Source organism: Squalius cephalus (genome assembly GCF_949319135.1).
Source record: "Squalius cephalus genome assembly, chromosome: 2".
Classification (NCBI taxonomy): domain Eukaryota; kingdom Metazoa; phylum Chordata; class Actinopteri; order Cypriniformes; family Leuciscidae; genus Squalius; species Squalius cephalus.
The window spans coordinates 17,992,039-18,064,127 of record NC_137123.1 but is presented as its reverse complement, the minus strand read 5'-3'; the positions used below and the strand labels follow the sequence as shown (position 1 = coordinate 18,064,127).

The following is a 72,089-nucleotide window of genomic DNA, read 5'->3' as shown; positions in this document are numbered from 1 at the left end:
TTTATCTCCTGAGAGCAGATCTCCTAGTGATCGCACACGTCTCCTCTAGACTTTCTGTGTCACTATTGACAACGATTTTAATATGAACTCAAGACCAAATGATCTGAGCTTTTCTTCAAAGGAATGCTGCATCTGAAACAAACTGAGCTCTCTATTAAGCTGTGAAAGAGCAACATCGGAGCAGTAAAATATTGTAATTTAAGAAACACTCAGCGGGCGCTGAAACATCAGGTTTTGACTCTGCATGTGTGGCATCGCAGGAAAACCACAGGTCAAAGGAGAAGCCGAGAGGGAGGGAGAGAGAGAGGGAGGGAGGGAGAGAGAGAGGGAGGGAGGGAGGGAGGGAGAGAGAGAGAGAGAGAGAGAGAGAGAGAGAGAGGGAGGGAGGGAGGGAGGGAGAGAGAGAGGGAGGGAGGGAGGGAGAGAGAGAGAGAGGGAGGGAGGGAGGGAGGGGGGGAGAGGGAGAGAGAGAGAGAGAGAGAGAGGGAGGGAGAGAGAGAGAGAGGGAGGGAGGGAGAAAGAGAGGGAGGGAGGGGGGGGAGGGAGGGGGGGGGAGGGGGAGAGAGAGAGAGAGAGAGAGAGAGAGAGAGAGAGAGAGAGAGAGAGAGAGAGAGAGAGAGAGAGGAAGGTCCTGCATTAACAGGAAACAGACTAGTGGCAAATCAGAATGTTCTGTGTGTGTGTGTGGGTGGGTGTATGTGATGTGTGTATGAGTGTGTGTGTGTGTGTATGAGAGAGAGTGTGGGAAAATCAGTGGTGCTGCTGAGTGTGTGTGTTTGCGTGGGTTTATCTGTGAAGCAGTAGCAGGACGAACACACCCAAAGATGAAGACACTGTCAACTCTCTCCTCTTAAATTCCTTCTAAAATACCTATCGATTCTACCTTATCAGCTAGTGGCATCTAATGAGCAGCCAGACCCAAAAGCAAAAACCCTCATACATTTTTTTTTTGTGAACTACTTTAAGTAATGACTCATATAATGATATAATATAAAGAGCTTTTCTCAAAAGGGCTCCCAACTCTGATGCTGCCAACTGAAATTAAAGCAGTACATGCCATGAAGCCTTATACAAGGGTGGATAAGTGTAGTAAATGGGATGCTATTTACAATGTTGTCCAGTAGAGGGCGGCATGGGTTTGCATATGTTACCTTTTCTCTTGATGTACTGTAGAGTAGAGCCCTGCACGGGCCTCAAATCTAGGCCCGAGCCCGGCCCTGGCCCGAGACGCTCAGGCCCTAGCCCGACCCGTGTCCGACAGCTCATCAGAATTATCAGCCCGAGTCCGACCCGAGCCCGTTTTTTTTTTTTTTTTTTTTTTTTCTTCACAGCGGCAGACTGCCATTAAAATATGTCCGTTTTGTTAGTTATGTTTCTTTTCTTTTAATTTCTTTATTAAGCTAATTTAGACAAATGTTGGGAGTATTTAAAAAAAAAAATGACGACCAAGCAGCCGAGCCAACAGCGAGTAAAACATCCCAGCCAGCAATGACATGTGGGGCCCAGATGGGTTAAGTATGGGTTCCATGGGTACTGTGTGGGCATGGGCTTTGGCTGGGTGAAATCAGCGGGTCCCATGTAGGTTTTGTAGTATGAGTCCCACATAGGAAGCCCATATGAGCTGATTACATGGGCCCCATAAGGGAAAGGCATGGGCCAATTGGGCATGGGTTTGAACTGAGAACACATATATGGGTCCTGCGTAGCATATTTATGGGCCAAGTGGGCATGGGTTTGATCTGGGAACACATATATGGGTCTTGAATGGCATATTTATGGTCCAAGTGGGCATGGGTTTGAACTGGGAACACATATATGGGTCTTGAATGGCACATTTATGGGCCGAGTGGGCATGGGTTTGAACTGGGAATGCATATATGGGTCCTGCATAGAATTTTTATGAGCCAAGTGGGCATGGGTTTGAACTGGGAACACATATATGGGTCCTGCATAGCATATTTATGGCCAAGTGGGCATGTGTTTGATCTGGGAACACATATATGGGTCCTGCATAGCATATTTATGGGCCAAGTGGGCATGGGTTTGATCTGGGAACACATATATGGGTCTTGAATGGCATATTTATGGTCCAAGTGGGCATGGGTTTGAACTGGGAACACATATATGGGTCTTGAATGGCACATTTATGGGCTGAGTGGGCATGGGTTTGAACTGGGAATGCATATATGGGTCCTGCATAGAATTTTTATGAGCCAAGTGGGCATGTGTTTGATCTGGGAACACATATATGGGTCTTGCATGACATATTTATGGGCCGAGTGGGCATGGGTTTGATCTGGGAACACATATATGGGTCTTGCATAGAATTTTTATGGGCCAAGTGGCCATGGGTTTGAACTGGGAACACATATATGGGTCCTGCATAGAATTTTTATGGGTCAAGTGGGCATGGGTTTGATCTGGGAACACATATATGGGTCTTGAATGGCATATTTATGGGCCAAGTGGGCATGGGTTTGAACTGGGAACACATATATGGGTCTTGAATAGCACATTTATGGGCCGAGTGGGCATGGGTTTGAACTGGGAATGCATATATGGGTCCTGCATAGAATTTTTATGGGCCAAGTGGGCATGGGTTTGAACTGGGAACACATATATGGGTCCTGCATGGTACATTTATAGGCAAAGTGGGCATGGGTTTGAACTGGGATAATATATTGTGAGCTTAGAATTATAAGGTTCTATCTCCACTTTTGGTCAAAATTGAGTTTTTGACATAATCTGATCCATTAGGTGTTTATTAATGCCTGTGTGGTGTTATTTTTGTAAAAAAATATTTTGTTAGTAGTTATAAATAAAATAAAAAGGTTCCATCTCTCCATTGCCAGCTGGGATGTAAAAACTTTTGATGCTCAATATCTCGGAACTACCCTAAACGGAGATAGAACCTTATAATTCTAAGCTCACGATATATAAAAATATATTTTTGATTTATTTACCGGTATGTTGTGACGTTTAAATTGATTTTTAAAGATTATGTTTGTTGTTCGATGTAACAATTTTGTATTAATGTATTTTTTGGAGAGATGTTTTTTTTTTCAGAGATTTTTTTAAAATTAAAATATATTTTTGATTTGTTTACCGGTATGTTGTTGTGACGACCACAAAAGTGTTGTATTTGTGTTTTAAGATTATTCACAATTATTGTCTTTTATTTGAAACAAGTGATTGTATTTTTCTTTTTAAAAAACAAGTATCCCAATTGTTTTATTTTTAATGTGAATTTTCCTGACTTAAAGTGAATTGTGTAGTGTTTGCTCCAGGCCAGTAGGGGCAGTGTAGAGTGACGAGTTACTGTAGCTGCGTGAGTTGCGGGTTTCTCATTAGTGATGGGAAGTCCGGTTCTTTTCCGCGAACCGGTTCTTTCGGACAGTTCGTTTCAATGAACCGGTTCAAAAAACCGGTTCACCAGTTCTTTTACGTCATCACGTAATGACGTCAATTCTATCATCCCGGCGTATAAATATACATTCAAATAAAGGCATTTGTAATCATAACTTCAGTTAAATAATTTACTCATCGTCATAATCATCTTGGATAGGTTTCTTAAATTTACGTTTTGAAAATGAACCCTGACGCGGATGTTTTACATGTCTTAAAGTGAATAAACTGGTCTTCATCATTTTTATTTTATTTGCAATTAAATAAACTTACATTTCGCCGAATTCGGCCCCTCATTCAAGTCCTTGGTTCACCCGTGCTCATGTATCAGCACAGCAGCACATAGACAGTATAAACACAGCATCAGTTGAGCTTGGCCAAAAGAAAGTTCGGTTCAGAGACGGTGCGATCACGCATGCGCAGTCTCTCCAGCTCATCGGTTCTCTGTATCGAACGTGTCCGAAAGAAACAGTGCTGGTGATCCGAGAACTGCTGCAACAACCAGTTCTTGACTCGAGAACCGTAGCATGCCAGTGTGTGAGCTGAAAACTAGTACTGAAACCTTACTAGGCTAAATCAGTCGACAAAACTAAAAACTCGATGCATGTCTCCAGTATGTTTAATACCTTATGTTTTGATTAACACATTATAAACATGTGCACCCTTTAAAACATTGGAAAGAGTTTAGGCTACGTCAAAAACGTATATCACCTTACTTAGAAATTAAATGATCTGTTCCTGAAAATAATGTTTTAGTATAATAATAAATGTTTAGTTTTATAATCCATTCATAGTTTCCAATTTTAAAATAATATAGTGAAAAGGCAGTAGCCTATGTGATAAACATGTTTCTAACATGTTTTATTTTGTTACACTTATTGATGTTCAATAAAATACTTAAGAAACATGCATTTCGTCCCTCTGAAAAAATTGCACGCATGCTCAGCTCATCAGCTCATCGGTTCTCCGTATCGAACGCGTCCGAAAGAAACAGTTCACAGTTCTGTACTGGTGATCCGAGAACCGCTGTACCTGTACGTTCGGCAGTGCGCGCATGCTCAGTATCAACTGCTCGTGCTCATCACTTCTCTCAGCACAACATGTCTCAGTTCAGTGAACTGTTGGATTTACTGGAGTAACATGCCTACTCAGGGATATTGGTTTATTTTGAGTCGAAGGGACTGTCAGGACTCAGGCATGTCCGAAAGTGAGTAACTTAACTTGTGGATCAGCGCTGACGCAAGACGCGAACTGTTTCGAACGATTCAGTCCGATTTAGTGTACTGGTTCGACCAGTTCACTAAAAAGAACCGGTTCAAAAGAACGATTCGTTCACGAACCGGCCATCACTATTTCTCATTACTGCAGAGAGCTCGAAACTGATAACACTGTCTCCTCGTTTCTCTCCTGTTTTACAGGTGGGTAAATGTATAAAAACACCTCAGAAGTAGCATTTATATGCTGAAATGTATGTGAGATATGAGTGAACTGTTTTTAGTGAAATGAGTTTCGTTAGGGTCTGTTTTTGATTTAGTTTGAAATGAGTTGAAACGAGAGGGCAAAGTCCTACAGAGTAATGGTCGAGAGACATTACTAGAGAGCAAGTCAGCTCAACACACACTTTCCCCGTGTATATATATGTACATGAAGATTAGGGGTGTAACGATACGCGTATTCGTATCGAACCGTTCGGTACGAGGCTTTCTGTTCGGTTTTCGGTACGCATTACGTACCGAACGGTTCGTGGACAATTTTTTCTGCCGACCAAAATTACGTTATTTCAAATGAAGGCGCGTCGCGGGTGGCAAGCGCGCTCATAGAGGCTGCCGCGACCACAACATCAACTGGCAAATGCAATGTAAGGAACGAAACTGAGCTACTCTTATTGTGTTTGTGTGGATCGTTTATCAGTTTTGACCTGTGAAGCGGGACTCGCGAGCCCTATGCGCGAGCCTGATCAAGCAACACCACACAGCGCTAAGAGATCCAGACCAGTAAAGGAAGCATTTGCATTTCAAATGCTTTTTGAATTCGCCACTGAAGTAATAACATCGCTGCGAGATCTAGTGAGAAACATGCACATTTCTCTGTTATTAACGGATCAAACTGCGCTGACTTGGAAACCAGGAAACATCGTGCCATGAATGAACTGGCCGGTGTCCACAGATCAGCAACATTCACCGCGGAATGGATTTGCTGTAGTAACACTAACTGCAAGGTATGGAAGTTTGTCAAGAATAGTGGGCTATAATGCTTTCAAGTAACATTAAGTCGGTTTTATTTTGACATTATGAATACAATTGCTGCCCTCAAATGTTAATCTGAACTAAAATAAACCTTTGTTTATAACTAGTCTACTAGCCTACTACAATATTACATTTCATTTTGCCCAAGGAGCTGTTTTGTTTTATATGCTCATAAGAAGAGTCAAGTATAGCTCCATTATTGCTCAGTAAAAAAAACACCAAAAAAATAAAAAATCATACTTTATGATGTTAGTTTCATTAAATAAATTAATAATAATAAAAAAATAATTCAAGGAAATTTCTCTGGCAATGCTGTATGGAAAACGTACCGAACCGAACCGTACCGAACCGTGACACAAGTGTATCGTATCGAACCGAACCGTGAATTTTGTGAACCGTTACACCCCTGATGAAGATATTTTTTTGAGCTTGTAATGTTAACAGATATGTTTAGCTCACTGTATGTCAGTTTCCCACCATCTGTTGGAAATGTTTTTTTGCTCAATGACGAGGTTATACAAAAATGTTTACAGTTTAAAATGAGGTTAAAAGTTACACTTTAAGCACTTTATGAGTTCTGAGCATGATTTTGCAGTACTGTATTAACATGATACTGATAAAATACTGTGAATGGAAGATTCTAAGTATCTAAAAAAAAGCTGGTGAATATTACCATTGTCTTTACATTTCATTTTGATAAATAGTATAAAATACAAGCATGAAGAGTAGTGAACATGCATTTGGTGGAAAGAGGTTTATTTTAATATGGATTTTGCATTGACATGGACACTGAAAATTAATTGTAATGTTAAAAAGACACTGAACATGTAATATGTGAAACATACAATGATACTCAACAATAGAGATGTGATTGCTGAAGAAAATTCAGAAAATAAATTACTGCAGAGAGCTCCAAACTGATAACACTGTCTCCTCATTTCTCTCCTGTTTTACAGGAATTAATCTGTTATCCACGGTGTCGTTGCTATGGTACCCGTTACATTGTGACATTTAAATGTTTTTTTAAAGATCATTTTTGTTGTTCAATTTAACAATATATTTCTTGCAGTTCAAAGCGTCAAGTGTCTTGTTCTTGGACTTATATTCATTCTTCGTTTTTAGTTTTTCTTAGATTGTTTCCTTAAACCATTTGGCATGGTTGAGCTTAGATAGGCCTTGCATGAATTGCCCAGTTAGGACCCACATAAGATCCTTACAGGGCCCACTTTAAGCCCATAGGGGCATTCACGGTTGAATACTGGTGCAAGCCCACTTTAAACCCCTTTAGACAGGTGGGGCCCAAATGGGTCTGACATGAATTACCCAGTTAAGACCCACATAAGACCCTTACAGGTCCCACTTAAAACCCATCTGGGCATCCACGGCTGGCCCCCGTGTGGATCCCGGGTGCAAGCCCATTTTAAACGCCCTTTAAGCAGGTGGGGCCCAAATGGGTCTGTCATGAATTGCTCGGTTAAGATCCCACATAACACCCTTATAGATCCCTTTTAAAGCCCATCTGGGCATCCACGGCTGGATCCTGGGTGCAAACCCACTTTAAACCCCTTTGGGCAGGTGGGGCCCCAATGGGTCTGGCATGAATTGCCCAGTTAGGACCCACATAAGACTCTTACAGAGCCCATTTAAAGCCCATCTGGGTAGCCATGGTTGGATCCCGGGTGCAAGCCCACTTTAGACCCATTTGGACAGGTGGGGCCCAAATGGGTCTGACATGAATTGCCCAATTAAGACCCATGCAGTACCCTTACAGGTCCCACTTTTAGTACGTCTGGGCTTCCACGGCTTGCCCCAATGTGGATCCCGGGTGCAAGCCCATAATGGGGCCCACATTTGCCGCCCATGAAGCCCTCATCTGGGCCCCACATGTCATTGCTGGCTGGGATGTTGGATCAATTTAGCCTCTCAAATCAACGCTAATACTTTACTTAGCTACAATAAAATCCATAGATGTAAAACACTTCAAGCATATCACACAGACAGTTAGTTTAATGTTTATTTATTAAACCACCGTGAGTAATATTTTTTTTAAAAATACTGAGGCAGGCTCAGGCTGCTCGCAACAGCGCTCGCAAACGAAATGAGCAATAGTCAATCTAAACAAATTAAATAAAATAAATAAAAAACAAACTTGCAGGTTATCTTACCTCAAAAATGCACCACAGAACATGACCATTCTTTTTTCCAGTAGTTTCCAACAGTTAAACGAAAATAAAGTCCAATCGAACGAAAAACGAAAAACATCAGAAGTTTCCAACAGTTAAACGAAAATAAAGTCCAATCAAACGAAAAGTTAGAATAGTCTCTTACAGAGCATCGTGGAGAAAAAGAATAGCATCCACAGTGGAAGATTTTAACCCAGTCCTCTCTTCTATCACTCGCGATTTTTCTCTTAATATTCTCCATTATTTGCACATGAGGTGAATCGTTGGTTGCGCTGACGGGAAAAGAGCTACCTTCTTTTTATATTTTTAGACATTAATAAAAAAAAATATGAGAAATTGACGTCGACGATAGAAAAACAAACATAGAAAGACATTTAATAACCTCATAACTTTAACAATCTTATAATTATTTACACTGACATATGATTGACATGACAGTCGCACGCACGCACGCACACACACAGAAGGTTTCCCGTCAGCGCAACCAACGATTCACCTCATGTGCAAATAATGGAGAATATTAAGAGAAAAATCGCGAGTGATAGAAGAGAGGACTGGGTTAAAATCTTCCACTGTGGATGCTATTCTTTTTCTCCACGATGCTCCGTAAGAGACTATTCTAACTTTTCGTTTGATTGGACTTTATTTTCGTTTAACTGTTGGAAACTTCTGATGTTTTTCGTTTTTCGTTCGATTGGACTTTATTTTCGTTTAACTGTTGGAAACTACTGGAAAAAAGAATGGTCATGTTCTGTGGTGCATTTTTGAGGTAAGATAACCTGCAAGTTTGTTTTTTATTTATTTTATTTTATTTGTTTAGATTGACTATTGCTCATTTCGTTTGCGAGCGCTGTTGCGAGCAGCCTGAGCCTGCCTCAGTATTTAAAAAAAAAAAAATTACTCACGGTGGTTTAATAAATAAACATTAAACTAACTGTCTGTGTGATATGCTTGAAGTGTTTTACATCTATGGATTTTATTGTAGCTAAGTAAAGTATTAGCGTTGATTTGAGAGGCTAAATTGATCCAACATGTTTTACTCGCTGTTGGCTCGGCTGCTTGGTCGTCATTTTTTTTAAAATACTCCCAACATTTGTCTAAATTAGCTTAATAAAGAAATGAAAAGAAAAGAAACATAACTAACAAAACGGACATATTTTAATGGCAGTCTGCCGCTGTGAAGAAAAAAAAAAAAAAAAAAAAACCGGGCTCGGGTCGGACTCGGGCTGATAATTCTGATGAGCTGTCGGACACGGGTCGGGCTAGGGCCTGAGCGTCTCGGGCCAGGGCCGGGCTCGGGCCTAGATTTGAGGCCCGTGCACTGGAGTAGAGTAGTGTTGTTCCAGACGGTGTCAGTCTGTCATCTGCTGAGACGCTGTCGAGATGCGTTGTCCACTCTGCACTTGTTAATAAAGATTCAAAGAAATTTACCTCCATGTCTCCACATTTATGATGCACCAAAGGATATCACATAAATGGCGACGAGGATAAAAAGGCACTATGGAACCAGGCTGAAAATTGTACACGGAGTACAGACCACATGCAGAGAAGAGCAGACTGTGGATAAACACGACGGCAGCGCTGGTAGGAACGGTGAGCCCTTTTGACGGTGAGACACAATTATGGGAGGAATACAGTGAAATGCAAATGCTGGAATTTTTCTTTCAAGCAAACGAGATTACCTACGCTGATAAAAAGAAAGCAGTATTAAGTGGGGTAGGTGCAGCCACTTATAGTTTGTTGAGAAGTTTTCTGTGTGCCATGACTCCAGGGGAGAAAACATATGGGGAGTTGATAAGCGTGCTCAAAGCTCATTTCAATCCAAAGCCGAGTGAAATCGTGCAAAGATATAAGTGTAATTCACGCACACGGAAGGAGAGACGGTTGCTGACTATGTGGAGGAGTTGAAAAAATTAGCACAACATTGTGAGTACGGGGCAATGCTTTCGCAAATGCTGCGTGACAGACTTCTGTGTGGAGTGAATGATGACAGGATGCAGAGACGGATATTGTTGGAAGTGGACTTAAACTTCGAGAAAGCACTTAAAGGATTAGTTCACTTTTAAAAAAACTTTTGCTGATAATTTACTCACCCCCATGTCATCCAAGATGTCCATGTCTTTCTTTCTTCAGTCGAAAAGAAATTAAGGTTTTTGATGAAAACATTCCAGGATTTTTCCCCATATTATGGACTTCAATGGGACCCAAACGGTTCAAGGTCCAAATGACAGTTTCAGTGCAGCTTCAAAGGGCTTTAAACGATACCAGACGATGAATAAGGGTCTTATCTAGCGAAACGATCGGTCATTTAAAAAATAAATAAAAAAGTTTAAGTTTTATAAGCACAAATGCTCGCCTTGCTCTGTTCTGTAATGCGCGTTCGTGACGTCACGTAATACGCAATTACGTTGAAAAGGTCACGTTTGACGTGTTTACAAATGTGCGGAAGGAGGACCACATACACATATTCAAATGTATTTGTGTCAGTTTATCGTTTAAAATGCCCATTTCGTGTGCGTATCCTGGGTGCTTTAATATTAAAAAGCCTAAAAGAAAATTTTCTTCAGGACAGAAATTTTTCAAGCGTGACCTTTTCAACGTAATTGCGTTTTACGTGACGTCACGAACGCACAGAAAAAACACATACATTTACTCACGCACAGAAAAATCGCGAAGCAAAGAGGACACGGAGTGATGGAGACCAACAGACTTAGACAGAGCAGGTTACTTTATGATATAAAAGAATCTCAACTCTCAGATTCTGTCAATTTTATTACGAAATTCAAACAATAAATACCGTTTTGGCGCTTGTAGATGTGACGCGACAGATCCCCAGCGCACGTGAACCGATCATCTCTACTAGCTAATAATAAAAAAACACGAACACTGTTGAAAGATACAATAGTAGACTACAACTTAACGAAATGTATATTCCTCATACATAATATCGATCAATCAATTATGTCACATTTACCTCAGGAAAGCCATTTAATGAACATAATATAGGCTATAGCATGTAGTTGGCAAGAAAAAAAGGGTTATAGAGAGTATTTTGCTAAATATGTGTTCTATATTACATATTTATTATATTTTTTACTTATATCATTAAATAAAGTTGTTGTTATTATTTAATTTGAGTTATTTTTAACCTTAAATATACTACCAGCTGATAGGGCTCTCTGTATGTTTACAGCATTAGGTGAGTTAATTTTTTCTTGAGAAAAATTAACACCTATCTTGAGTATCTAATATTTATCCAAATGAGTCAATATTAAATCAAATTACAAAAATTTAATTGAATTGAAATAATAAAAAAGCGTAGCTTACCAGAAATTGTACCATGCACCATAAATGTACACTTATGCTATACTAAAGCCTGAAATTGGCACTTTTTGTGACAGCAACCCTATCATTTTTGATCAAAGATGTGGCTTAACTTCAGAATTTGAACTAAAATCAGTATTCTTATGATTGCTCTGAACATTTCTGACTAAGTTCAACAAACATTAAATTAGGGTTAGGTAGTGTGACGGTGTGACGGAGTTGAGACTAGGGTAACAGGGTTGAAGATGGTAACGGGGTTGAAGAGACAAATACAGCTAAACATATACATAGTTGTTTTTAACTCAAATTCACTACGATTTTCTATAAACGCAAGTTACAAATACCCTGGGGGCTAAGCCCCGCTGTCTTCCAATCCTAGTGACGTCCCTGGTCACAATCATCAGCAAGGAGCAATACTCCAAATTATGGAAAAGAATAGACATGCCCGAGTAGAGATCATGCAATCTGAACTTGAAGACATATACAGGTGAGAAGATGGGGGTGATGGGACAAGTCACAGGAAGAGTGATATGCCAGGAAGTAGAAAAAAAACTGGCGATGGTCGTAGTAGAAGGGGCAGGGCCAAATTTGTTGGGCCGTGGCTGGCTAAGAGACTTAGGGCTGCTGCCACAGCTGGTAAATAAAGTAACAACAACTCCAGCTCTAAAATTGTCAGATGTTTTAGACAGGCACACTGAAGTGTTCAAAGAAGAGCTGGGACAGCTTAAAGGCACCACAGCGAACATTCATGTTAACCCCGAAGCCCAGCCACGATTCTATAAGTCTCGACGTTTACCCTTTGCAGTAAAACCCCTGGTGGAGGCAGAGCTTCAAAGTTATAGAACCAGTACAGTTTTCAGAATGGGCAGCACCCATTGTACCTGTGAGGAAGCCAGATGGCTCAATTCAAATTTGTGGGGATTATAAACTCACAGTCAACAGAGCATCCAGTGTGGAACAATATCCTATTCCTAAAGTGGATGATTTGTTTGCACAGTTAGCTGGAGGGCAGAAATTCTCAAAGCTGGACATGAGCCATGCGTATCAGCAGATCATGTCACTATCAATACACACAAAGGACTGTTCACTTACTGTAGGTTACCATTCAGGGTAGCGTCAAGCCCAGGCATCTTCCAACGCACCATGGAAGGAATCTTGCAAAACATGCCACACGTCACAGTTTATTTGGATGACATTTTAGTCAAAGGGACTAGTGACGAAGAACATCTAAGAAACCTGGACGAGGTATTGTCTCGGCTAAAAAGAAGTGGGCTGAGGCTGAAACGCAGCAAGTGTGAGATCCTTGGAGAGGAGGTGGTATTTCTAGGTCACAAAATCAGTGCCGCAGGTGTGCAACCAGTCGCAGAAAAAGTCAAAGCGATCCAGGAAGCCCCCACACCGCAGTCTGTGAGTGAACTGAAGGCTTATTTAGGCCTGTTGAACTATTATCATAAGTTCCTGCCTAGTCTATCCACCTTGTTAGCACCATTACATGCACTGTTGAGGAAGGAGACAAAATGGACATGGGGCTCTGAACAAAAAGAAGCCTTCGAGAAATCAAAAGATCTTCGGATTTGTGTCACGAACACTGAATGCAGCTGAGAAGTATTACTCTCAATTAGAGAAGGAAGGTCTAGCTGTCATTTTTGGTGTAAAGAAATTCCACACATACTTGTATGGGAGGCGGTTCACCATTGTAATGGATCACAAACCGTTGATTTCATTATTTAATGAACTGAGAGAAGTGCCACAAATGGCATCGCCACGTATACAGAGATGGGCTGTGACATTGGGTGGATACAAATACACCATTGTTTATAAAGCTGGCAAGGAACATCAAAATGCTGATGGACTAAGCAGACTGCCTTTAACAGAGAAAGGAGTACAGACTCAAGCGGAGGAAGAAAGAGTACTCCTACTTGAAGAAAATGATGTGCCCCTTGTCAAAGCAGAACAAGTGAGAAAATGGACAGACAAAGATGCAGTTTTAGCTCGAGTGCGAGAGTATGTGCTCAGAGGATGGCCAAAGAGAATGGACGAGTCCGTTTTTGGAGCATATACTAAGAAATGAGAGGAACTCAGTGTACAGGGAGGCTGTGTTCTGTGGGGAGCGCGAGTGGTGATTCCCCCGCCGGGCCGCGCAGCTCTATTGAAACAATTACACATCAATCACCCTGGAATAACCCGAATGAAAGGTTTGGCACAAAGTTACATGTGGTTGCCACAGATGGACGCGGAAATAGAAGGCATGGTAAAAACTTGTGCCACATGCCAAGAGAATAGAAATTCTCCACCCTGTGCACCTTTACATCCGTGGGAGGTGCCGAATCTGCCATGGAGAAGAATCCACATTGATTATGCTGGTCCGTGGTTAGGGAGAATGTTTTTAATCGTAGTGGATGCCTACTCTAAATGGCTAGACGTGTTCCCGTTAAACAAGTCTACCTCTGCTGTAACCAAAGTTTTAGCCAACATGGGATACCTGAAATGGTGGTGTCGGATAATGGCAATAGTTTCACAAGTGCAGAGTTCCAAGAGTTCATGGCCCGAAATGGCATCAAACACATCACCGTATCATGCAGCTTCTAATGGACTGGCTGAACGGGTGGTGCAAACGTTCAAAAGTCTAATGAAGAAGAGCACAGGAGATTCCATTGAGACAAAGCTTGCTAAAGCATTGTTCAGTTACAGGATCACACCACAGTCGACTACTGGGAAATCTCCTGCGGAACTGTTGTGTGGAAGAAAACTAAGGTCTACCTTGGATCTCATCCATCCTGACTTTAAAAGTCAAGTGCAGGAAAAACAGCTGAAGCAAAAATTTTACCATGATCGACATGCTAAAAAGAGACAGGTGACTGAAGGTGACCAAGTGTACACTAAGAACTTTGGTACAGGGCCTATCTGGATTCCTGGCACAGTTCAGAAACAGATGGGACCGGTGTCCTGTACTGTTGCACTTGGAAATGGCCAGATAGTGCGCCGGCACATAGATCAAGTGAGGAACAGGCATGTTGTGCCTTCAGAGGAAACTCTGGAGTTGGAGGAAACATCTAAGATAGAGGGGGACGAGTTAATATCAATCGTGGGTGTCACAATTTCCAAAAACACTAATGTATAGCAGACAGAGGAAACGACCAAGGAGGTGTTAAGGTCAGAAACTCCTTTGGTGAAAGACAATTTAGAGTTAAGGAGGTCGACGAGACAGAAGAAGACTCCGAGTTACTTACATGACTATGAGTAGCAGAGGTGGGTAGTAACGAAGTACATTTACTTCGTTACATTTACTTGAGTACTTTTTTGGAAAAATTGTACTTTTAAGAGTAGATTTAAATGTGGGTAATTTTACTTTAACTCGAGTACATTTCTAATGAAAAAACTGTACTTTTACTTCGATACGTTGGGCGATGTTCCTCTCGTTACTTTATTTTAATGCAATATGTGTTGTTAAATGCGTAGTTTATTCCAAGCGCACTGTATCTTTTTTTCTGGGCTTGAGCGATGCTCAATTCAAAAATGAATCACTCTTTTGAGTCGATTCTGTTCAAAGACTTCATCAAACAACAAGTTAGATCTGTCTAAATCGGTTCGCGAATCAGTTTGAATTATCTGTTCAGTTCCTGCACGCACTGAATCGTCTGAAGCGATTTCAATTCACACTCGACTCGGAGTCGTTTAAGGACATCAAGAGCGTTAGATGAAGTGGCAGTGGACCTACAGTACAGTCAGTGAGAGCAAATCTTCAAATGCATCATATTTTTGCCAGCGATGAAGATCTTTATTAGTTGAACATCTTCGTAAGCTGTCTGTGAATGAATGATTCCACAGGACGATACATTCGATTTCATTTCACTCAGGTAATACATTTTACAACCAAACAGATTATTAGGCCACGATAGCACTACTAGAAAGTATGACATTACCTGTTTTTTAGACATATACAGTAATTTATACATTAAATAAGCTACCATTGTTCACAGTTTATGAACACCCGCCATCCCGCGGTAGTTTGTGTGTACTGTTGCGCAGTGGTGTCCAAACTCGACTTGAAAACGAATGCCTTTGCCTGCCGTAGACACAGTTAACCAGTTTAAACATGCTTGCAGAAATATACATTTGATTATATTTTGGAGAACAGACAGAAGAAGATCCGTCGATGTACTTTTATTTGTTTTTTTGTGTTCAGATGTTAAGTAGCAGTCATGAGCGCGAGCACATGTGAAGAGTTTTAACTCGTTCTTCTCTGTGTCAATTACATGCCTTTGAATGCAACACTCTGCAGATTCACTTTATTTCGACATTGTCTAATAATCCAAATGTATAAGTTACTATTATACAAACCAACGGACAGGCAATGATTTTCGGGCTATACAGATGGCAGAAATAATGCTTACGCCTCTCTTCTGTTTTTGTTGCAAAGATAGCTACTTATGATAATAATAGTCATTTAAATAAAATAAAAAAATCTAAATAGAATCATTTTATATATATGACGACTTCAAAGGCAAAAGCCTCTAAGTACCATCTGAAATTTTCTTCTAAAAGAGCATTTTTATCAAGCTTGTATGTTTATGTTGTTATTTCACTTAAATTGCAATGAAAAGTACCTAAATTAATTGTCACTAAAGTGAAATTACTGAACTTAAATATACGAGCTTGATAAAAATGCTCTTTTAGAAGAAAATTTCAGATGGCACTCAGAGGCTTTTGCATCATGAAGTCTTCATATATATATATGTGGTTAGGCTTGAAGCAGATTGGTGTATAGCCCTGCGTTTTGTCTGCAATAACAAGGAGTTTCTTATCTTAAATGTGTATACACCATATGAATGCTGTCAGAATGAGGATGTATATTTAAATAGGCTTGCCTTCATCAGTTCCTTTATAGAAAACAGTAATACCTCTTGCGTTTATGTCATTGGAGATATGAATGCGGATATTTCGGATAAGAAGTCACTATTTGCTAAACATATAATTCAATTCTGTGAAGATAATAATTATATATTGTCAAGCAGAGAATTGTTGCCTACAGATAGTTATACTTACATTAGCGAGGCCTGGCACACTACATCATGGCTGGACCACTGTATTAGTACAGCTGATGCCCATGCCTCAATGGGGTGTATGAACATATTGTATGGGATAACAACATGTGATCATATACCTTTTGCTATGGTGATAAATGCTGAACACATACCTGTGCTATCTGGATGTGGAAATGGTGTCAATACAAAAGTATTAGACTGGTCAACACTTAAAAAGGAAGACATTTCTGCCTACTATGTACATACAGACAAGACATTAGGTAATATCCAACTACCTCTAGATGCAATCCTGTGTAGGGATATTAACTGTAAGGATGAGAAGCATAGGAGAGATATATGCTCCATGTATACTGACATAGTTCATGCTCTGTATGAAGGCAGTAAGCCCTATTATAGATATAAAAATAAGAACCATAACAACAAGCCTGGTTGGAAGGAGTATGTAGCTGGATATCATACGGAGGCACGGGAGGCTACTAAATCATGGGCTATTGCTGGTAGACCTTGACAAGGTCCTGTGTTTGAGCATAAGAAGCTCACTAATGCAAGATATAAGTATGCCATTCGCTTTATATGTAAAAATGAGCAGGCCATGAGGGCTGATTCCATGGCAAAGAAGCTCATAGGTAACAATGTTAATGATTTTTGGAAAGAAGTGAGAGTTCTTAATAACTGCAAGACATCTTTACCATGCACTGTTGAAGGTATCTCCGGATCAGACAAAATTGCAGAGTTATGGCGACAGCACTATAGTACCTTATTTAACTGTATTCACACTGATTTGTATAAAGTAGAACACATTGAGAGTAATACTTCGTTGGAATCAATGGTGATTATGTCACATGAGGTACATCAAGCCATACATAAGCTTTCTGAGAACAAAGCTAGTGGATTGGATTGTATTTCTGCTGAACATCTTAAAAATGCCAGTATAAGAATAGCTCCCTTGCTCGCCATTTGTTTTACTGTTTTTATGATACATGGTGTATTGCCTGACTCAATGTTGGTTGTTCTATTAGTTCCAGTCATTAAGGACAAAGCTGGGAAGGTAGGTAGTCTAGATAACTACAGGCCTATAGCTTTAGCGAGCATATTATCAAAGGTACTAGAAAGAATTCTGTTGGACAGATTAAATGAATTTATTAACACCACAGATAACCAATTTGGATTCAAAGCTAAACATGGCACTGACTTGTGTATATATGCTCTAAAGGAAATTGTGAACAAATATAGAGATAAAAACTCATCAGTTCTTATGTGTTTTATTGATGCTTCTAAAGCATTTGACCGTATAAATCATGGTAAATTGTTTAACAAATTAAGGCAAAGAGGGGTGCCTAAGTATATTGTGAGAATTTTGGCTTACTGGTATGCCCACCAGACTATGCAAGTGAAATGGGGCAATAGTGTCTCTGCTCTATTTGGAGTTGGCAATGGAGTCAGACAAGGAGGTATTTTGTCACCTGCTCTTTTTAATCTCTATATGGATGATCTGTCCAGGCAGCTAAGAACCTGTAATACTGGGTGCATGATTGGTAATTCAATAGTGAACCATATTATGTATGCAGATGACCTTGTGATTTTTAGTCCAAGTAGTGCTGGATTACAGCAGCTTCTTAAAATCTGTTCGGTATATGGTGTGGAACATGATATCAAATATAACGCCAATAAGAGTGTCGTCATGATCAGTAGAACTAAAGATGATAAATGTTTGAACTACCCTGATTTTAAATTGGCTAATAATAAGCTTAGTGTCTGTAATAAGGTGAAATACCTTGGTCATTTTATCACTGATAAAATGACAGATGATGAAGATATTTACAGGCAATGTCGCATGATGTATGCACAAGCCAATATTCTTTTACGTAAATTTAGGGCATGTACGGTTGGTGTGAAGATATCTCTGTTTAAAGCATATTGCACACCGTTCTATACTGCACACTTGTGGTCAAATTATAGAAAGGCAAGTCTTTTAAAATTGAAAGTGGCATATAACGACGCAATGAGAATGTTACTCACAAGACCAAGATGGTGTAGTGCAAGTGAGATGTTTGTGGTTGCAAGAGTAAGGACCTTTCATGCTGTTTTAAGAAACCTAATGTTTAAATTCATGTGCCGGCTTAATGGGTCACAAAATGAAATAATAATGGGCTTAACTAACATACGGCTAAGTACTATACGCTACCAATCCCGTATGTGGAAACACTGGTATAATTGTCTCCTGGTAGAACAATGATCTTCTTTTTAAATTGTTTTATTTATTTTATGTTATTTATATATATATATATATATATATTTTTTTTTTTTTTTTTTTTTTTTTTTTTTTTTTTTTTTGTGTGTGTGTATGTAGGTATGTGTGTATGCATGTGTGTTTATGAGCTTGTACTTATGTATTGTTATGGTGAGATGTGGACCTTGAGTCTGTAATAAAGTTTTGATTGATTGATTGATTGATATATATATATATATATATATATATATATATATATATATATATATATATATATATATATATATAGGCATATGATCCGAAGTAACTAGTAACTCGCTACTTGAGTAGTTTTTTCATTGGATACTTTTTTATTCTTACTCAAGTAACTATTAAGATTATTACTTTTACTTTTACTTTGAGTAAATATTTCTAAAAAAACTTGTACTTTTACTTGAGTACAGTTTTTGGATACTCTACCCACCTCTGATGAGTTAGAAGTGAGTTCCCCAGCCACAGGGCAAGAGCTGATCTGTACACATATTAATTATTGTTTGAATCATTTTTATCTATGTTGCCAGGGTTGAGAGAGTATACTTAAAATTAGTATTTAGTGTTTTTTTTTCTTTTTCTCACTCAGGTGTGTACATGTATGTATGTATCATATATTAGTTAAAAGTGTTAGGGTAGGGAATTTGTTTTATAAACAGTTTTTGTTATATTGATTGAAACTCTCTTCACATCAATAAAAGGTCTAAATATTAAAACATGGATATCTTCTGTGAAAGTCTCAGGACCAAAAAATATTCGTACAATGATACGATGGTGCTCAGAATAACCTTTATTTAACCATGAGAGAACCTCACTGAGATTAAAATCTCTTTTACAGGAGTGTCCTGGCCAAGATAGGTGGCCCAGTTATACAAATACACATATAACAATAAAACAATACACAATAAGATATCATTAAAAGTACAATCTATGTACTTATGCTGAATGATCTAATGTTACTGGTGGGCAGCAAAACTGGCCAAAGCTTTAAAAAATGATTGTGATTTTAACGGTAAAAGACTGTAAAACTGCTACAGTGAAAAACTGTTTGATTTAGTGTAGTAAATCAGTAAAATACTGTTAAATTTAAGGTTTTTGGAAGTAAAAAAAAAAAAAAAAAAACGTAAATTGACATTTCCACAATTCCATGCGTGACACTTCACATTTGATGTATTTTTTGTTGAAATAACTGTTTCTTCATTTTTCTTAGTTTTTTCTAATCATTTAAGTACATTAGGGTTTTATGTTATACATTTAATGTTGTTAAATTAATGTTTATTGCATTTTTTTGTTTGCAATTGTTGGATGCAACCACAGGAACCAGTCAATAAAAACAATGAAAATTGACATTCAGCATTGCATAGACAGAAGATTAAACCTAAAATAAAGCCACAAAACTTGGTTGCATCAAGTTTTGCCTTAAAAGGTATGCAATACTGTATCCTTAATGCATCTGAGATTCAGGATGTGTCACAGTTTCTGGAAATCGTCCAGTATCAGGACATTGCTAAATGCCCACAAACGCCTGACATAAATTTACAGTATAAATTTGGCAGGAGGACCCTGGGGACCCTGGGCACAGTGTATATTCAGTGAACTATATGCTATGGTGGTGTGTGCAATGAATACGATTTCTGTGACAAATGTGTAACTGCTGACTGAACCAAAGCCAAAGAGCAAAACTACATTTATAAAACCGATGTAAATTTATATGTGACCAGATAGCGTCTCTGTAGCTCCTATAGACATTTCAATGCACACATGCAGGAATATAAAAGTAAAAACAGATTGTACAATGGAAATCTGTTCAAATATGCACCACACAGAATTTTAAGTGACTCAATATGGAGTGTGTAGCAGCATAATGAAGCTTTAAGACCGGCCTGGAGGAAACCACATCATACCACGTATGAGCAGCTTTAACAGTCAGTCGCAGAAGAACGACTGCAGCTGCACAATTCAGAGGTTAGTGTCTTCAACCACTTTTTTTTTTTTTCGCCTGATTAATCATACTTTTTTATTGGAAGTATTCAAGAGGGATATACTGGGCTTTTCTCTGTATTTCAGCAGTAGAAGACGAGGCATTTCTGCTGAGAAGCCATGCATCAAAAACAACTATCTATGCCGTTGTGGTTAGTGAACAACTTGGGACAAGCCAAAGCTTTCTTTCTCTTGGCCTAGACAGTAACTTACCCACTCCAAGTTATTCCTTAGGAAATTATTCTCCAGCTAACCACATCATAAAAAATAATAATAACGAAAAATAAAAAAATTCATAAGCAAAGCTAAACGCATTTCTCACAGACTTACAGCTCAGCCAGGTGTGTCCATGAAAGACACACAGAAAGTAAAAAATAATGGGCACTGTAGTGGATTAAGCTAGCCAATCAGAAACCCTCTCTGTCAGTCATGATTTTGCATATTCAGATTTGCTGACAGGATTATCTTAAAGGGATAGTTCACCCAAAAATGAAAATTCTGTCAGTAATTACTCACCCTCATGTTGTTCCAACCCCGTAAGACCTTCGTTCATCTTCGGAACACAAATTAAGATATTTTTGATTAAATCTGAGAGTTGTCTAACTCCTCCATAGGCTTCTAAGGGACCGAAACTTGCTGGCCCAGAAAATGTATTAAAGACATCGTTAATATAGTCCAAGTGACTCCAGTGGCTCAATCTTAAGTTTATAAAGCGACGAGAATACTTTTTGTGCGCAAAAACAAACAAAAATAACGACTTTATTCCACTCTTCATTTCCTTCTCTCTGGACCTCGGGTCTTTGCACGTAGTGTTTAAGCGTAGCGCGTCTGTGTTGCACGTCACCACGTATCACACATGACCAGCGTCGGCCAATCGTGAGCCTACGTGGTGACGTCAACAACACGCACTTTTGCACCACCTGCTGGTGGTTGACTAACAGCAGATGGAGAGTATCTCGGTAGCTACTGCTTTTCCTGCAGTTCCGTTGAATTTACTGTCGAATTTAAACCACTGAATTTGTGGAAGCGAATTTGCAAAGCGAAATAAAATGAACCGAAAATTGCCTGTTGAAAATTATAGGTTGTATTTTTAAACAGTTTGAATATTTTGGAAGTGAAATATGAAAGGTGAATATGGATTGTTGAATTTTTAATAATGAAAATGTGTTTGAAATGTTGTTAAGAAGGTTTCATCCAATCAGAGAGTGGTTTAAGGTATGACGTTAGTCAGTGCCTAGTCAGTAAGAGACGAACGAAATATGAATGCTCCGATGCAGAAGATTAATACCTCATCTTTCCTTCAGTAGTGGTCCTATGTGAGCGAGTTAATGACAAGAATGTAAGTTGTTTATTTCCTTTTATCTTGTGATGTTATATATGCGTTTAAAGCAGATTTGTGTACTTTGAGTTATCACGAGGTCGTTTTGCTTACCATCGCGGCAGCTCGCGCTAGCGCTTAAGCGCCAAAGTTCATCCTTTATGTTTAATATAAGTAATGCATGAGTACTTTCATAGTGTGAGATATATCTCTGGATGGTGATTTATAAGGTTATTTGCCTATATTTGTGTAAATATTGTGTTATGTGCTGTTTCCTATATCGGGTGTATATGTTACTGCCTGTGATGAAACTATAATGGCGTCTCACATAACAACTAACTCCATGTGCGTCCCTTGAACGCCACCTTGTGGATTATCTAGGAACTGCAATAACTTTAATAATGTAGCCAGTTCTATTGCCTTGGTGAATGTTATTGATTTAGCTGTATATCTAATATGATTGTTATTCTTTATTATTTTCAGACCACTTACTGTTACCACTCACTGTTACTATTCAACCTGAATCAAGAGTAAACTACAAACTCTGCTTCAAACTCTGAGTCGTATGTGTTCTTACCGACACACCAGTGCGGATACAAATCCACCTACTCCAGTAAAATACAGTCCTTAATTAAACCCCCATAACAAATGTATTTAATTGAAATATTCACTGCTTATAAATATTCAACCAATATTCAAATATGTTGAATTTCAGCCTATAAAAATTCAAGCCTGGTTAATGCAATGCCTATTGTTTTTCAAGTAGTGCAATTCAACAGGCTTTTTGTTTCAAAAACATTTGACATTATTTTACTTCCATAATCCTTCTCATAAAACCAGTCAAAGAAGTGCGGCTCTGCGCCCACTGCTCGCACGTCAGGATGAACGCGCAGGAACTCCAGAAGCGCGCGCGTTCCCCCCTATTTCACGCCGATGATAATCGCCTGAGGAAACTCTTTAGTCCCGAAGTTGTTTGACACAGAAAGATTGCTGTAAGTGTCATAGCCTGAAGCTCGCTGCCGCTTCTCATCTTCCACGTCTGTCGCGTCCTGATCGAGGAGCTCGCGCACGACTGAGCCGTTCCCGTGCGCGTCCGGCTGGAGTTTCTTCCCTTCCTTTGGGAAAAGTTTGCTTCTGAAACTCTGATGCACGTACAGTGGACTCGGCATGGAATCGCAGTATCCAGTGAGACAGTAGAATAAATAGGTGAATATAAGGATCATGGAAAATGAACACGGACACCTTGGAATGCGCTTTCAGGTGTCCGAAGTCGAAACTCGTTGTCCAACATCCCATGAGTGTCTTTGCTTCGGAAGACATAACACGTTAAACGGAGGAATCATGCCGTATTAAATGTAAAAGAGTGACTTTTGGTTGCAAGACTGAACATTTAGTGAGATTTACTCACGCATTAAAATCACTAAATCAAATGCACAGCATTTACGCGATCATGTTTTATCCATAGATGTAACATAACGAATTATAAGTTGTCATGTTCTCTTTGTTGAACTGATATGACTTCTTTGGCTTGGAGTCTCGCAGTCGTGCAGCTTCGGGTGACCAGGGTTACCCATTCATCTCCCACCCGTTTTTAGTGGGAATCCACGCCCTGCCTTCCGAGTCCCACCCCTTTTCCTCAAATTGCTTTTATGACTTTCCTAAGCAGTTACAAATCCATTAAGTATTGTTAAATCGATGAGAGTTAGAGAGCTTGTTTTATTTGCGGATAAGAAAAGAACAGGTCAAATTTCACAGCCCTTACTGCATAAGAGAGATAGTGGAAAAAATGTTATGTCTGGTATTTTTATGGCATGTACTTTCCTACATAGGCAGTGGAGATGAAGAGGTCAGTCAGTGAGCAACACCTGTCCTGCAGGCCACACACTCGGCGGAGACAGTCTGTTCCTTCATCTGGTCTCTGGTGACTTAAAACTTAGCAAATCACAATCACCTCAGTTCACACACACACACACACACACACACACACACACACACACACACACACACACACACACACACACACACACCACTACACTAGAATATTGATTTTAAAGTACTTTTTAGACTATGTTTGACTGTAGTTCCAATAAAATAAACAATATGACAATAACATAAAAATAAATAACAAATAAACCAGGGTTTTTCAAACTTTGTAAATAAAAAGTATAGCCTTATTTATATTTTAAGAAGGGGACCCGTGCAAAGGTATAACCATATTTGAGGTTTCATATTTTTAATACATTCATTTATACTGAGGACACCCTTGTAAAAAATATGTATATATAGCCTACCAAAAATCTATTTGAAATACATTTATTTTTTTATTTAAGTATACTACAAATTAATTTACATATTTATAATATAAATACCCTGCAACTGTACTTTTGGTATACTAAATTGATATATGTATATAAAGTCTGCTAAATTGTAATAAATAATTTTGTACTTGATGCTCTTTAGTTTTCTGGAAAGGAAAAGGCCCGACTAAAGATATAATATACCTAAGTGTATTTGATTGTGCTAAAATTGAACTATACTTTAGGAACACTTTAACTATCTTGCATTTAAAGACTGATTTTATACAGTGAACATACTGTCCTTAATAATAGTGATATTAAAACAAATTTTAGGCTTAATATTAAAAAATGTGCATTGTGCAATGAAGAAGTAGACCTACTCTAATAGTTTGATTATTATATTTATATCAGTAAGTCTCAAGCAATATGTCAGTAAATATGTTAATGAATTGTACTATTGTACTGAAATAAGTTTAAAATATATGTATGAAATAAATGTATTTTAAATACATTTTGGTATAGGTTTTCTTTCACATAGGGTATGGAGAAATACAAACAGCAAGTGTGGTATTATAAACACGACAATTGACTAACAAATAATTGACTTTTATTTATCATTGTAATAAAACAAAAGCAAATGATTAAAATACTGTCTGGACAATATTTACTTACTGTAGATTATAAGAAAAGCTATTTCACTTCAATTCAGATTTCACAATAAATATTATTCTAAATCAGGTTTACAGAGAGATGCTGCTAAATACTCTGAACAAAAAAAAAAAAAAATCCCTCCAAAAATCTAGTCAGTATTTTCTCCCAAAACTTCTAAAATCGATTTGCCAAGTGTTTTCTCTCAAATTTTCAGTGGACCCCTTAGGAATTTGAAAATCACTGCTCTTAATATTCAAGACTTACTTTGCTGTACACGCAACTCTTAAAGGGACAGCTCACCCAAAACACTCACCCTCAATTTGTTCCAAACCTGTATGAGTTTCGTTCTTCTGCTGAACACAAAATAAGATGAAGAATGTCAGTAAACAGTTGATGGACACCATTGTCTTCCATATTATGAAAATAAATACAGAAGCAGAAGAAAGAAATTAATACAGGTTTGGACTTGAGGGTGAGTAAACGGTGACAATTAAAATTTTTGGGTGAGCTATCCCTTTAATTGGAGTTTGGAACAGTAATTATATAATTAAAAATATTTTTTTTTACTCTGAATTTTTTTTACGCCCTCACAATTACAGATGCTTTTCTGGCAGTCTCGAAATTGTACAAAAAAAAAGATGATTTTGGCAACACATTCTTACTTTGGTTGACAATCTTTACTCTTGTTAACGCTGCAGGACAGGTGTCATTATGGTCCAGACTCTACGGAGCCTGCAGCAAGGCTAAAAACAACACTGCCTAACAGTGGCCAAACACTCTGTCCCCAGCACCCCCGTGACAAACTCACGATTATGTCATAAAACGGGATCATTAAGACTTTACAGCAATACTGGACAGTTCTAGACTCAAAACCTCTTCTAGCTTCCGGCAACAGCATGTTGATTCTACAAAAACAATGAAATCAACAAGTTCAGGCTAACTGTCCCAGCATTGCAATAATCTTTACATAATCTAGCTACTCTTGTTTCATGGCTTTTCTGCAATCGACTCGGCATAATTCTGGAAATGCTATCACACGGGTCTACAACAAACTTTCTAGACCTACACTCTTGAAATTAAAGTTTTTTTTTTTATTGACATCTATGGCTTCATGAAAAACCTTTCCATCGCACAAAAGGTTCTTTATAGTGACAAAAGGTCAAAGTAGAAGTAAAAAATGGTCCCCCTTTTGGAAGATTTCTTTTTGCATGAGGGATAAAAAAGGCAGTTCTGAAGACGAATTAATAAGTGTTTCAGGCTACATATTTGAGGAAGACCACCAGGGAGCTGCTGCCACCCACAAACATGTATCATACGCATGACTGATGACCTGGCAACCTTTCCACTCAGCGTATATAGTTCAAGACAAAATTATATCATTATTTATCATTATAAAATGTCACTTAAAATGAGCTCAAGCTTAATCCTGCTGACAGAAAACATACCAGAGCTGTCAACAAGACAACAGTTGAAAAACAAGCCATATAATTATTTAAAAGGGCTTTTATTATTATTACACAGTATATTTGATAGATCTCAAATAAGCAATACTGATCTGAGAGGATCATTTACAGTTGATTTCATAATGCTTGTAAAAATATAAACAGCACCTGCCAAACCAGTTCTTTACTAGTGAACTCTGGCAACCTCGGAGCGTGTCAATATATTGTTCGCTCGCTCAAAGCTATGCACTGCTACAGGTCTGACTGGATACACAAGATTAAAAATAAAACTTCTTTTGGTTTGTCAAATTTATTGAAGGCATGGTATTTTGCCTCCAACTGGCTGTTTATGCGTCATCTGTTTGAGATAACATTTAGAAGATGCTTGTCATTCACACTGACTTACTGAACACTAAATGCAGGAACACTGTTCACTGGAATAACTTGAGGACAAATGCTTTCCTTTAGGTCAAAAGTCTAGTTAAGTCACCTTCATTTATATAGGGCTTTATAAAATACAGATTGTTTCAAAGCAGCTTTACAGTGATAACAGGAAAATGATGCATTTCGGCTGTTGTTCAGCTGAAGTCAGTCACTGTTGATTCAGTTCCGTTGTAAAGATAGTCAATTATTAATTTAGTGCATTTCATCTATAAAGCAGTTCTGCAGAATACAGTGATGCCATCGTACAGCTCAGTTCAGTTCTCATACAAAATTGCTGCTTTAATTTTTTAAGTACAATCAACTTGGATGTTAAGTCATTTCAACTTAAATTACATTACACTAACTTAAAAAAAAAAGTTGAATCTTGAATAACCTTTGAAAATGTCTTAACTTTGATGAGTTAAAGCAATGTAAAACCATATGTTGTAATAACTTATTGATCATCATTTTTTTACAGTGCAGTCAGATCAATAATATTGTTGAATATCAAGTGTTCCCAACTAAGCAAGCCAGAGGCAGTGAATACAATAAGGATATTATTTAGGTACTGGAATGCAATGACATTTCCAAAGATAATGGTGTAAAGAAATGTATTACAGCATAGCCGATTTCAGTGACAAGTTTTTTTTTTTTTTTTTTTACAGTATATACAATATGCCAAAACAAAGACAAACTAAAGCCCTGTTGAGACAGGATTAGTTTTCAGGACTTTTAAAGTAAATGTTACTGTGGTTGTGTATTGTATGTGGCCGATGACAGAGATGGGTGTATCTACTGCATTGACACATTGCAGTTACACGACACATACGTAACTTACCATTAAAATGTAAGCGCTAATTAATTTATGAAACATGAGCATTTATCAAAATGCAACAGAATTGTTGACATTCTACAGATAACAACACGGGAAAAATGCCCTGAAATGCGGGCGAAACAACACATGCACACACAGTTAAAATACTGTATCCTCCATCTTTCCAATAAGAAAAAAACAGGTCCAAATGCCATCAGGGCGGACAAGTTATGAAGTGCATATTTTTGTCTTCTGTTCAGATCAGTTACCAACGTACACCTCAGACACTTAGACAACTTGAGAAACAAACACGAGGTGACAGGGTGGACATGTGTCGCTCACGGCAGATTTACTGATTTATTAATGGCATGTCAGTTTGCATGGCACTAACACAAACTGGTGTTCTTTTTAAAGGCCATTTTACGCAAGATGAAATATGCCTAAATAATCTTTACTGAAATGTGAACAAGCATTACGAAATTCTTGATGGTCGATTTGGACGGGATAGCATACACATAGGAATTCTGCTTATAGGACAAATTATGTAGGCCTACAGTAATTGACTAAGTGTTGCAGTTCTTACCTGTTCTCTTTCCCTGTCTGCGATTACACAAGGAATTGCAAATAAAGAAAACAAAGATGGGGCATTAAAGGGATGGTTCGGAGTAAAATCAACCTAGGGTCCTTTGCACCATGACCTCGAGCCAAACACCCCTTTTTCCCCTTGGTTGAACATTATTAAAGTTAGAGCTTATTTAGAGAAATCAGCCGGATGACTTAGTGCAGGCGCTAATGGATCCTATGATGTATCTCGTAAATTACCGCACTAATAATGGCCAGAATGGTACCAAACTTCTACAGTAGGACAAATAGGTTCTGTACTCATAAAACGAGGCATTGGAAAGTTTGTAAGTACATCAGGAGTTTATTTAAATAACACTTGCCTGGCGGCTCATGCTACTGCTAACCCGGAGGTCGAGGTCACTTCCGTGATTTGGGAAAAGCACGTAAAAGTCCTGGCAGAAAGCGATGCGTAAGGATGTAGTCATCCGGCTGATTTCTCTAAATAAGCTCTAACTTTAATAATGTTCATCCAAGGGAAAAAAGGCTTCTGGAGGGTGTTTGGCTCGAGGTCATGGTGCAAAGGACCCTAGGTTGATTTTTACTCCAAACCATCCCTTTAAACAAGAGACTGGCAACAACATCAAACGAACATACTGTAATCAAACACTGCAGTTTTCTGAAGAAATGAAAGTAAAAAGAACAACAGAAACGCCAAGAGAATGAAACAAAAACCTGCCGTTGTCTTATTTCTATTTCAGGGACAGGTTAATGCATTAATTGGGTATCATCAAAATATAACTTGTAAAAACTATTGTTTATTTTTATTTTGTTTAATCCATTGCATTAACTAATGTTAGCAAAGTGAACATTATTTTAAAGTGTTATCATGTATGTTTTTTTGCAAATGTCCTTAATCACCTTCAGCCAAATGTGGCATTTGTTTTCACAGCTGGGGAGGTGTTTCTTCAATATTGCATGCCTGCACATACACACGAACACACATGCATAAACTTGTGCACTTTATACTGACACTCAAACACACTTTAATCTGCGTGCTCAATCAGTAAAGGGTGAATGAGGGCAGATCGCATCACGCTAATGGTTCAGAAACAGCAGCACATGTGCAGATCTTTACAAAGTCACCTGCCTCATAATGCAGAAGAGATAAGTGCGGACTACCTATTCTGCACAACACCTGGATATTCTGGCATCTTAGGGATCACCCACAACAGCTAGTTATTAGTTTAAGACTTTGAAGGTTTTAAAGACAAAAAGTGTCTAGCATTCAATGCACTGCTGCGATTGCCTGAAAAACACTGTGTATTTCTTGGACCTCAGCACAGTGTTTGCACATGAAAGCTGAAGTCTATGGTGGCAAAGCCAGTCTTCTCTAAAGTGCATGGTATGGAAGGCCTGTGGTTGTAGTATAGGCAGTGAATGGTACTTACCAGGTCACCCCCATACAGTCTGTATAGTGGGTATGATCCGGGGAGTTTCCGGTAGAGAAGTAAAGCGAGCTAGACGTGATCTCCGTGTGTCTGTGTCATTATTATCTAATAGTCCAAAAGACGACTACAACATGGTGTCAGAAGTGGGATACCCTACTAAACAACACCGCGCACATCAAGCAGTGACTGAAGATCACCGAGGCGCGAGTGAGCAGTGACGAACAGCAGCGCGGCCGGACATCCGAACGAGCCCCACGTGCTAAAGCGACGGTCGAGATGGAAATGCTTCATCCGCCGCCACCTTTGTCTCTGACGGGGAACTTGGCTGAAAATTGGCGTAAGTGGGAACAAAGATTTAATCTGTATCTTACTGCCTCAGCTCTAGTGGATAAATCGGAGATGAGACAAATCGCTGTACTGTTGCATTGCTTAGGAGAAGAGGCGCTAGACATTTATAACTCGCTGGACATCGAATATGCAGACGCACATGATAAAAAATTATCAGAGGTCCTCGCAGCACTGCGAAAATACTGTGCTCCGCGAAAGAATACAGTCTTTGAACGACATCAGTTCTGGGCCCACACATTCTCCGAGCAAGCAGGCATAGATAAATTCCTCACGGAGTTAAGAAACAAAGCACGCACATGTGAATTCGGAGAAACCGAAGATCTCATGATACGAGACAAAATAGTGTTCAGTATAACAGACTTTGGCCTCCGTGAACGATTGCTGTCTGTATCTGATTTGACACTTTCAAAAGCCATCGACATGTGTAGAGCTAAAGAAGTCATGTGGGCACAAGTTACAGCAATGGCAGCATCGTCAGAAACACAATTTGTGCACGCCGTCACTAAAAAAGGCCAGCAGTCTAAATGGCGATCAAACAAACCAGCAGTGCACAAACAAATGACACCGCCAACGAGAGAACACTCAAAAAATTGTGGTAAATGCGGACGCATTCACATGCCCAGGCAATGTCCCGCCTACAATGAAGTGTGTAAAAAATGTGGCAAAAAGAACCATTTTGCACTCGTGTGCAGATCAAGAGCCAAGATGGATGCGCTCGACACAGATACTGAGATATCGGGGATAGACACACTGTTTGTGGGTACTGTAGTTCACTCAAACACGTCAGAAACAGGCTGGCACGCAAATCTGAATATGGCAGGCACAGTTGTCAACTTCAAGCTTGACACGGGGGCTGAAGCAAACGTCATTCCAATGAAAATCATTGAACAGCTTCAGGTTCCAGTGAACATCAAAAAGACAAACACAGTGCTAGTGTCATACGGAGGCACCCGCATCAAGCCAGATGGTGTTGTTAAACTCCAAGTGCAGTCTAAAAATAAAACAACTGACATGATGTTCTTTGTGACTACAGCATCAAATACAGCCCTACTGGGGAGACAGGCGTGTGTGCAATTAGACCTCATAAGAAGAGTTGATGCTCTAACACCAACAGCACCTGCCACAAAAGCTGAGCTTCTTAACCGCTATGCATCAGTGTTTCAAGGTTTGGGCCAGTTTCCAGGATTGCATCACATTCACACTGATCCTTCTGTTCCACCGGTAATACACGGCTGCAGGAAGATACCGTATGCAGTTCATGACCGACTCAGAGAGACACTGGATGAGCTGGAAAAAAGAGGCGTCATAAGCAAAGTATCTAAGCCGACAGCATGGGTCAGCAGTCTATGCATTAAGGAAAAGAAAAACGGCACACTGAGAGTCTGTTTGGACCCCAGAGACTTAAACAGAGCCACACTCCGCCAGCACTACAACATTCCAACCCTGGAGGACATACGGAGTAAGTTAGCCGGCAAAAAGTTGTTCACCATCCTTGATGAGAAAGACGGCTACTGGCAGATTCAATTAGATGAGGAGTCAGCAGATCTATGTGCTTTCAACACACCATGGGGCAGGTACCGTTTTCATCGCATGCCTTTTGGCATAAAATCAGCGAGTGAGGTGTTTCAACGTCTGAACACAGAAAGCTTTGGGGATATTGAAGGTGTTTTCATGGTAGCAGATGACATGATCATAGCAGCATCCACCAGAACAGAGCATGACGTCATCCTGGAGAAAGTGATGAACAGAGCGGTGAGTCTGAATGTGAAATTCAACATAGACAAATTGCAGTATATGGTCAATGAAGTCACTTACCTAGGCCATGTTATCACTGCTGAGGGAGTGAAGCCTGATGAGTCCAAGGTTGCAGCGATATTGCAATTTCCTCCTCCCTCTGACAGAAAAGCTCTTCAACGTTTGCTGGGAATGACACGCTATCTGTCACAATACATACCCAACGAAGCTACACTCACTGCACCACTCAGACTCTTGCTAAGGAAAGACACAGACTGGCAATGGCATCCTGAACAGCAGTTAGCACTCAAAACTCAGAACAGCCATAGCAACTGCACCAGTTCTTGGACATTTTGACCCAAAGGAGCCGATAGAAGTGCAGGCTGATGCCTCAAAAGATGGCTTGGGCGCAGTTCTAATGCAGAAACAGCAACCAATTGCATATGCTTCAAGAGCACTATCTGCGGCTGAAAAGAACTATGCTCAGATAGAAAAAGAGTTACTAGCCATAGTGTTCGCTCTGAGAAAATTCCACCAGCATGTTTATGGTGTGCCTGTTAGAGTTCAATCTGATCACAAACCACTTGAGGCGATATTCTCCAAACCCATAGGCGCAGCACCAGCACGTCTTCAAAGAATGCTGCTCCAGCTTCAAAGGTATGACATTCACATTGTTTACACTCCAGGCAACCAGATGCACATCGCAGACACGCTGTCCAGAGCATACATTCAGTCTGATTCAAAAGAGAGTTTTGACCTGAGTGAAGAGAAAGTTATCTACGCAATGGAGGAAGAATCACTTTGTGGTAACATCATGCACAAAATCCAACAAGCCACACAGTCAGATCCTGAACTTCACCTGATACGGCAGCTACATGAGCATGGAGGGCCGGACAGAAAGAAAAATGTTCCACTGGCAGCTCAAGCTTACTGGTCAGTCAGACATACTATTAGCATAGATGCTGAGCTACTCATGAAAGATGATCGCATAATCATTCCTCGTGCATTGCGACCAGAAGTGCTGAAACGACTTCATGCGGCACATCAGGGTATACAGCGGTCTCTAGCACATGCCAGATCATGCTTTTACTGGCCAGGACTTACTGAAGCTGTACGTCAGATGGTAGAAACCTGTGCTCACTGTCAAGAGAGTCGACCTGAAACTCAAAAGGAACCACTCATGTCACATCCAGTTCCAAATGCACCGTGGCAGAAAATCGCCGCTGACATTTTTGACTTTCAAGGACGTTCATTTCTTCTGATTGTGGACTACTTTTCCAAATTTCCAGAGGTCCTAAAGTTGTCGGACAAAACGTCAGGTACACTGATAGCACAATTCAAAGCCGTGTTTGCAAGACATGGAGTGCCTGAAATCTTGATTGCAGATCATGTACCCTTTGCCAGTGCTGAAATGGCTAGATTTGCCAATGACTGGGGTTTCAACATCATACACTCCAGCCCAAATTTCCCTCAATCCAATGGCATGGCAGAGCGAGCTGTAAAGACTGTCAAAGCTATGCTGAAAGCAGCTGCTCAGTCTGGCACTGATCCACACCTGGCTTTATTAACACTCCGCAACACTCCTATCACTGGTCTCAAATACTCACCAGCCCAGATTCTCATGGGTAGAGTCTTACGATCAACCTTACCTACCAGTCAAACTGTTCTTCAACCGTCTACACCCAAAAACATCCGAGAAACACTGCAGCATCTCCAATCACGACAAAAGAAATGGTATGACAAAACAACATCACCATTGTCACCTTTGAAAGGAGGAGATAGAGTACATATGAGAATCAAAAACAAATGGAAACCTGCTAAAGTTGTCAGCATCCGAGATGAACCACATTCATATGATGTAGTCACAGCATCAGGTACAGTCTACCGCAGAAACAGACGTCACCTCAGGCCTGACAGGTCAATCAAACAAGACTCACAGCTTGATTGTTCTGTGTACACCGACAATGACTTGTGCAATAACACTGTTCCAAAGCCTGGTCCAGTTGAGTCTTCTCAAGAAGAGAAAAGGAGCGAGAGACGTCCAGAATGCACAAGAGTTGGACGCATCATTAAACAACCAGCATGGTTTCAACTGTGCTTACTTAAGTATGCTAGATTTAGTGTTGTTATTATTGCTTGTTCATAGCAAATGTTTATTTGATACACTGGTTATATTTACAGCATACTGTTTTGCTTTATATCAAAGTAATACTTTGTTAAAAGCTTAAGAAGGGGGATGTAGTATAGGCAGTGAATGGTACTTACCAGGTCACCCCCATACAGTCTGTATAGTGGGTATGATCCGGGGAGTTTCCGGTAGAGAAGTAAAGCGAGCTAGACATGATCTCCGTGTGTCTGTGTCATTATTATCTAATAGTCCAAAAGACGACTACAACAGTGGTTATCCTTAAAGGTCCCCTATTATGCCCCTTTTCACAAGATGTAAAATAAGTCTCTGGTGTCCCCAGAGTGTGTATGTGAAGTTTTAGCTCAAAATACCCAACAGATAATTTTTTACAGCATGTTTAAATTGTCATTTTTTGGGGCTCAGAAAAACACGCTGTTTTAGTGTGTGGGCCTGGCCCACCCAATCAGAAGCTTGGCCCACCTCGGCCCCCCACCACATAACAGCCAATCACAAAATTGGTGCAATATTCAATCGCTGCTCTCACACCACACACCATGTTCTTATGCAGTGAATCAAAGGCCCCGTTCACACTGCAGGCAAAAGTGGCCCAAATCTGTTTTTTTGGGGGGTCAAGTGACCAGGTCAGACTTCTTCAGAGGTAGTGTGAACACTCAAATCTAGCCCAGATCTGATTTTTTCAAATCAGATTTAGACCACATACATATGTGGTCCTGAATCAGACCCAGATCTGATTTTTTTTCAATGTGGCCGCAGTGTGAACAACCAAGGCGGATTTGATGCGACTTTTACGTCAATCTACGTCGACATTTGTCACAATTATGCGCCGGCGAAGCCCTAGACACAACAGACACAGACAATAGCCTAACATTAATAGCTTGACTAGATATGGAGAACAGAGATGGAGCGAGTCAATGGAGGGAGAGTGAGGTGTTAGACCTAATTAGTATATGAGGAGATACTTCAATTCAAGCTAAACTAGAAGGATCCTACCGTAACCACTCTGTTTTTGAAAAAATTGCACAAGAAATGGAAGAACAGGGACACAGGAGAACAGCGTCTCAGTGAAACTATAGTATTCACATCACATTCCCACCACTCCTGGCTTCGTCTACGCATCCACACAGACCTCTGTAGTGAATTTGCAGCCATAAACCCGCAAAAGGCAAAAATAGCCAATTTTGCTCTCTTTCTCTTCGTTCTTCTCCTCCTCAGTACCTGCTCATTTATGTTACGGCTTACATTACACAAACATTTTGAAATAAATGCGAATATGCTTACTTCCTCCATAACCTCCCGAACTTTAGTGCAACCGCGTGCTGCATCTGATGTCATTGTTATTGTTCTTTTGCGCATGCGGGTTAGTTTGAAACCTCAAACAGTTCTCACTGCAATCAGATATAGGTCACATTTTAAAAGGTAATGTGAACAGCCAATCAAAAAATCGGATCTGAGCAAAAAATCAGAATTGAGCATTAAGACTTGCGGTGTGAACGGGGCCATACATCACGGAGCAGAGAGGACACTGACAGCGCGCTGACAGACAGGACAGAGCAGGTTACTTTTGATATGAAACAAAGTCTCAACTGTCAAATTTCGTCATTTTTAAACGAAATTTAACAAATAAATACCGTTTTGTGGCTCTTTAATGTGTCTGACAGATCGCTGTAGAGACTAAAGTTAAAGCTGCTGGTGAACCGATCATCAGCACTTCCTTCTATAGCATCAAATAAACATAAATGAACATAAGAAGGAATGTTGTTTTAACCGTGGAAAGACGTCAGTACACGCCGTTATTCAAGTTCAAATCCTCCAGCGTTAATCTACTAACTCTCCTGACTGCTTTGTCGGACGCAGATGGCGGATTATGATTGGTCAGATCGCCTGTCAATCAAACTCCATGCGAAGGGCCAGTTCAGCTCCAGATATGATATTTTCTGTTTTCTTCCCAACCCCCTCTTCATGATGACTTGCAGCCCAGCAAGCAATAGCCGTCATTTCAACGTCTGGGTTAAATATAGACCCGATATAGTCCGGCTATGTGTAACCCACTTTTAGTACAAATAACATTTAATCTGGATAAATGTATTTTTTTCCAAAATAACTTGTGAGATGTATGCTATTCCATCATGTAAGCAAAGTCAACTGTGCTTACAAGTTGTTTGGTTTGCTTTATTTTACATGTTATATGTGTAGGCTGTGCGTAGCCACGATTTAGCTCGTATTCAGACCCGGCTATTGTAGCCCACTTTTAGTCAAAACTGATTAATTGTAGTTTTTTGCCAGGAAGTGCATGAAATGGTTGATATTCATCACGTTCGCATTGGTAATGATATCTACAAGGTTCAATGTGTCATTTCACGACATGGTCGATCTGTAGTCACGATTTAGCTCCGAATTGGACGGGCTATGCGGTCTGCTTTAGCCCACCTGGCGAAATCAAGGCAATCTGGTCTACGTACGGCTTGGCTATAGCCCTGATTCAGACCAGCGATATAGAATATTAGTCTTAAAAATGTTTTCGCTCACACAGCTTAATGTTTGCTGTCACACATAAACATAACATTCATACACAATCTACGATATGACTGCTATCATTTCAAATTAAATCAAATGCAATGGCATTTCTCAACCGCTAGATGGCACAATCGAAACACTACTGAGACATGACTACTGGGACTACTGGCATTGCGCGACTAGATCACTTTAGTCAGATCTCGCGATACACATTTCCTCCATTTTCAATTTTATTTTACACGAGGCAGCTGTCAGAGAGCAACGGGCGAGCAACACTCTGAAAACCTTCAAATTTCTACTTCGATCTTGTAAGTATGCGTGTTATTTTTGTTATGTTCATTGTTTAAATTAGTTAGTTGTTATAATGTGTAGAAACCGTGACATTTTAACATCACCATTGCAGAGTACTATTTTTCTCCAACAAGTTAACGTTAACGTTACCTGCATGTGTTATTGCAACTGTCAGAGCCATAGAGAGAAAGAGTTGCGACACTCTTTGATGTCGCCGCTATGGCTGTCACGTGGTTCATGTAAGCCCCAATAGTTCCAAAACATACGCTGGCTGTCATGTTCTTCTATGGGACAGACAGCAGCGATTGCATTATTGAACGGTAAATATAAAATAAAACACACACCGAAGTACTTTTTCAGCTGTTATTGCATTATTGCATTTTGTTAATGTCAGTTTTGCATTTGGAGATAAGTTTTAGGCTATATTTTTGGAGGGAAAAGCTTATATTGTTCATGTTCGCATGGGTAGTAGCACTGGCTTTAGCGGCTCTAACTTAACTTTTCCATATCATTCATCTGATGATGGACGTCTCATGATATTTATTTTAGCACAACTGGGCTGTATTAGGCTATTGATTCCTGTGATTTTGCTTATAAATTTTGATTCAGCCATTAGCCTACCTTGATCACGCAAAGAGGTCTGCCGTGACGGTCCGTTCAGAGTTCACTTAAATATTTTTTATTAAACAATGACAGACAACAAAAATGTGTGCTTGTGTGAGTGTGTGTGAACAAGAAAAACAAAAACCAGGGACAGGTGATCCATGAAACAGACAGGACTGGTGATCCCATAACAATCATAGAGGTCCAGCATTGTTCTCACAAGCCGCTTCACTCAAGACAATAAAACATAATGAAAAGTTAGTATATCCCAAAAAATTTAATTTAATAAAAGTTGCTATAAAGGTGGTAGCGATTCATTACAGAACTCTTACTGTCACAGCTGACGAAGTCGCACTAGTTAGCAGGCAGTGCTTGAAAATTGGTTGAAACAACCAACATAAAATATAAATAATTACGCTGTGCATGTACAAATGAAGACCAGTATAAGCATCGCAAAGGGCCTCTGATACAATATAGACAGTTGACAATTCGAAAGAGGTCGATATTTCAGCAACTTAACTCTGGAACAACTCGACGCGCAGCAATGTAAGTGAATGGTGTCCAACGCCCAAATGACAGTGTTTGGAACTATTCCGATCTTCAAATCCCGGAAGTAGGCGGTTAAAAGCGCCGCCATTATTTACAACGGAGGTCTATGGGAGTGTCGCAACTCTTTCTCTCTATGGCTCTGGCAACTGTGTGCCCATATCTAAATTCAAGGTGGTAAGCATGAAACTATGAATATTAGTATAAGGTATACACCCCTAGTATTAGAAAAATCACGATAGCAGTGCAGCGGTGGTAGCGAAATCACTTTTTTGAGCTCATGAAGTTACTAACCCAGTAAAAATAAATTCCATTTTTGAAATCTGGTGTATATCTGGTTTAGGCTCATGCTAGGGATATTATCAATATTCTATAATATGGTGCTTGGTATCGTTGGAAAGGGGACCTTTTAGGCTTTCATTTAAGCCCAGTACTGAATCTGTCTGACAAACACAGAGGTCACAAGACTTCTTTAAACCAGAAATAACACACATTTTTTCACAATTTCCGCCTAAACTGTATGCTTTCTTTTATCCCTGTGGCATGAAAGAACACCATGGACACAAAACTCAACAACTTCAATACTCAAGGCACTCTGATGACTCAGAAAATGTATAATATACCCATACTATTTATTTGTGAGAGCCTTAAATTAGACTTGTGCAGCCAGCGCAAGTCTTCAAAATAGAATAGAGCCAATAGAATGGACAAAGAATACCCTATTAGTTCAGGGCCAAATGGCCTATTTATTCATGTACAGTTGTAATAAAAAGTAATTGTTTCAATAGTGTAGTCAATGGTGTTGTAAACATAACACTTGTACGTGGTTTAACAAAATGTTTCTATCATGTATTTTGATATTCAGATATGATGTCAGAAAGTAGCTCATTTTGACAGTTTGATGAGGATTTGTCAGTTTTGTGAAAAGATTGTTGGTTCAGTTGACTGGTTATAACAACTCTACCAACTATGTCATCTTCAAACAACTTCCATTGAGTTCCAGGGGTATTAAATGTAAGTAAAAAATACTTTTTCTCTTGTGCTTGTGAATTGGTGGGGAATAGTAGCAGTAGCTAATGTAAGCTTGGTGTTTTTCACACTTAGTATACTTTTAAACTTAAAATAAGAAAGTATACTTTCAGTCTACATTTTATGTACTTCTCAGAAATATACTTAAAATTACACTTCAGTGTAGGCCTACTTGATTTATACTGAGAGAAAAGTCCAGGGCCCGTATTCATAAAGATTCTAAGAATCCTCCCAGAAAACTCTTAAAGGACAAGTTCGGTATTTTACACTTAAAGCCCTGTTTACAGATCGTTTCTGATGAAATAGAACGGTTAAGATTGAAATTTGGACACATGCTGCTGTCCCGAGAATTTTCGGTTTCTATGGTAGCACCCCCCCACCTCCACAATGGCTGCATAGGTGCACTGGAACAATCCTTCCTAAAACGCATTAAACTTTTGTTTGCAAAGACGTGAAACTCACCGAGTGGTCAGGGGTGTCCACTGATATGCTCACACAAAAATCGCTGCAAAAGATGCTTTCCAACAGGTGTTTTACCATTCGTTGTAAAACTGTGGACCTATTTTTCCAAACGCCTCACACCCGTAGATTCTTCCGTTGAGAGCTTGAATAATAGACGGCGGCGGAGTAACACCATACCTCACAACACATCCAATACAAGTCAATGGAGTTGGACAAAAACTACGATAAAACCTGTTGGAAAGCATCTTTTGCTGCGATTTTTGTGTGAGCATATCAGTGAACACCCCTGATCACTCGGTGAGTTTCACGTCTTTGTAAACGAAAGTTTAATGCGTTTTAGGAAGGATTGTTCCAGTGAACCTATGCAGCCATTGTGGAGGTGGGGGGGGGTGCTACCACAGAAACCGAAAATTTAAAATTTTAAAATTTTAAACCGAAATCTTAACCGTTCTATTTCATCAGAAACAATCTGAAAACTGGGCTTTAAGTGTAAAATACCGAACTTGTCCTTTAATTTAGCTTAAAGGTGCAGTGTGTGATTTTTAGCGGCATCTAGTGGTGATCTTGCGAATTGCAAAACCGCCATTCACTGATGCTCGCTCCGCTCTTTTCAAACTCGAATGAGAAGCTACGGTGGCCGACTTATGATAAAAAGATGTCGTCGTCTGAGTCGGAGTCTGCAGAGAGTATCAAGTCAACCCATGAGGTTTCTTCATATTATATTAAATTATATTTAGTTAAACCACGTTATTGCGATTGATATTTTTACTTGTTTATCATTGTGTTTGTCTTTTATTTAGTGAGTTTAGCATAGATTTTTTCCATGCTAGTTAGTAAAAGATAAGAGCTAATTATTTTATTTTATTTTGATAAGATCATCAAAGCAGCTTGGTAAGGGTAAATAGCGAACGTCACAATGTCTGTGGCGTCGTTCAGACAGCATGGTTTTTTCCACGTTTGCAGAGTCAGGGACAACCTGACTATGTACCTGAGGTAACTCGAAGAGGGAGAGGTAGAGGGAAAGGGAGAGGAAGAGGGCAGAGAGGCAGAGGTGTTGGAGGTGCAGTCAGGGAAAGGAGAGGCAGAGGACCTACCCGTAGTGATGAATCAAGAGAGGATGAAGAAAGAGTGGAAGCCCTCCAAAGGAACCGGAGAGCTGTTACCGAGGTATGTATTTACAAAGTATTTTCTGAACTGTTTGCACTTTATGACAAACCCCAGCACACAGTGATTACATTATTTACATAGCAGGTCTGTGCACATGTACCCCTGGTAGTGTAACCTGTCATTTATTAAGCAACATGTTAAGATACTAAGGAAAATAAATAACTATATAAAGTAGATAAGTAAGAAATGTAATTAAATATACAAAATAAAGGTAAATATCTAAATAAAGGTAATGTATACATATAAAGTAATTTACAGCATCAACAGAAGTGTAATGATAAATAATAGTAGTAGTGTATTAAATACTAATAGTAATAATGAGTACTGGTATAGTTCGTTTTGAGTGGAATACAATCTTAAAAACAACATTATTTAGACAGTAGCCAGAGTATTGAAGCAGATAATATTGCATATTGAGTATTTTTCCCTGTGTCCTCTTTCTTCAGAGACTTCTTCAGGAGATGACTCTTGATGAACATAGAGAGCTCTCCACCCTTCTGCTGGAGAGGCAGCCAGGCCTGGTCTTTGATGCATTGATGATGCATCAGCGCAGACATGGTGCCCCACCTTCTGCCGGAGTGCCAGGAGTACCATGGTGTACTTGTGGCAACTGTAGGGAAATGCCTACGGACCAGGAGAGGAAATGCTGTGGCCAGGATCAAGCAAACTGTGTGAGCCTACTGCCCCACTTCTCCCAGTACTGCCTTGAAGAAGGCTTTATTCGCATTCACTGGCAGTACCGGGAGGACATTACGGCATTAGGCAACATCAGGGAGCCTGGGGATGACAACAGAGAGTACCGCTATGGTGCCTATAGACACTACATCTATTGGCAACATGGAGCTTTAGGCCAGGGAAACCGACTTGTCATCCCCAGTTGTTGTGTTGTGAGGATCAGGGACAAGTTCCCTGATCCTCAAGGACACTACACTGGTTTTATTCCTGGACTATGAATTTCCTTCCATGTCCTCTGGCATGGTCATACAGTTTCAAACAAGTACTCACAAATCTGCCTCAGCATCATCAAGGCTTCAAAGAAATGTATATAGTTAATATTTGATTTATTATTAGAATTATATATATATATATATATATATATATATATATATATATATATATATATATATATATATATATATATAGATATATAGATATAGATATATATAGATATATATAGATATAGATATTACATATATAGAGATATTATTTTATATTTTTCCCATATTTATTTCAATTTGATGTATGTTTTATAGTTATTTATTGTGTTATAAATGTTCAACTGCAGTTCTCTGGAATTGAAATAATAAAAGTTAAGAAAAAGCACATGGTGTTTTTATTTTCATTATATAAATTTGAACGTGTTTAGAAAAGTATGACAATTTCAAACTTTGCCATACCATTTCCAATAACAATTTTATTTATTTATATTTACATAACATGGGACAGCTGTAGCATTACTTATCATTACTGTTCAAATATTTTAACTTAAATTTAGGCTACTTTTTGAAAATAATATGTGCTGGCCACAGTGTACTTGGCAGAATAAGAAGAAACTAGGTGAACGCAATGACTTTTTCAGTGAACTGAAGTTCTTTCCCTCGTGATCCAGCCTGACAAGTACCAGGACACATGTAAGGTGATCTCCTATGCGGATCCTTCCACATCAGATGCTGGTTGGAATAACGGTCCTGTTGAAGACAGTGCCATCAAACATAGTTACAGACTATATTGTAATGTAAATAACATTCAGTGACGTAATATGGTACAACAGTCAACAAATTTGTGTAACTTACCTAGACCTCTCCTGACTTGTCTCTGCAACAAGTCTGATGTTGCTGGTGCAGGTACAGGAGGGACCAAACCAAGCTGTCTGGGGTCATCTGGTCGAAGGCTCCTCCTTCTAGGCATCCCAACACCGCTTGCGAGTCTGTTATTCACAATCCTTCGTTGCAACTCAGAAATGTATCCATAGGTTTTTTCTGATTTCAAGGCATACACACTGTATCTTCTTGCGTTCTTCTTATACAGTCTTTTGAAACTGAAATTACACAAATTTCAAACAAAAAACAATAAGTTTGTAAGCACTACATGAGAGAATCTTGAGTGTAAAGACAATCAATTGCATTTAAAACATTTGCTTAATATTGTACTATGATTTTTAAAATTATACAATTGTAAAACGTACATCTCTTTGCCGTCCAACGTTTTCATTGTTGGTCGATTCAGGTGGAAATTGTAGTCCAAAGCAGCAAGCAGAACTCTTGCCTCATAAACTGGAGGGCTGAAAGCATACCGCTTGCTTGCATACATCAGGACATGATTGTGGAATGACTCTAGGTCTGCAGTCGATCTGATAGAACAACCAAACAAACAAATACATACTTCTGTGTACATGAGCAGTAAGCACAACTATTACTAATATATATCAGTGTGAAAAAGTATATACACTCTACCTGAATCGTAGATATTTGTGAACATCTTTGTGCCACCTCTTATTGAGAACAATGTCCACTAAAGCTTTGTGGCACTGGGAGTCTCTCTGAATCCACATCTTTCCCCGCATTTGCTCTGATTCAAGGTGCCCGTGTTTGCAGCTTCCCATAGTCCAGGTGTGAATGTTGCAGACATGGTGAAGGATGCCTACCCATAATGCCTGCAAAACATAATAATGTAATTTAAATGGTTTTAATATAGCAATTAATGAAACTACTCAAAGATATAATAAAATTGCGTGCTTACAAGAAACTCCTCACGTGTGTCGGCAGTCTTGCAACACCACCAAAAATGATTGACTATGTCCTTAAGCCAGTTCAAAAGGATGGACTGTCCTTTTATCTTTGCTGCCTTAAAAAGATAAAAAAAAATGATTACTGTAAAATACAGGCATTCATAGTGTCAATGTTCAAACCCTACAAAAAAGCCTAGAATGAGTAACACACCTTCTGGCAGAGTAAAGTAAACAAAATCTATTGTCTTTTTTAGCGCAATTAAAAATTACATACTGTCATCCATCAACTGCACATAGTTCAATAACCCTGATTTACAGTACAGTAACTTTAAGGTTAATAAATGTTAAACAACATGAACCTGTGATTACACTTACTGCTGCTATTTTTTTGGCAATGTTCTTCGCACCATGCCACATATCCAGACTGTGATGAATTTCCAGAGCCTTGTATTTGCCTTTATCTGGGTCTATGAAGCGGTAAATAATGTCATGTAACTATAATAATTATATTGCTGTTATACATATGCATTCATACCATATATTAATTGAATACTTACTCATAAGGGCACTAATCTGGGCATGAGCATCTGTGCAGATCTCCACTAGCTTTATGTCCGATGTAAGCGTGTCCACAGTCTGGATGAAATCCTCCTTCTCCATGATGACAGAATTCCATGATGTTTGCCGCTTGTCTATGGTGACAACATGAATGATCTCCTTGGTCTCATTCTCCATGGCGGTGTAGCTACAGTATTGTGCACAGTGACCAGGAGAGTCATTTCTGCCATCCGCTAAATTTGTTAAAATTATAATTAAACAGAAAAAAAAAGAATTATATTTGCTTCCATACTGTCATTGCTTAGTGTATTTGATAGATGTTACATAATACAGTATCAACTACAAACCTAGGACAACAACCTCTTTCCCTTGAAGCCGACAAAGAGCCTCTGTCCTTCTCTCTTCCCAGAATTCCTTTATTATATTGACGCAGTAAGTGTCCTGAATGGAGAAGAAGGTGTTCCTGTTCACCATTCCCATGTTCATGAACTTGAACAAGAGGGCAACCTTTGCGTAGTTGTTGCCAGACAACAAAATATTGGTGGACAAGAGAAAATCGCCAGCTTGCATCCCAAATTTCATTACAGGCTGTGAATTCCACCTCCACAAGCTGTGTCCATTAGGACAGATCTAAAAGTCAAATTGAAGAAACATTTGCTTTTATGATGTGCAGCACTGGCTTTTGATACAAGCTTTTATTTTATACTAATTTTAAGTTGTACTATTCTGTGATTTTCTGGACTTACCCATTCGATAGTAGCTGCTGTGCCCCTGGTGGTGATGTTGATCTCAAAGGGTGCAACAGAGTTGCACGGCGCACCAGTCCTCAGAAGGCCAGTGCATTTATCCACAGGCAGGATCAGAAATGTGGCCAATTGTCTTAAGCAGTTCTCGTACACTATGGAGGCTCTTACACCTATGATGTCATCTTCACAAAGGACTTTTTGTGGTTCTGGGATAACAGGGTCATGATGACAGGGAGAAGGCTCATCAGGAGGGTCTTCATGTGCAGGCAGATCATGGACAGTATTGTCGATTCCAATAACAGGAAGTCCATCGATAGAGTGTCCTTTCTTCAGTGCTCCACCCATTCTGTTGAGGGACAAAAAAATGTAGTAAACAGACACCACAAAACAATTGTAAATTTAGAATGACAAATAACACACCGTATAGAAAGCGGTGGAAAATACTCTTCATCCGAGCTGAAACCATTCTGTCCATCATCTCTTTCAAGGGAGTAAGGGAAAGCTTCAACTGCCCAATCAATTCTGTATATAATGACAACTTGAAGTTAAATAAAACTTCTCAAGTAATCTCATTGAAAAATAATACATGTATTATAAAGTACTACTTACACACTGTTCATTGGGTCATTGAAAACAGTTTCCTCCAAGTCCGGCTCATCAATGCTCATGTTATGTAAGCTGCAAAAAAACATGGTATAAATATATATTATGAAACTTTGTAGAAAAGCAATACAGGACTAAAACTTATGATGTGTAGATGTTACCTATGTTCAAGACACTGAATTCCATTAGCTTCTGGAATGACATTAAGATGCTCATCTCTGTAAAGAAAAACCACAGCAATTTGTGTAACCTACATATGCTCATTCAACAGTAGATATAAACCAAATATAAAATTAAATTACACACTATTCATACAGTTCATGTTTTTAATCATAGATTTTAGGACAAAATTAATATATTATTATGAATGATTTACCTGTCTGTTCCACTAGAAGCACCAATGCTAGACAATGCTGGAGCTGGGACTTGCAAAGGTTTCCTTTTCAAGGGAGTCGATGTTGCAGGACCTGTCTCGTATCTGGAGAAACAACGGCAGCATCAATAAATGAAATGCTACGTGCCACAGTCACATACGACTGTAAAACATTACTGTACTGTAATCAACAATGTATTACATCTTGGTAGGGTTTGCTAATCTGGCCTAATAAACTGAACATCCCAAAAATGATCACATCTTGCATTACGTTTGCCATTTGATGTTGGGCAATGTTATGAGCGCGCTTGCAACGCGCGACCCGCCAACATTTGAAATAATGAAATTTTGGTCGGCGGGAAAAATGGTCCAACGAACCATTCGGTTTGAAAATGCGTAACGTTAGCTACCGAACACCGAACCTAAAGCCTCGTACCGAACGGTTCAATACAAATACGTGTATCGTTGCACCCCTACTAAATAACGTTAGCCTACATATTTTTACACCACTGACAAGGGAAACGTCACTTCACACTGTGTCTATGGCTAGCTTCTAGGTAATGCTAAGATTATGAAACAACAGTTTTTATTTGCATTGTTAAAGTTGGAATACCTTACCTGTCCAGCAGAAAACAGGCAACTTCGGCGTCGCTTGTAAAGCCTTTTTCGCTTTTAAGACTCCTCCATCGCTGAAAAGCCAAACCGATGTTTACCCGTGATTTTTGCTTCTTTTTCTCCCTTATTTTTCTTGCTTCGTCATATTTTCTCTTTTTCGAATCAGATTTACCATCCTTCGGCTCTTGTCCGATAGAATAACTGTGGTCAGTCACATTCATATTCACGAAACTCTGCTGCTGCGTCTTTTTCTGCTGTTTGTCAATCGAGTTAATGACGAAACGCGCTCAGTAGCGCTGCTTGTTCGCTGTCGGCTACAGTAGAAACATGACGTCACAATATGTCGACCTTCATAGAGAGGGGTGGCCGTTGTTATGTAGATATAAATGACTCATTCTAAGTTAATACAAACATAACGGTTAATTAAGTAAGGTCTTTATACACCACTGGGAACATAGTTATGGATCTTATATTGCATCTCTGCCATTAGATCCTCAGAAAAAACACACATTGCACCTTTAAAAACTTTTACATAGGAGTCTTAGCTTAAGAGCGATTCGGGGCCAATCTGAGAGCAACTCTGAGCAAGGAAAAGACAAAAACTTTCATCTTAGTGAGGAGGCGGGGCTGACCCCGTTGCTATGTATGACACAATCTTTTGAAGACTGTGATTGGCTGGTTGTCCAAGAAGGAAAAAAAGAGTGGAAAGTATAGGGTCTGTTCTAAGCCTTCACTTTGAAATTACATGCGACTGTGTACATTACACACTGCTGCATTGTTGCATTTTCCCAGTTGCCAAATATCGTAATGTAGTGATTACTTTCATTTCTGGTGCTATGGCATTTCTGCGCTGTGTTGTAGATGTTAGCGCGTCTCTAATAAGATCAGTCACAAACATGATCCCTGCACGATCTAATCTATAGCGTCTTATTAACTCACTGTCATCCATTGTCTGCAACACATTTTTTCTCCCTCTTCGTCTTTCTGCCATGTTCTCCTCTGCTAAAGAAACTCTTCAGCCTCTGAAAAGTCCTCGTCCATACTCCTTACAATTTTGACCTTAAGACCTCTTTTAAGGGTTAAGATGCTTTCTGAATTACTTTTTTCTTTACTGGGATTTTTCCTTTAATTTTAAGAGTAAACGCCCACATTTCTAAGAATTTTCTTAGAATTTTGTCACTAGGAGCTACTCTTTGCATTAAGATTCTTTATGAATACGGGCCCAGGTATATTTGGCCTGTACTTGAACTCAATCTTTTGATCCAGATATACTTAAAAGAATAATTAAGAATTCAAAGTATACTTGTCTTGTAGTTGTGTTAACTCTTTTGATTGAGTAGTCAATTAAATATACTTTTTTTACAGTTTTTCATATACAGTCTTATGAAACTTACATTGTTTGAAAATATTGATTAGAATATTGATATAAAACAGATATGTTTCTAATTCTGCATATCTGAATTTTTGTGTAGGCTAGTCCACTGGTAGTGTATAGCAATTTACTCTAATTCTACTTTTTTGTTTAAAATGTTGCCTTTCTTTATGAAACTTACTGACATTCAAGTGTTGATTAAAAAAGGATGCATGAAGCTAATAAAATGTTTTTAAAATTAAAGAACAGTTAAAGGTATTTTTCAAGTGCAAAAATAATATATAAATAGTAAACTATAAGTATAACGTTATGTTCACTTAAAGAAAACTTACAAGTATACTTGTAGTATAAACTACGAAACTAGTAGTTTACTGAGAGTACACTTCAGTGTAAAAAAAATTACTACTTGAATTAAAATAGTAAACTACTAGTATACTTATAAGTTCACTTGTAGTACAGATGCATTACAAATGAGAAAACTAGTTGTGTACTTAGTTTACTACTCTTACAAATACTAAAAATACTAAAAGTGGGCCAATTTAGCCCCAAGCAGTATTGAAATAGTACACAAGTTTACTACAAGTACACATTGATATTAGTATACTTACTACATAAAGTATACTTAAAAAATATACTTGAAAATTACTTAAGTATACTTCATAAAATGAACATGAAGACATGCACTTTTATGATGGATAGATGCACTTTTATGATGGATAGATGCACTTTTATGATGGATAGATGCACATTTATGATGGACAGATTCACTTTTATAATGGATAGATGCACTTTTATGATGGACAGATGCACTTTTATCATGGATAGATGCTCTTTTATAATGGACAGATGCACTTTTATGATGGATAGATGCACTTTTATGATGGATAGATGCACTTTTATGATGGATAGATGCACATTTATGATGGACAGATTCACTTTTATAATGGATAGATGCACTTTTATGATGGACAGATGCACTTTTATAATGGATAGATGCACTTTTATGATGGACAGATGTACTTTTTTGATGGATAAATGCTCTTTTATAATGGATAGATGGACTTTTATAATGGACAGATGCACTTTTATAATGGATAGATGCACTTTTATGATGGATAGATGCCCTTTTTTGATGGATAGATGCTCTTTTATAATGGATAGATGCACTTTTATGATGGACAGATGCTCTTTTATAATGGATAGATGCACTTTTATGATGGATAGATGGACTTTTATAATGGATAGATGGACTTTTATAATGGATAGATGGACTTTTATAATGGACAGATGCTCTTTTATAATGGATAGATGCACTTTTATGATGGACAGATGCACTTTTTTGATGGAAAGATGCACTTTTATGATGGACAGATGCACTTTTATGATGGACAGATGCTCTTTTATAATGGATAGATGCACTTTTATAATGGATAGATGGACTTTTATAATGGACAGATGCACTTTTATAATGGATAGATGCACTTTTATGATGGATAGATGCACTTTTATGATGGATAGATGTACTTTTATGATGGACAGATGCACTTTTATAATGGATAGATGCACTTTTATAATGGATACATGCACTTTTATAATGGATAGATGCACTTTTATAAAGGATAGATGCACTTTTATAATGTATAGATGCACTTTTATAATGGATAGATGCACTTTTATGATGATAGATGCACTTTTATGATGGATAGATGCACTTTTATAATGGAGAGATGGACTTTTATAATGGATAGATGCACTTTTATAATGGATAGATGGACTTTTATAATGGACAGATGCACTTTTATAATGGACAGATGCACTTTTATGATGGATAGATGCACTTGTATGATGGACAGATGCCCTTTTATGATGGATAGATGTACTTTTATGATGGACAGATGCTCTTTTATAATGGATAGATGCTCTTTTATGATGGATAGATGCTCTTTTATAGTGGATAGATGCACTTTTATAATGGATAGATACTCTTTTATAGTGGATAGATGCACTTTTATAATGGATAGATGCACTTTTATAGTGGATAGATGCACTTTTATAATGGATAATGGATAGATGCACTTTTATAATGGATAGACAATAATAGATTTTTACAGCGATTGATTCCTGCCGGTTCCATAATGAGACTGGCGCGGCCAGAGACATTTTGGGCACTGCTGCATATTAAATATATTATAAATAGTTTTTCCGCGTTAGAAATACAATGTGTGGCGAGAGGGCGTGACAAAAGACCGAAATGAGTGACTGTCATGTGACACTTGAGAGCCCTGACTGCACTGTAGCAGTTACACTGTTTAACCTGCAAGCTAGCTAGCCTGCTAGATAGCTAGCCTGCTAAAAACACCAAGCTTACATTAGCTACTGCTACTATTCCCCACCAATTCACAAGCACAAGAGAAAAAGTATTTTGTACTTACATTTAATACCCCTGGAACTCAGTGGAAGTTGTTTGAAGATGACATAGTTGGTAGTGTTGTTATAACCAGTCAACTGAACCAACAATCTTTTCACAAGACTGACAAAACCTTGTCAAACTGTCAAAATGAGCTACTTTCTGACATCATATCTGAATATCAAAATACATGATAGAAACATTTTGTTAAACCACTTACAAGTGTTATGTTTACAACACTAATTGACTACACTATTGAAACAATTACTTTTTATTACAACTGTACATGAATAAATAGGCCATTTGGCCCTGGACTAATAGGGTATTCTTTGTCCATTCTATTGGCTCTATTTTGAAGACTTGTGCTGGCTGCACAAGTCTAATTTAAGGCTCTCACAAATAAATAGTATGGGTATATTATACATTTTCTGAGTCATCAGAGTGCCTTGAGTATTGAAGTTGTTGAGTTTTGTGTCCATGGTGTTCTTTCATGCCACAGGGATAAAAGAAAGCATACAGTTTAGGCGGAAATTGTGAAAAAATGTGTGTTATTTCTGGTTTAAAGAAGTCTTGTGACCTCTGTGTTTGTCAGACAGATTCAGTACTGGGCTTAAATGAAAGCCTAAAAGGTCCCCTTTCCAACGATACCAAGTACCATATTATAGAATATTGATAATATCCCTAGCATGAGCCTAAACCAGATATACACCAGATTTCAAAAACGGCATTTATTTTAGGGGGTTAGTAACTTCATGAGCGCAAAAAAGTGATTTCGCTACCACCGCTGCACTGTTATCGTGATTTTTCTAATACTAGGGGTGTATACCTTGCCAAAAAACAATGATAGCATTTGCCCCCCCGTTGATACCGATGGACCCCCCTGGCTCATGGACTAACAGCAACATAGTGCAACATGAAAATAAATTATAATTTTTTTTTTTTTTTTTTTTTCTTTCCAATTAATAAAAGGTAGTGGCAAACAGTAAAGTCTTTAAACTCGATTTAAAAGAATTAAAATATGCAGCATACATTCAGTTTTCAGTGAATTTGTTTCAGATATGGTGCATAAAAATTGAATGCTGCTTCTCCATGTTTTGTTTTGACTTTTTTTTTTAATTTTGACTTATAAATTTGATATAAAAGTAGCTGGCTACTGTCCCAGATGACCTGAGAGGTCTGCTCTGGATGGTTCATAATGCATCAGAAGATTAGAAATTTACTTTGGCCTTAAAATGTTAATTAATTTAATAACCAGCTGTAGTATTTTGATATGAATTCTTTGACAGACAAGATAGCCAGTGTAAAAACCTCACAACTGGAGTGATTTAATCCACTTTATTTGATTTAAAGACACTGTTTATTGCAAATTATCCAGCAATCAGTCAACAAAGTACAGCAATTGAATATACAGAACACTTGTCACTGACTACCATTAAATGTCTTGTTACCAACATTCTTCAAAATATATTTTTTTTGTGTGTGTTCAACAGAAGAAAGCCATACAGGTTTGGAACCAAGTGAAAGTGAGTAAATGCTTACATGATTTTTTTTTTAGTGAACTACCCCTATAAGTATCTTTTTATGTTCATTAGAGTTATATGAGTAAGTGATAAAGAATGATTTATAGGGATAGTTCACTTTGAAATTAAATTTTGGCATGTTTTAGCTTACCTTAAGGGAATCCAAGATGTAGGTGTCTTTGTTTCTGAAGTAGTTTCAATTTTTATATTTTTAAGTCAAACTGTTCTTGTCTGTCAGTCAGTCATATAATGCAGGTCTATATGGTCACTACCTGAAAGAGCATGATTGTTGTCACGATTTGTTATGATTTCTCTTACATTATGAGCGCGCTTTTTGATGTGCCTACATTTGTAATAAAAAAATTTTGGTCAGCAGTAAAAATTGTCTAACGAACAGTTCTGTTTGTTTAAAAATCCGTATTGAAATCGAACCGAAAGCCTCGTACAGCATGGCTCAATACGTGTATCGTTACACCCCTAAAATATATGTGTATATATATATATATATATATATATATATATATATATATATATGTATGTTGGATGTATGTTTTTATTTTTTGGATCATCAGTGTTTTTTAAATTATTGTTTTATGTTGTACATACTGTACACTTTTTCATTGTATGCTTGAAAAAAAAAAAATGTATGTAAAATGTATGTGTGTGTGTGTATATATATATATATATATATATATATATATATATATATATATATATATATATATATATATATATATATATATATATATATATAATTAGTGCATCACCATTATGCAGGCAAAAAATTTCAATTATTGTTATTAATTTATTAATAATATTGATATAAATTATTGTCTATATTGATATAAATTATATAGTCTCAATCTATATTCCGTTAACACTATATTGGCCAGCTCTAGTGTGCATCCTAGCAAAAGTGAATGACTGTAATTAGTTCAAAATGATTGTCATCAATGCTTTTCTTGAGCAATATTTTTTTTCTTTTTCTCATTTGGCAGACGCAGTGATGACCAACTTTCCTTCGGCGACTGAATGGGAAATAAAAAATGCAATTTCTGGTCATTTTAAACAAGCACCAGGGAGAGCAGGGGGTGGTGGTTATGGATATAAAGCTAACAATTAATTCTTAAAATTTTTAGTATCTTAAGTTGTTTTACATATTTTCCAATATTTTATTTGTTCATTTTTATGTTTGAATGTTGTCTAAGTTGTTAATATAATTGTTCTAAATAAATCCCTTTATAATCAATTAGTTTGGATGGATTTTCATTTATGAGAACCTGTTATATTTGAGTGAAAAGAATCCTTATGCCTCATTTTGTTGTCTATTAGTGTAATTGATGACTAGTCTATTCTTGGGCTATGGTTAGACGTCTATTAGATTTTCACTGACAGCCCAAAATCAGCCTTGTTTTAGCCTCGACCCATATTGCCTGTCTATTAGACGTATATATTTAGTCGTTTAATAGCTGTCTAATTGATGACTGGTCTATTTTTGGGCTATGGTTAGACGTCTATTAGACGTATAAATATAGTCATTCGATAGCTGTCTAATTGTCTATTCTTGGGCTATGGTTAGACGTCTATTTGACGTATATATGTAGTCATTCAATAGCTGTCTATTCTTGGGCTATGTTTAGACGTCTATTAGATTTTCACTGACAGCCCAAAATTAGCCTCGTTTTAGCCTAGACGTCTGGGCTGTTTTGACGGCTATTAGACGTCTATTAGACGCAAAATTGCTTGCTGGGAGAGGTGTCAAAAGTATTTACATTCATTACTCAGGTAGAAGTATAGATACTAGGGTTTAAAAAGACTTCTGTAGAAGTTTAAGTATCAACTAAAGCTTTTTACTCAAGTAAAAGTATAAAAGTAGCCTACTTGTTTCAAAACTACTTAAAGTATAAAAGTAAAGTAAGGAAACAAAATTCTCTCTCTCTCTCTCTCTCTCTCTCTCTCTCTCTCTCTGATGTTTCTCTTCATGAAACAGATGAATGTCTTTCAAAGGTGCGCACGAGAGCGCTCTCGTGCTCATACTGACATTGAACCAGGATCGACTATGCGCCGTGCGCGCGCAATCTTTGACGCACGTGGACAGTTGTGTCAATGAGCTATTGATACATGTCATTTTACCTGGTAATCGCGATCTATTATGCATCAATTACACCCTATGTAAGCGCTCTCTCGCTCTCTCTCTCTCTCTCTCTCTCTCTCTCTCTCTCTCTCTCTCTCTCTCTCTCTCTCTCTCTCTCTCTCTCTCTCTCTCTCTCTCTCTTTGCCCCGCGATTTGCCCCGATTTCTCCCTCGCTCTCTCTCTTTGCCCCGCGATTTGCCCCGATTTCTCCCTCGCTTACCGCATCTAGGTTTCCTTCTGAGGACTTTTGCCACTGCGCACAACCAAATGTGACTACAGCCTGTCACAAGTTAGAAAGACACCACAACGCCAATCAGTTTAGCGATGTGTAGGCTATTCAGGAGCCGGGAGTCAGATCTAAATCGTTTGTGTAATTGGCCAATTTTTTTTTTTTTTTTACGACGACAAGCCGGAATGAAAACAAGCCGAAATTAAATAGGAGTAACGAGGCTATTTTTAAAATGTAAGGAGTAGAAAGTACATATAATTGCGTCAAAATGTAAGGAGTAGAAGTAAAAAGTCGTCTGAAAAATAATTACTCCAGTAAAGTATTGATACCCCAAATTTCTACTTAAGTAAGGTAACGAAGTATTTGTACTTCGTTACTTGACACCTCTGATGACTTGTAGCCTAATCAAGAGTTACCACACTCTGTAGCCTAATAAAACACAACATGCACAAATTTCTTGTTCCGAAAGGAAAACCTTGTGTTTTTAGCTCATGAAAAAGCAATAACACTTGAATGGATGAGTTTGTAACAGAATTCTCTAAAATGAGTAGAAAGCTAATGTTGTAAATTATACTGATATAGATCTTTTTCAAGACCTGCCCCGTTTTCCTCAAATCTAAAGTTACTAAACTGATAAAAGATTCTAAATATACATAAGAATGTAAAAAATAACAATGGCCAAAAATCTGTAATGTTATACTGCATTAACAGACGTGAGAATAATTCTTAAGAAAAACAGCATTTCAGATAAAAGTGAAATAAATGATAGTGATAAAAAAAAATGTATAGTGATGTAAATAGTTATTTTAAAAGATCTGTCCCTTTTTATCAAATCTAAAGTTACTTAATTGATACAGGATCTGTTAAGGAGTAAAACAAATATATATTACAAACGCAAAAAGAGAGAATGTAAAAATAAACCTGTTAAACATTTTTATCTCTATATATAAAGTTCCTAAATAGTTGCAAAATATATACAAAAATATATACTTTTAATACTAAATATAGGCTACTAAAATATATACCCCATACCCAAAACAAAATAATTCCACCTCGTCTTCAGCAGCTGCCTCATATTTCGGGAGTAAATAGAGAGAGCTATGTGGATTAATACATCCAGCCACACAACACCTATGCTTGGGAGACATTCTCATATGGCTGTGAACATGTCTGTCAACACACGTGACGTCACTAAAACAGCATTCTGAAAACAGGTCGTTGGGAGACACTGCTGATGATTTATGGGGATTAATAAAAAAGGAGTGAGTGGATTTTTATCACTATTGGGTGGTTGTGTACACACACTGCCAACACACATTTATGTCCAAACAGCATGCAAAAGTGAATTTTGCATAATAGGGGACCTTTAAGTATAGGGAAGATATGAATTATGGATGGGTGTAGCAGTCAAGAAAAAGAGGAGAAGGAGAAAAAAGTAGAAAGAGAGAGAGACTCAAAGGGATTTTCAATTGGCATGTCAGGGCAGGACATCTTGCAAAGTACCTTGGAACCTTAAAGGTAAAGTGTGTAATTTCTGTGGCGGAAACAGAATTTCTAAAGTAATAATCTCTGTTTTTTAACAAGTTTTGTGTTTGGCGCCGCTAGTAGGCTAGTGCAAATAGTATTGAAATTACACACTTCACAAGTCAATGTGAAACGCTGTTCACCATTTTACTCCTGTAATCTGCTGTATTTGCAACTGAAATGGGATATTCAAAAAAATATTGGAACTACATTAGCCACGTTTCCATTACCCTTCAGACTGAAATTGCGAATTGAAAATATGCCCAATGGAATGGCTCAATTTCGCGAAAACTCCCATATATCGCAAAAAAGTTTTGACGCTCACATGAGGTGGTTTTTCAGGCAATTCGAAAAAGGAATATTTAGCAAAACTACAATGGAAACAGTTTTTTTCACATTTACAGGTCACCTGGCATACATAAGTCACATGATTATTATTTAAAGAAGGAGCGGTATGTTTGGACAGAAGACGAGAAAGAGTTTTTCATTAAACTCATAAAAGACAAAAGTATTACAGGAACACTGGATTCTAAACAACAAAGAAATGCCACAATTTATCAAGACCTTGAAAGCTGACATGAGGGAGAAACACCTCATACGTGCCGCTCCCAGGTATAAGGGGCTTTCCTCGCTATTAATGCTTGGAAAACACACCTGGTCTCCTTCGATGAAAAATAATGGCTAGTGCGGTGACTGGGATATACGTAAACCTACCAACATCCTTTGCCATGATTTTTGGAATGACTTATCGTGAGAGGAAAAAATTACGTTTTAGTCGCATAACATTTAGTCGCCTATGTTACTGGAAACACCATCATTTTGAAATAGTTTTTTTTTTTATCATCATTTAGAAAATATAACAAAAATTTTGCGCAAATCTGTACTGGAAATTTGTAATCTTTGAAATCTGTACTGCGTATTCTGTATCCATCTGAAATTGACTCGTAAAAATAGTCACCAAAACTGAGCAGAAGTGTTGAAAAAATAATTCATATAAATTCAAAAAAGGGATTCATAATGTCATCTGGAAAAAAAATATATTTCTGAGGCGAAGGAAGTTATAAGTGATTGAAGAATAAAAAGATAAATAATTATTTTCTTTGGAAACCGATGAATTGTTCAAAATAAGACTATGTATTAATAAATTGAATTTTGAATATATGTTAATTCTAAGGTGCAGAAAACATTTATCAGAATTGAGATGTTGAATGAGACAACAAACAAGCATGTACAGTAGAAGATCCATAAATCCCTGACTCCAATAAAACATTTTTAATATAGCAGTTAACTGTAGTAAAGTGCTTTTTTATTATCCAATAAATGTCAGTTGTTTTAACAGCTTTAATAATCATCAAAGGATTCTTTCTGTGCTGTTATTTAAATATTTCCACAATTAAAAACAGTTACACTTAGAGTTTATAGACCCATATGTTTTAGATGTGTGTACAAGAGAGGAAAAAAAGAATCATGTTCATGCCAGAGGATGCTAAATTGGAGTTTGAATGAAGAGAATAACTTTTTTTCAGATTCAGATTTATGGTCCATCTCCCACCATACATGAGATACTGTCCATAAATTTTCTTAGTGATGATTTTTCCGGGGTAGGTCACCAGGTCTTTCTTCAACCCTCCTCATTACATGGCTTGGGACACACACACACACACACACAAGCTATAGGTGGAGAGGAGAGAGAGAGTGATAGAGCCAATTCAGTGGATGGGGTTTATTAGGAGGCCATGATTGGCAATGGCTGATGGAGGGAATGTGGCCAGGATTACCAGGGGTTACACCCCTACTCTTTACGAGAAGTGCAATGGGATTTTTAATGACCACAGAGAGTCAGGACCTCCGTTTCTTTTGACAGTATAGTGTCCCTGTCACTATACTGGCACCCCCTACTGGCCTCACTAACACCTCTTCCAGCAGCAACCTGGTTTTCCCAGGAGTCTCCCATCCAGGTACTGACCAGGCTCAGCCCTGCTTAGCTTCAGTGGGCAACCAGTCTTGGGCTACAGGGTGATATGGCTGCTGGACACATGGGCTGTGTCCCAATTCAAAGGCAACATGCTACTCTGACGTCAAAGGCCACACCTTCGAAGGTCGGACTGAGCGTTGTCAAATAGGACGGTCTAGCCTACACAGGACTGTTCTTGTCGCCTATCCACTGTGACAGCTGTCGTTGACAATAACGTCTGTACTGGACTTTTTTGAAAGTTATACTCAACTGCCTAAATAAAAAACATGGTCGCCATGACCCATTTATGTACATAATAAAGCGTATAAATGATATAAAATTGCCTCTTGGTAAGATGTAAGTTAACACTTGAACCGCTTTATATATATGAATATATTATTCTTTATTTATTTTTTCATTGTATCATTAGACAAATTAGATTATTTAAGTGGATGAGACTGCGAAGGGTCCATCTGTTGCATCCTGGCAATCCATGAAATGAAGGGCACATTTCAGGGCCGCATTTAAAGGATTGCCTTCGAATTGGGACAGCCTTCGCTGTGCCATAGTGAAGCAATAGGCCTTCAAATGCAGCCCTTGAAGAATGCAGCCTTTGAATTGGGACACAGCAAGGGACACACAGGACCTCCTCGCTGTGAGATGACAGTGCTATACCCACTGAGCCACTGTTAAACTCTCAGCACTTTCAGTGTTTAACAAGACTAGACATTTTTTCACTGATTTTATCCAACATGTGGGGTTCATGGCATCTTTACAGACAGACAAAATCTATTTCCTCGCTGGCACACCTTCCCTGTTATCAGTCTCAGAGAGCATTTGTTGTATTCCTTCTTTTTTTTTTTTCTTTGCTGAACTGTGCTTATCTATTTGAGATTCAGATCTGTGGTGCTCAGACAGATAATACTCGGTTACATGCAGTGCATAACGGTTTTCTCCTTCAATGATTCTGCTGGTTAACATCAGTCTTCAATGTTGGCAATAAAAAATAAAGAGTTCTTAGGCCTAATTCATCTTTGATGTCTGTCTGTTATTCAGATATTTTTGTTTAAAAAAAATTGTTGCAAATGTTACTCATTTTAAATTTAAAGTTTAAGGTTAACTTTTAATGAATTATTTTGATTAATTATTACTCAATTCTAATTTGTTACATTTAATTAATAATATTGTTTGTAATCTGTTGCCACAATTTTATTGAGTAGATATAGCGTATTCATTTTTACAGTATCATGAAAGGTGGTTTTTATTATTATTATTATTATTATTATAGATCTCTAAGTGAACAGAGGGGGCATACAAGTTCAAATGATCACAAGGTGTTGACAACCTGATGCACAAAGTTTCAGAAGTAACAATTTGTAGAAAATAGAACGCCTACAATCAAATGTCACGATGAAAGGAATGCCACAAGGTTCCTGAGCTACATTCTTTGCGGTTGTTGAATCACATTGCACAACCTATAGTGTCACTTTCACACCAAATTAATAGGTACATGTTCAGTGGTAATATTACAAGTTCCTTAGGAATGATGCTTGAATGTAAGCTTCTTTGTGATGATTTTCTCTGCATTGTGATTTATACAGGTGTTTATGTCAGTAAAAATTATGCTCAGACAAGTAAAGAGCTGTCATTCTCATGCAAGTTGCCAGGTTTAGGTTTGCGTTAATCTCCTGTGATATTACATATTACACAAAAGTCAAGCCTGCCCTCTTCTGGAACGATTCAAGCTCATTTGAGAAAAGGCCAAGTGGGTTATTTGAACACATGCAAACAGGAAACAAGGTCACATAAGAAAACAAACAAACATCAAAATGCTACGCAACCCCAGTGATTTTACCAAAGTAGGATGTGAATTTTTGTAGAAACAAAACAATAGTTCAAAGTCTCTTTTGACAATCTCTTCTCCAGTCGACAGCAGCTCACGAGGTCCCAGTCCAACTCACTCACTCACACACACACTCACACTCACTCCCCTCCTCTCTCTCCCGCTACAGACTTCGCAAAACCACGCCCCCCTCGCCACATAGGCAACACACTATCATAGCAATTTGTAACTATTTAAGGTTTTGGGGAGTTGATTGCTAATTCGTATGAATTTGTACAATCTGCTTACGCCTGTTATGTGGTTGGTTAGGAGAACCACACAAAATTGTCAAAATTTAGAAAAATCATAAAATCTTGGGGGTTTGAGCTGAAGCGTTAACAACTTATCACCCAATCTGTTCAATTTATGGTTTAAGTTGTGGGTTATGGATTGATAGACATGTGTCACCTGGTTGGCCTGCATACGGCTATACCAGGGGTGTCCAGTCCTTCTCATGAAGGGGCACTGTCCTGCTAAATTTAGCTCCAACCCCAATTAAACACACCTGGCTGAACCAGATATTCAAGGTCTTAGAGATATTCTCTGGTTCAACCTCAAATGGCTGAACCAGATATTTAAGGTCTTACTAGGCTAGAGACATCCAGGTGAGGACACCCCTGGGCCATACAATGCATGACTACCAGCACACTCATCCTCAAAACTAAGTCATCTGTTCACTTCCTTTCAGCATTGCCATTTAATTCTACAATCATGAACTATTCAGTGCAGAATATCCTATTTAATGAGTTTTGACAATGTATAATGTATGAGATGCATTTAATCTTGAAAATGAATTTATTCAATATTTATTTATTTGTATTCATACTTGTTTTTTATTTGTTTGTTCATACAACAAATATTATTAATTTATCAAACAAACACTGGGCCAGATATTGTGTTAGTACTGTACATATTATTATATAAGTGTGTGAAAATCAGATGTACAGCCTTTGATAAACCTGTTTATTTTGTTATGAAAACTATGGTTAAGGTAAATAATAAAATACAACCATACCATAGAATTGTGCTTGTGAAATGTAATGGTTTGCTACTAAATTTGGATCATGACCCACCATTTGAGAACCACTTGGCTATAAAACATTAGCACTACATTTAGGATTTATTAATCATCTCTATACCCATTGTTGATCATCTTGTGTGTCACTTCTATGGTAGATTAAATAGGGTGAAGCTGCGGCTGGTAACCAAAGGGGTTGAACTTTCTGTGCTGGTTTTTGGATGGGAAACCTGTGAATTTTTGGGCATCATAGATACTGCATAAAATATTTACGTGTAAGGGAGCACCATAGGTTTTGAAACAGCCTACATTTTGCATGTCATCTTTCATCCAGTTCACCTACTGTATATGAAAAAAAAATATATATATGTATAAGTATATATAAGTAGCTCATCAGGTTTGTTTACCTTTCACATTTTACACATTCTATCTTTCTAAATGAAAGAGAAACCAGTTTATTGTAATGTATTGTTTATTGTAATAATCGTGAACAATTGGCCTTTTCTATTAATGCGAGGACAAGATATGTGTCACACGCTCACTCAATTATACTGTGTACTGTTTTGTCAGGTTATATATATATATATATATATATATATATATATATATATATATATATATATATATATATATATATATATATACACACAGGTGTTGCTCATTAGCAATTATTAGCCCCTGTGAGAAAAAAAAATCTCCTTTAAGGCGTTTTTGACAGGTGCCAGAAACTTTTCACAGTAGGCCACTGTACCTTTGCAGGTTGGTTACAAAATGTAGAGATCTGAAATATTATCTTTCTGTGGCAGAATAGCTATATCATATCAAAATCAACTCCATAGGTCAGAAATTCCATAGGTTCCATCCACCATAACATTAAAATGATCTCAAAGAAAATGGGCAAATTTGTGCTCAGGGGATCTGTTCATACTGACAGAACTAAAAACAAAAGAGATATCACAGTATCATGTTCAGTACAAGCACTTCGTATGATTTAAGCTTGTAGTGTGAACTCTGAGTGATGCTAAGAATATTTTTTATAATAAATACATCTTTCAAGCTATGCTAAGCTCTACAATATTTTATCAAATATTGTTAAGGACAATGAGGGGACCTTGAAGTCAAAAAGACTGATATCTCTTACTGTTTGGCCTATTATATTGTTATATGTTAACTGGTATAATCTGGACACCCCTTCACTGCATTCGAGTCATGCGCCTGTGTGTCACCTTTTCAAAGTCTAGTTGAAAGATATGCTAATAAAAATTACAAGTATCCTGCTAGTCAAGATTGATATAGTTTCTTGTTATTTTAAAACATGACAGCAGCAACAATACTTTAGAACTGAACTTCCCAAATGAAATGTCAACACTTGCAAAACAACAAAAAAGAGCCACTCCTGAGAAAGTGCGTCATGAGCATAACAGCGAGGACAACAAATTTGACAAGCCTACATCTTTGTAATGGTTTACTGCGTGGGTATGTGTTGGAATTGTCACTTAATGTATCTGAGCTTGGGTTATGCAATACATTTTTTTCAGACTGGAATTCACTAAATTCACCTAAGTAGTGGGAAAACAGGTATGGTTGTAACACTTTTTACTTCAGTATCCTTAACTCACTGAATTTTTTTAGCTATAGTGCTGAAACTTTTATACAAAGTACCCACAATTGTTTTCTACAAAAGGCACCAATTCAAACCTCTGTAAGAATATCACAGCCCCTATGAGTTAATGTCAAATACATGGTGTGCCTTTGTTACAACCCACCCCACTACCGTGCCCGCGGTGTATAGGTTGTAACATATACTTCTGAGGCAAGTTGTAACAATTAGTCAAAAGAAGCAAAAACAGTGGCCACACCATGAAATATGCGTCAAAAACAGGTTTATTGAAACAATCCAAAAGAATAATCTAAAACAAGGCCTCTCTCTCTATGACTGACCATAACTCATCTCCACTTTCTGATTGACTGAGGAGTGTGTGCATGTGTGTGTATAAATTAGTCTACCAGAACTAACTTCCTTAATGATATTTATGCTTAGTTAATTATTTTCTGTGTCTGAATAGTGGTAAAACTGAAGTTATGCTTATTGGTTCCCGTCATCAAATTTCCAAAGCTGGTTCTTTATCTTTGACTATTGATGGCTCTGTCTTGGCTACTTAAGCTAAAGTGAGGAATCTTGGAGTTATTTTTGATACTAGGCTTTCATTTGATTATTTTGTTCAGAGTACAGTTAAATCATCCTTTTTTCACCTCAGAAATATAGCAAGATTACGTCCTATGCTAAATTTCTCAGTAGCTGAAAAGCTGATGAATTCCTTTGTCGTCTCTAGGATAGATTACTGTAACGCCCTTCTAGCTGGAGTCTCTAAATTCACACTCAACAAACAGCAATATGTACAAAACTCGGCCGCCAGGATATTGACTGGGTCCAGGGTTTGCAATCACATCACTCCAGTTTTGGAGTCCTTACACTGGCTCCCAGTCAGATTCAGAGTAGATTTTAAAATTATGATGCTGACATATAAAGCATTGCATGGCTTGGCTCCTTATTATTTATCTGAACTGTTAATTTCCTATACCCCAACCCGGAGACTGCGATCTTCACAATCCAACTTGTTGGTTATTCCTCATACACGCTTACGATCTATGGGTGACAGGGCCTATTCTTCATATGCTCCTGTCCTTTGGAATTCTCTGCCTCTTGATCTTAGGGAAGCTCAGAGCTATGACATTTTTAAAGGTAGACTTAAGACTTCTTTTTTTAAATTAGCATTTGATTGTTGATGTTACTTTATTATTTGAGTTTTGTGTTGCTTAGTTTGTGTACAGCGCTTTGAGAAGCTGCTTTTAAAGGCGCTTTATAAAATAAAGTTTATTATTATTATCAGGTGCTGCGTCATATCATTACGCCTGCTGCACCCATGTTACGGCAGCAAAGTTTCTTGATTATTACGCAGGAATGAGAGTATAGTTCCTAGCCATATCAGCCTAGAAAATCGCAACTTTTCATTTTCCATCGGTCTTAGTACACGATGTAACTACAGAAGAGTCAAGTTTTAAATATGAAAAATATCGAAACAATTTGTTTAATTTTTTTGAGAGAGATGCTAATGGTCTTGTCCGGTTCAATTCATTATGCTAAGCTATGCTAAAAGTGGGACCCCCAGACCCAGAGATCGGCTGAATGGATTCCAAAATCATAAAACTCAACTGTTTAACTCTGGGGGAGTTGTAAAATGAGCCTATTTCCAAAAAAAGTGGAGTATCCCTTTAAGTATGTCTGAATTCGCAGTACTCATAAAACAGTAGCTAAACACTGTAGGTATCTGGATGACATACTTTTACCGGTGAGATTCTTAAGTGTGCATACGATGAACACTTTACTATCCCATGAGGCCACAGGAGAAGATTTGTGAATGGCAGTGAAGCGACACAACTGACGCTGGTTGGTCACATGATAAAGACAACATGAATGTAGTACGTCCGAATTACATTCATACTACACACACTCATATATAGAACATAATTTTTTAGCAAATTCGGACGCAGGCAATGCAACAAGGAAAACAGGAATTAAACAATGAATCAAGAAACATAGGAACAGAAAAAAACACTTCAAGATAAAAGTCCACAAACACAAGACGGAGAACACAAGACCATAAACATGACCATTTCCATTTCATCAGATGATATTTGTATAAAATATTGATAACATTATGACTGTCGTAATATAGACATTATGAATTGGGGCTCAGTTCAGGAAGCAGACAGACTGGCTAAACCGACCGTCTGCCAGCAGTCCAAGGTCAGATAAATCCCATCACATAGAGCCTCTTTCACAGATATCACCATATAGAGACTGTGTCTGTTCCCCGAATTCAGACATACAAAAAACTTCCAAACCCATCTAAGGGTAATAATTGAATTGATGTTCAACAAATAAAAAACAGATATAATACAAATGAGCAAATGATAAAGCTTGGGTTGCTGAAAATTAGATCCTTTACTTCAAAAGCAGTTATTGTTAATGATATGACTACAGACTATAATCTAGATGTGCTGTGTTTGACAGAAACCTGGCTAAAACCAAACGACTACATTACTTTGAATGAGTCCTCCCTTGCAAGATTACTGTTATAAACATGAGCCTTGTCTGAAAGGCAAAGGGGGAGGTGTTGCTGTAATTTATAGTGAAATTTTTAGAATTACTAAGAAGTCTAGTTTCAAATATAATTCTTTTGAAGTGTTGGTGCTTAATAAAGCAATATATAGTGTAAATTATAAATCACGTTTGAGATTTGTGCTGGCTACTGTATACAGGCCACTAGGGCACCATACAGACTTTATCAAAGAATTTGCTGACTTTCTATCAGAGTTAATACTGGCTGCAGATAAAGTCCTAATTGTTGGTGATTTTAATATACTGTACATGTAGATAACAAAAAAGATGCATTGGGATTGGCACTTAAAGACATTCTTAACTCAATTGGAGTTAGACAACATGTGTCAGGACCTACTCATTGTCGTAATCATACTCTAGATCTAATATTATCACATGGAATCAATGTTGATGCCGTTGAAATTCTGCAGCAGAGCGAAGACATCTCAGATCATTATCTAGTCTTGTGTAAACTTCATTTAGCCAAGACTGAAAAGCAGACTCCGTGTTACAAAATGTTAGACCTATCACTTCTGCCACTAAAGATTGCTTTATTAATAAACTTCCTGATCAGTTTAATCATCTCAGCATCCCAGATAGCTTAGAAGAACTCAATATTGCGACAGAAACTTTTAACTCTCTCTCTCTTTTCCAGCACTTTAGACACAGTTGCTCCGTTGCGCTTAAAGAAGATTAGAGAAAATATTCCAACGCCATGGTACAATGAGCACACTCGGGCCCTTAAGAGAGCAGCCAGAAAAATGGAGCACAACTGGAAGAAAACAAAACTAGAGGTATTTCACATTTCATGGAAAGGGAGCTCAATTGCATACAGAGAGGCCTTAAAATCTGCTTGATCTGCTTATTTTTCAACCCTATTAGAAGACAATAAACAACACCCTAGGTATTTATTTGAAACAGTGGCTAAACTAACGAAAAATAAAGCTTCAAGCCCAGAAGTTTCCAAGCAGCACAGCAGTAATGACTATGAACTTCTTCACTTAAAATATTGAAAACATCAGGGAGAAAAGTATTAATATGCAACTGTCTACTACAGTATCACATCAGGGAGTGCATTGTAGGAAAAATTCGAATCATTCATTGCTATAGAAGAGGAAGAATTCACTAAACTCGTTAAATCATCTAAATCGACAACATGTATGTTAGACCCTATACCGACTAAGCTACTGAAAGAGATGCTTCCAGAGGTCATAGATCCTCTTCTTAATGTCATCCTCTTCTTTTAATTTGGCTATGATTAAACCGCTTGTTAAAAAAACGCAACTTGATCCTACAGAATTAGTCAATTACCGGCCGATCTCGAATCTACCTTTTCTGTCAAAGATACTAGAAAATGCGGTATCCTCACAACTATGTTCCTTTATAGAAAGAAATTATATCTGTGAGGATTTTCAGTCAGGATTTAGACCGTACCATAGTACTGAGACTGCTCTCATTAGAGTGATAAATGATTTGCTCTTATCATCCGATCGTGACTGTATATCGCTATTAGTGTTACTCGATCTTAGTGCTGCATTTGATACTATTGACCACAACATCCTTTTAAATAGACTCGAAAATTATGTTGGCATTAGTGGAATTGCATTAGCATGGTTTAAATCATTCTTATCTGACCGTTATCAGTGTGTAGCAGTAAATGAAGAGATGTCTTATCGATCACAAGTTCAGTATGGTGTACCACAAGGCTCAGTACTAGGACCGTTGCTGTTCACTCTGTACATGCTACCCTTGGGAGATATCATTAGGAAGCATGATATTAGTTTTCATTGTTATGCTGATGATACTCAGCTCTATATTTCTTCACGCCCTGATGAAACTTAACAATTCACAAAATTAACGGAATGCATAGCTGATATAAAAAATTGGATGACTAGTAATTTCCTACTACTTAATTCTGAAAAACGGAGATTCTAATTATTGGACAAAAAACTTCCTCACATAATAATCTAGAAAACTGTCTAACACTTGATGGCTGCTCTGTCAAGTCTTCGTCGTCAGTTAGGAAGCTGGGTGTGCTCTTTGAAACCAATCTTTCATTTGAAAGTCACATATCTAGTATCTGTAAAACCGCATTTTTCCATCTTAAAAATATATCTAAATTACGTCATATGCTCTCATTGACAAATGCGGAACAATTAGTTCATGCGTTTATGACATCAAGGCTAGATTATTGTAATGCTCTTATGGGTGGTTGTCCTGCACATAGATATCATATAAAGGCTAGATGTCTCGTCCGCGCTGCTGGCCAATGGAGCTCGACATCCGCACACGGCGGCCATCTTACGACAGGATGCTCGCTCACTCATAACATGGTGCATGTACTTTTAAATAACCATAACTTGCTCAATTTTCTACCGATTTTCAAACGGTTTGGTTTGTTATAAACGTCAGAGATGTAGCTATTATACTGCATACATATGAATAATTATGTTCAAAATGTTTAAGCATTCAGAATTATAGCCACGTTAATAACGTTTGTAAGAAACCAAACCGTTTGTAAATCTGTCCAGATTTCAGCGAGATAAGAGGATTTGTGTGCGTGCTGCTCACTCACCTTAATTCACAGAGTCCTGTCCTAAGATGGCCGCCGGTGATGCCGGAAGTGACTCCGCCTTAAGACATCTAGCCTTTATATGATATCTATGGTCCTGCACGCTTAAAGGTCCCGTTCTTCGTGATCCCATGTTTCAAACTTTAGTTAGTGTGTAATGTTGCTGTTAGAGCATAAATACTATCTGTAAAATTATAAAGCTCAAAGTTCAATGCCAAGCGAGATATTTTATTTAACAGAAGTTGACTACAGTGAACGGCCCGTTTGGACTACATCCCTCTACTTCCTTCTTTAATGAAGTCACTAGAACCGTTTTTTGACTAACCTCCGCCCACAGAAATGCTCCCTCAACTCTACCGAAATTCGTTTATGTACTTGCGCACTTCTAATAACTTACTGTGTTTACTCAGCTCTTACGGTGATTTTCTGAAGTAAAACTGATGCTTCATCTTTTGTGTGATGTACAATAAACTTTCATTTTTCAAACTCATCAGTATATGTTTGATCATCATTCAGACAGCAGACTTGTAGGCTATTAATAAATAATGGATACATACAAGCAGATGACAAATACGTTATAATAACCGTAATTAAACTACTAAACTATACCTGTTTCATCTCTATACAGCACTCTGACTCTGTAGGCATTATTGTCCGACTCGAAATGAACACCGTTACTGAGAGTTTCTGATATTATCATCATTCCGTGAGATGAAATTGTCCTGAGAGACTGTGGCGAGCTCGTGAAGCTCCGCCCCCTGTGACAAGCAGCAGAAGCTTATTTGCATTTAAAGGGCACACACTAAAACAGCGCGTTTTTCTGAGCCCCCAAAAAATGACAATTTAAACATGCTGTAAAAAATGATCTGTTGGGTATTTTGAGCTGAAACTTCACATACACACTCTGGGGACATCAGAGACTTATTTTACATCTTGTGAAAAGGGGCATAATACGGGACCTTTAATAAACAAACTACAGCTGGTCCAAAACACAGCAGCTCGAGTTCTTACCAGAAACAGGAAGTATGACCATATTAGCCCTGTTCTGTCAACACTGCATTGGCTCCCTATCAAACATCATCTAAATTTTAAAATATTGCTGATTACTTACAAAGCATTAATGGTTTAGCCCCACAGTACTTGAGAGAGCTCTTAACGCATTATAGTCCTTCATGTCTATTGCGATCTCAAAATTCCGGCCAGTTGATAATACCTAGAATATCAAAATCAACTGCTGGCGGTAGATCCTTTTCCTATTTAGCACCAAAACTTTGGAACAATCTTCCTAACATTGTCCGGGAAGCTGAAAAGCACATCTCTTTGACCTAGCATACGGATAACACATCATAGACTTCTATAATTCAATGTTAGGCTGCATAGATTAGGTCAGCCGGAACCGGGAACACTTCCCATAAATCCTGATGTACTCATTACATCATAAGAAGAATGGCGTCTACGCTAATATTAGTCTCACTGTTTACCCCGAGGTTTACCGCAGTCCGCCGGATCCAGGCTGTATCCAGATCTGATGAAGGACCTGCGCCTGGACGTGACAACAACACAGTCCTGAAGTGTCAACTAGTCTCTACCCTGTGAAGGCCTCCCTCCCCTCCCTTTACCTCTATACCGGGATAATTCCGGTTTGCGTGGCTATGCGGAAGCGATACAAATTCTGTATTATAAATTTTAAGGCCAGACAGGTGGTTTGTTGAGGGTTGATTTGTAGAGAAGGACTAGACGCCTGCGCACATATATACAAACGCGCATACCTATAGACTGAACTCGTGGTGTGCATGTGCACGCCATCAGCGTTCTCACAGGTTCGTGTTTTTGAAGTTTGTGCAGAAAGAACTTTCTGTTTTCTGTTAAAACGGTGTCGTATAAGCGGCCCCTAAGTTAATAACTAATGATCATTGCAATGGAAGTGAATCCTTTAAAACTAACTTTAGCTGGACAATAACTTTATTCTAGAGCTGCTATAAAGCCAAAACAATCGCTGTTACTTTAATTTCCTATTAACAATGTAAAGCCGCTTTGGACCAATCTACATTGTTAAAAGCGTAATATAAATGAAGATGACTTGACTTGACTAAAGGGCACATAACACACTCATCTTCAATACCTATAGAGTAGTATTGTATCCTCCATATCTCCGAAGAGTCTTTAGTTTTAGCAGATATATAAAAGACTAATACAGCTGTACCAATTCTTTCCGAAAACAGTCGAGGTCCTGGAGGCGTGCCGTGCCCATACAAGGACTTCCGCCCTTTATGACATCATTCATTGCCATACTCAAAAAAAAAAAAAATTTCTGAAACTTCCGTCCAACTAATTTTTTGGAACTTTAGCCATGTTTAGCATGGAAATTCAACTCTTTAACAGTGTAAATAAATCAGAATAGCATTAGACATCCCAAAGTTAAAATCAGCAAAATTATGCATTAGTCATTGCTAACATAATTAAAAGCTTTATTAAAAACCGACAATCAGTAATTTGTTCAGTTCATCTTGAAATTTTCTTTGTATTGCAGATCCACAATATGTGAGAATGGAAACATAGTGCTGATGAAGGTTTGTGAGGTAAAGTAAAGATTACTGTTGTAGGAAACTCAGAAGCAAAGACCAGGAGACTTGGTTGTAACTTCAGCAGGATTCTTTACTGAGAGCACGAGCTGTCGGTGGCTGCAGTCAACAAGTCTGACTAAGGAAGTGTACATTGTAGTTTATATAGATTTTAGTGGGCAGTGCTTAGATATGGAGATAAAGCACCTGGGTGAGGACCTTAAAGGAGACATATCATGCTTTTAAATCGTTCCTTTTAACATATAAATCATACATTTGTAGTCTATATAAAGCGGAACTGCAATGCTTGGGTCTGAATTCCTCATTATTATAGCTCCACAGGCCCCTTTTTTACCCCTTTTCTGATGTGCGTCTGAGAGCAACTCGTTTTGGTGCGGTCTCAACCCTCTGGGCTTCTTCGTATAATAGTCACACTTAGCTTCCTCCCGCCCGAAAACGGGCGAAGCCTTAAAATTTTACTTTACTTTTTCCCAGGATAACCAATCAAATATATTTTTGTTCTATAATGTTTTCTGATTATTATTTAGAATTTTTAGAATTTTTTATGATACTTTGCATTAATTATATAATTTTTATGAGCTATTTTTTCCATTAGAATTAATATATATATTTTTATTTTATTTATTTTATTTTATTTTTCAATAAATGCAACATTTCACATCAAAATAGAGTGCAGGCCTAAAAAAAAAAAAAATTCAACTGAGAAGAGCGCCATCTAGTGGCTTCAAAATGTATTAATTTGTGTCATGTCCTATAACCGCCTATAGGCGGCCTATAGCTTTTTTATTTATTTATTTGATTTATTCCCATTCTGAAATATTTTTTTTTATTACTAAGCAACCACTGAATGGAACAACACAAATTATATATAATTTTAAAGCTTAGGATCTTAGGATATAATTACATTTATTAACTCATAACGAGTGCTGAGTAATCCCTCTAAAACCAAGTGTACCGCCAGCAGGCGCCACCTAGCTGCAAAAATATTATTTACCATATTTTTTAAAAATCTTGCCTTGATTAACACAAAGTTGATGTCATTTGAAAGCTTAGAGTCTGAACTTTACAGTGAATGTATCCACTTTGAAAAACTCTTAAGTATTGCTGAGTTATTTGCTGATAAATAGAATTTCCTTTTTTTCATAATCTATAAAATAATGTACTGCAATGTGTCAAAAACATCATACAGCTCATGAAACATTCTCAGATAATTGAAAATGGCACTTCATTTTTTACAGCATATTATTACAATTAAAATGAGCCCAAAATTAACATAATCTATTGCTTTTATGACAAGATATTCTTCATGGAGAAAATATTGCCCATGAGGGGGTGTCAAAGACTGTACAAAAAGGCTATCTCTTTTCCAAATGCTGTAACTTTTGATTCCTTTATCCAAAAATTATTATTTTTTTATCCAGATGCAGCTAACATGTAGGGGGACTTCACTAAAAAAGAATTTTCCTCCTACCTTATTTCCTTCCTGAGTTATTCCATGACAAATAAGAAAGATATGCAAAATCATAATACAAATTATATATAGCCTATATATTGTCTTTTATCCGCTGTTTCTTGGCAGGACAATGTCCAAATGTAATGTAATTTATATTTTCAAAAAATTTAAAAAGAGTTCTTTCAAACAATACCTACCTTTTGACTCTCCTTGCTATAGTTTTGGAGTTATTATGATTATATAATTGTTATATAGTTTGGGGCAAAATTGGCTGTTTCAGTCTTACCAGTTCATTTCTCTGTGTGTGTGTGTGTGTGTTTGTGTGTGTGGGTGTGTGTGTGGGGGGGGGGGATGGTGTCTTATTTGCACTCTTGATGTTCTAGACTAGAGTGTCACCCCTTCATTGCTGTACACTTTTTTTCAGCACAGTGGCTGATCTGTAGCTTGTACCACCAAAAGTTTCTCTGAGTTTTCCTATTTTTTCGTATTTCCCATTCATTTCCTATGTCGCCCGTTTTCGGGCGGGAGGAAGCTAAGTGTGACTTTTTTTTTTTTACGACCCTTTAACATATCAGAATCATCTCCTTGATTTTTTTGTGTGTTCATATAGGTAATAAAACAAAAGTCACCAAGTTTCACCCCCATCCGATGAAGCAAAAAAATTAAACAATTCGAAACGTTCAAGTTTTCGCCCGTTTTCGGGCGAAGAAGCCCAGAGATACAATTGAGACACTTCATACCCCGCCCCCTCTCCAGGATGCAGAGGTGACACTCGGTTCAACTCCACCCCGTTCGGCCATTTTTGTAGTTTGATGGCAGAGATACGATTATAGCGGCACAGAAACTTTTTATTCACACGTTATTAACAAAATGTCAACAACGGAAGAGGCTTGTCCAGCCAGCCTTACATGTTCGAGCCAGAGTCGGAGCCGGAGCGAGATGAAAATGAAGACGACGAACCTGCAGAACAACGTCTTCATATGGATGTATCGCAATGGTGTGTTACTGTATTTACACATTAAACTTTGGTCTTCCGACCTTTTACCACCATGTCGATTTATTTTTGATTAATATGTGCGAGGGAGAGAGAGCAAGACAGCGTCTAGTTTGGAGACGGTGTCTTGTTTACACTTTCGCCTGGCTCCGAAGAGAGAGAGAGTGCGTGCGCGCGGCCGGGTCTCTCTCTCTCTGCTCGTTCTTTCAGTTAAACATGCGCCCTTTCACAAGCGCAGCAGTTCATCTACATTAGACGGTGTAATGAAACGTGTGGGTAACTACATCCAACAACCGAACATTTTAACTTACCCTCTCGTAACTTCTGCATCTTTTAGCTTGGACTACAAAATTGTAGCGAGAAATAATAATGGCGGATTGCTCGAAGTGTTGGGCTGGAAGTCAATGTCCTTATTTGGCA

At 38.1% G+C, this 72,089-nt stretch overlaps 1 long non-coding RNA gene across 1 annotated transcript; it reads left to right on the top strand.

The window, feature by feature from the left end:
* The first annotated feature begins 36,225 nt into the window (after positions 1-36,225).
* On the top strand, positions 36,226-52,399 carry LOC307149586. Its single transcript, XR_013819589.1, has 3 exons — positions 36,226-36,453; positions 51,136-51,168; positions 52,164-52,399. It is a non-coding gene; the product is annotated as an uncharacterized lncRNA (long non-coding RNA).
* Positions 52,400-72,089: the final 19,690 nt, after the last annotated feature.